The sequence below is a fragment of the Sturnus vulgaris genome, chromosome 2, assembly GCF_052056855.1.
Source record: "Sturnus vulgaris isolate bStuVul1 chromosome 2, bStuVul1.hap1, whole genome shotgun sequence".
NCBI lineage: Eukaryota > Metazoa > Chordata > Aves > Passeriformes > Sturnidae > Sturnus > Sturnus vulgaris.
Genome location: NC_142244.1, coordinates 19,349,867 through 19,421,955, shown reverse-complemented (window position 1 = coordinate 19,421,955; position 72,089 = coordinate 19,349,867). Strand labels below are relative to the sequence as shown.

Genomic DNA, 72,089 nt, shown 5'->3' with positions numbered 1-72,089 from the left:
GTGGGTTCTCCATGTCCTAGAACAGTCCAGCTGGATTTGTAGTGACTGTTCCAAAAAGATCCCACGGTATCTCCAGACATTCCAGTTTGGATCTGGAGAGCCCTGGGTGCTGCTTTCAGCTTTCCCTCAGATGTCCTGTGTGACCTCAGGGAAGTCATTTATTGCCTCCTGTCTTGTTTCTCCATATCTAAACGAGGGAAATAATGATTCTCTCCTTTTGAGGGCCTGGGTGAGGGTCTCACATGCTCTGATCAAGAGGAGGGTTAACTCAAAAAATTCACTTAGAGTTCTTCAAAGAAAATAAGCCAGGAAATGAAGAATATACTCACAAGATAATGTCAGCACCTGTCTCTGTCTGCTATTTTTTCATCACTTTTATGTCACCCCACAGAGAATTGTGAAGACTTACCTCTACTTTATCTCTCTCTGGGATGTTCTGGACCTCTGCTTGCATCTTACTGGTATGTGACCCTTTAATGTTGAAGTTTTGAACAAAATACCTTTTTTTTTAATTTTTTTTTTTTTACTGGTGAAATCTGCTTCTGTAGTTCAGCAACAAAAGCAAGATCTGCCAAATTATTCAAAAATAATTAGAACAGATGGCAAAATATGGCATCTCAAGCCTCCCAGAAACATTTAACATCCTGATTACATTTCACAGAATAAATGTTGACTGAGATAAGTGCAGCAAGGCACTTTTGTATAAGTGCATTGACAGTTTTTGTTTCCCACAGACAGAATTATGGTTTAGTTACATTAGTAGAGACACTGTGATGTAAATTTAAGGCAAATCTCACAAACTAAGATAATACAGATGGTAGCACCTGTATTCTTTATTTTACAATTGTTTGCATGACCACCAAGAGAGAAGTAATCTGTTACAAGTGCATTTGTTCTTCTATGTGTTTTTTTGTGGGTTTTAAAAAATTTGTTTTTATTTTTGTTTTTTTTCCTACTGAAATGAATTTTAGTTCTTTCAGTCTGAAAACCTGATGGAAATTTCTGGCTAAATGAGTTTACCTGTAATGAGCAGGTGAATCACACCCTGCAACCTGAAGGAGCTCTTTGGTCTCTTTTCAGACCTTTCCAACCTCCTGCTTTGAGGTGAAAGTTGATCAGCACCTCTGAAGAGATTGTCCATCACTGCATGGGCAGAAATGGCTTTTTTCATCCTGATTTAGAGGGTATTTCAGCTTGCCAAGAGTTTAAAGCTATAAAATAGTTAGGAAAAAGGAAAGAAAAGGGGTTTTCTTCTGTCATTTTAATGGCTTTAAAGTTCTTTTCTGTAACATTTTCAGGCCTATGGAGTGAGGTAGTGGTAGGAATTCCCAAGGTGAGTGGTAAGTGCAAACGAGAAAGAGGAAGATGAGGTTTTTACTTCATTGCTAACTTTTAGGAATTGCAGTTTTAGGGAAAGTAAATGGCACAAGATCCACCACAAAGGGTGTTGGTGCTGTCAGCAATAGACAGATTCCATTCGTTTCAGTACACTTTCAATCAGGTAGTGCAGAAGAGAGCCTGGGTTATTTGTGGGATAGATGTAGGTGAACAGATAAATTCTGCTTACTGCTGACTCCTGTTTGTAGAGTTGAAGAAATCAGGCCATCACCAGCATTTCAACCTCGGAGATGGGTTTTAGTTATGAAGTCCCAGAGGCAAAGAAGAGGAAAAAAAAGAGTCAGAAATCAGCAGTTCAAAAATTATTAGGAAATCTCTGGTGTTTTGAAGAGATGGGCTGTAGAAAGCTGACACTGTGGAGGGAGCAACAGCTACTTCCTTCTCATGATGGGAACACTTAAAGTGGAGATAATGGCAATTTTTTCTTTTTTTAAGGTTTCAGGAATCTTAAGGGTTGTTGATAAGTTGAGTTCTGTAAGCTTAGTGAATAGTTTAATTTCTCATTCTTGATGCAAATAGATAACATGAGCCAAAGGGCTCAGGTGAAAATTATCAACCTAAAGTTCAGACCTTTAGTCATGGAAGAAGTGGCAGTGATCAAATCTATGCAGGAGCCTTGGAGGGAGGGAGAAGAAAATTTTAACTAATTTCAGGTTATTCTCTTATTCTGGTGGCACTCTGGTTAATTTGGGCTGATTCCTGAGGTGGTGTGCTGCTCCCTTCCCTGGATAAAACCATTTGGAAATTAAGAGTTGTCCAAGGGAATGTTGTTGCAAGAGTCTGTCACTTTGGGTGATATTTTCAGCCAGAAAATTTAGTTCATTTTGGCCTGGAAACGAACATGGAGTGAAATGGGAACAAGAGGGGGAGTAAAATTTTCCATAGGGCATTTTCAAGGTGCTGCTCTGAACTCCATGCAGCTCACCTGGAGTTGCAGAATATGCAGGTGGTAAATAAGAGTTGCTTCCAGGATTGGAGCAGGAAAGCTGATTTTGGCAGGGCAGAAAGAACACATTTCCCAGGGATGTCAGAGGCCCCTGTGCTCCCAGTTTGCTCGGAATCCAGAACAGCTGGAAGCATAACCCAGATCCTCCAGCTCGCAGGCAGGTGCTTTATCACCAGAAAATCAAAAGCTGCTCTGTTGGTATGAGATGACCCCTCAGTCAAATGTCAAAACTTTGAAATATTTTCTTAAGATGGCATCTTTCTGTTCTGATATTCTGGAAGATGTAGAGGCCAAAATGAGTTGCTTCAGGCTGATTGTTTCATTGACTGACAGTGTGGGGAGGCACCTTTGGTGTCCACCTGTACAACCACACGCCTGGGAGGCAGCACAGGAGCTTTCAAAGCTCTCCTGGCAGCAAAAACGGAGGTGTAAAGGTGGAAGCCTGGTCTCAGACTGGAATGCACTGAGTAACTCAAGTCATGAACTGATTTCAGAAGAAAATACTTTAATGGGGAGGATATAATAGCACCTGAGCCTAATTTCTAAACTCTTGATTAGGAAGAGATTAGGAAATCTCTTGTGTTTTGAAGAACTGGGTTGTAGGAAATTGACACCGTGGATAGAACCACAGCTATTTCCTTCTCATGATGTGAAGGCTGAAAGGGGAAAAGGGGAGATTATGGCAATTTTTTTTAATGTTTCAGGCGCCTTAAATGCTGTTGGTAAATTGAATTCTGTAAGCTTAATTAATAGTCAATACAAAATCTAGGGCTGGTTCTCTGGGGAACTGTGAGACACGAAGGGAGAAACTGCACACCCTCAGAACTGCAGGAGGATGAACCTGACTGCATTTCATTTCTCTGTTATTTAACTTTAGGTGAGGAAATTGATGCTGAAATCATACAATATGTGTGGCAGGAAAGCTGACACCACTAACTGCACTTAAGGTTTTCAGTGTAACAGCTTGGTTATGCTGAGCTTGGTTCCAGTGGTGAGTTTCAGACTCTGGAGACTCCACGGTTTGCTGTATACACAAAGAATGCTGTCAGGTGGTGTTATTATTGTTTTATGGTGTTTAATTGTTGTGTTATCATGAAAACTGCTCAAATTGTTTCCTAGAGTGAGTCAAGACAGCTGCCAAAGTAACATCACTTTTACATTTCAGCAGGTCACCCTAATAAAACTGCCTCGCCCTTAATACCTTAAAAGAGTAGTGAAATGAAATTTAACTTTCAGAGAAGAGAAAGTGCAGGTTCCAAACAGGAGAGGATTTTGTGCTGCTAAGTGGATTATACCTCTCTCAGGGTACTCCAGATTTTACAGACTCAAATCTGAATTTCACATATGGCCTCAGCCCTAGGCCAGGGTCCTACTTGAATTATTCCAGACTTGTACATAGAAAGCTGTGCTCCAGACATGAATCCAATTACCAGCAGCAGTCAGGCAATTGAATGGCTGCAGAAAAAATAACCTGAGACACTGGGGGTGGGAGGGAAGGGAAGCAGGGGGAGGAGTGGGGAGAGAACTATGATTTGTGTGGTAATCAAGAGGAGAAGGTCAATTGTAATAGAACAGGCTGGTTTAGAAGACAAAGCTAATGCAGGATGCCTTCCACTCTGTTGAGGGATGCTATCAATAGATCTGCTGCTTTCATGACAAAAAATGTCACTAACTGACAAGATGAATATAGGCAGGGGAAGAAGGGCTTTTGATGGATCAGGTGATTAAAACCCAGACTGCAGACGAGCAATTAGCAAACCCAGGCTGATGACCTGTGCAGGAGCTCAAGTACAGCAAGGGAGGAGTGGAGAAGGTGCAGCAGTGAATGCACACGGGCAGCTGGCTCTGTCTGATGACTCTGAGTGGGTTTTTCTGCCTGTTTTCTGCTTCTGACAGCCTCTGAATAGGAACCCCAAAACGCCTGCTGTCCCCAGAAAGTACATGGGTTTGTTAACAGTTTGGCTGCAGTTTAAGCAGCCAGCACTCTGCTTTTCTAGAGGCAGCAGGACTAGAAATGAACACCTTTGGTGGCTGTGGCTGCTCAGAGCCTGGTTTGAGGTGTCTGCTGTGTCAGTGCACCCATTAAACATTTCCCTGCTCATTTACTGGCAGCAGCCCGGGCAGCTGACACCCACATTCCCTGAAAACTGCTTACTTTTTTATCCCTCCTGCATCTCACAAGATGAGGGCTTTTGAAAAATCTGAGGGTGTTTTTTCTGCTAGGTTTGCAAAATAGCAGTTAAGCCTTCAAGTGCATTCCCCCAGCCTGCAGGTCAGCTTATAAATCTGAATGAAAAAGGGTTTGGATACTTATGTTTGTTTTACTGCTATATGCATAATATTATATGTTATTCTTGAGATATGGCAAATGAGCTAATGCTTCCATCAGTTTAAAATACTGGCACTTATCAATTACAAGAATTGATTGTTACAAAGCTTGTAGAATATTGAATTTATGGTTGAGAGAAATGCTGTGGATTTCTTCAACTGTTTCTGAGGATTTAATTGTGTCTCTCAAAATATGAAGTGCTGAGATGCAGCTTTTAAGGAGAACACAGAAAAACCTGTAAGCTTTGTTGGATTTCATTAAATAAAAACAAAACCAACAAACCAACCCAGATTTTGAAAAATTGGGGCATCAGAAGTTATGACGAGATGTCAGGAGCTATTTATTCCATAAAAGCTTATGGTGTTAATGTTTCCATCAGTGCTGATAAATCCATCATGGCTTAATCTGTCGTGCTCAGTGTGGTAACAGGACAAGGAGCAGCCATCTGCTTACCGTGTTTGATTGCTGTTTCTTTGCACAAATACAGTCCTGCTTCCAGCACTTAAGAGTGATTAGCTGTAACTTATGGAGCTCGCTGTGACATTCCCACTGAGTAATTACTGGGGAAAGCGATCTGAACACGGGGGCAAATGGGTAGCAACTGCATTTGTGACAAGTTTAAGGTCTAACAAATCTCCCCCCACACGTGTGCCATAAGGGAAAGGAAAAAGGGCAGGACACAATCTGTAAAGGACGGGGATGTCTGCTACAGATATTTTTCCAAAGCCTACTCTGCAGAAGCTTGAAAAGCCTGATTTCCTATCCCTCCAAGCCCCCGAGGCAAAACAGGCCTTGATTAAAAAAAGAGGGGAAAAATTTAATTGCTCTTTCTCTCACATTCCTAGCTTGGTAATTTGTTTTTCCAGTAGTTGCACAGGATCAGGGATGGGGGCTTTGTGCTCAGACTCTCCTCATCAGGAGGTGGTGGGGGCTGAGGCACAGGCATGACAAAGGCTTCTGTCCCCCTGATTAATAATTTATTTCATTTAGTGTGTTAGAAGGGGCTAGCTCTCCAAAGACTGTCTTGAAATTATTGGTTTGGAGAGATCTGCTCCCAGAACTGAACCTTCCTGCATCCCTACCCTGTCCTTGAACTTCACTCACCCAAATGTTTGTTTATAGAGGGGCAGATTAAATGTGCAGTGAAAGAGAGTTGATTTAGCAGCACAGACTAAGATATTCAGAACAACTCCAAGCCACAGTTTTGTCCTATTTTAAGTTCTTAAAGGGGATTTGAGGTTTTCTTAAAACTACTTATGGTATTTTGAGCAATTTTCTTTTTGATGAGCTGCAGCTATTACCCTTCTCCTTTTGTGGGATTTTATTACCTTCTTTCCCTCTGATCAAAGACCCCAGCTCTTCCCTTTTCCCTACCTCCTCTCACTCTGAGGGGGAATTAAAATGAAACTTCATATTGCCTCTACTGGGCTTTCCACCAAAAAGAAAAGGCTTGACTGTGATTTTAGATTCGCAGTGGCCTGACACAAAAATTAATTTATCTGAAATTTTGTAGCTTTTTGAAGCAATTTGGGACATGTTAGAAATTCTACATGTCCTACAACTAATGTGAGTGTATTTTACCTGCCCTGATAATGGCCAGCTGTACCTCAGGGTTGTGTTCTCAGCAATCTCTTACAGAGACTTCTCTTCCTGGGGCAGGAGTAACATCAACCAAACTTCTCTTAGAGCTGTAGCTATTTTCAAGGGGCTTTTTGGTTTTTGGAGAAGAAAACCCATTCATTGTGCAGTTCTCCCTATGCAAAGTGAACTTGACCATGGTGGTGAAGATTTACCCTGGTGTTTTGGGCTGTGTGCCAGAGCAGCCCTTGCCAAATCTGGGTGACTGGCTGAGAAAGGAAAGACAGTTTTGTATAGCTATGGACTAAGATTTTTAATGTTTATTTGTAGGCAGGTGAAAATGCAAATCTTTCCTCTGAAAATTCCAAAGCACAGCCTGCATAAGGGCCTCCTTTACAGCAGAAAATACTGCCCAAAGCACCTCACCATACACTGAACCCTGAGCATCCCTAATCCAAGCTGCTCCTGAGGCTTTGCCCTGAGCAGGAGAGGGACTGAGGGCTTTGGGGACCAGGCAGCAGATCCCAGAAAGGGATGAGAAAGGTGGCACAGGGTGGGGAAAAAAGGAAATGTGAATGTTCCAGTAGGTTTTGCCACGAACAAATAGATGGAGCTTTTCAAAATAGAGGAAACACTTGTGAAAGAAATCTTCCCTTCCTTACTTTCCCTTCTGGAAGGGCTTGTCATCCCAGTTCTCACTCTGCCTTCTGGTCAGCTCTTTTCATTCTGAGTCCAGTTGTGATGGGACAATTTCCTTTCCATGCCATAACTTGTTGCAGCACTAATTACATCTTTGCTTTAAGAGCTGGAGTCACCAGTAGAGAGTGATTGCATAGTTCTTTACCTTGAATGGGAAGTGGTGACTTTTGTTTGCTGCTGCTGCTGCCTGGATTTGTGCCAGAGTCATACAGCAAATTAAATATTATATATCTCCCATATAACCCTGGCTAATTTAGATCCAAAGTAATTGCTTCTGGAGTAATTGATTTACATCTATAGCCAATATTTCTGCGTGTCTTTTGTTGTTTTAATTATCTAATGATCTGATTGTGCAAGCAATACAGGATAAAGACTTCATGTTTATTTCATTTTGCATTGCAGAAAGTCAACAATTGGAAAAGCAGAGGTTTGCAGTCCAAATTGCACAGGACCTTTAAACCTGGACATCCCTTTGACCTGCACAACTCAATGATAATGATATTTTTATGTACAAATATTGCATGTAAGAAACATGCTGTATTGTGTTGTAAGTAAATACTTAATTCCTCCATTTTATACGTGATCATAGGATTTGCTTTTTGTCAAGGAATACATTTGTAGCTTATTTTATTAACCAAGACTGAGAATAGACTCCCTGGGGTTTTCAGTTGGGCTATTTTATTTGAGATATTTTTTTCTTTCCCCAAGCAATACTATGATTTGATGTTGTTTGACTGTGCCTGCTTTGAAGGCTGATTACAGCATTTGAGCACATAGGATGCAATCAGTCCTTAGCTAATTACTTTAGCTAGTTCATTATTAATTTGCAATACAACCTCTTCCAATCCAGCAAGTCACTGCTTGTGCCAAGCCAATGACAGTGAAAAATAAAGCAGAAAGGGCTTAGGAGCTGTGGAAGGATGGGAGATGATGTTCCAATTCTATTCCATCATTGCTGGCTGAGGATCTGTCTGGGGAAAGTTTCCTGCTTGCCATGAGAGGAGGACTGGAGGGTGGGAATCCAACTACAGGTCACTTAGCAGAAATAGTGTCAGTCTAAGATGAGAGGAAGAATATTGATAATGCCTTTGTAGAAAGCAGTCAGAATGAAAACCAGAAATCCACGGCGTGGAGGAATAGAAGATGTGAAAGAGGAGAGCTGGGATGAGGGAAGGGTGGTGCTGATAACAAAAAACTTCTATGAAATGCATGAACAGAAAGCAAACTGCTGTGCTATCAAAAGGTTTGAAGAGGGTATGTACCCTCAGACACCTCATCAATAACCTTATCTGAAAGAATCTAAGTTCTCCCTGTGTCAGGATTCATTGGAATCCAACATTTCTGGAAGGGATTGGTGAAACATTTGCTCCTGCCAATATCCCAAATAATCCTTCTCACGTTGCTGCAAGGGGAGAATTAGAATAAAATGCTGAGAATTCTGCACCATTAGAGGATGTGTGCAGGAATAATTAAGCATGAGGTTGTCAGAGTCACTGAATTTCATCAGATTCCTTCAGATCATGTTCTTGTTAAATAAGAGATTTGATATTATTTCACCCCTTTGTGCCTTTCTCCCTTTCTCTTACATGCTGCAGGATTTTTGCTGCTTACACCAATATTGGACTTTTCAAAATGCCCTAGTGCAGGTTTTCCAGAGATGCTCCATAGCCTTGCTGCTATTTGATTCCTTTGGTCTTTTAAGTAGGTGCTTTTAAATTACTTTATTACCACCAGAACTTCCTTCTTTATCCAATACAGTGCCCCTGCCTGGTGATTACAACCATATTGTCACCTATTTTATTGATGTTGACATTACTCATTGTTTTTAGTGATTTTTATTATTATTATTTTGGTAAACACTAAGTTTTTGTGCTGTTTTCCATTGTTCTATATTGTTCACATTTTTTAATGACCTTTACAAACTCTGCTTCCAGGGCTGTAAAATCCATGAAATGTGGAGTTTGAAATAGAGTCATGTAGTGCTTGGAAAAAAAAAAAAAGTTATTCTCATTTTATAGCCATTTGTTAGGTAATCAATTTAAAGGTTTTCTATACTGCCCTTTAAATGTGTAGGTGTAATTCCTATAAGCATTAATAGGATTTACATTTCCTGTTCACTGGAGACCATATTCTTTAATTTGCTTCTCTTTCTTTCTATACAGAGGTGAAAAGAATCGTGGAGATAAAATACAACAGCGTATTTACAGGTAATTTCAATGTTTGATTTTAACAACTTTGTCCTCAAATTTGTTTTGGTCAGAGAGACATAAAAACATAACAGCATTGTTTTTATTGCACCTCTTTCCTGATAATATAGCAATGGTTATTTCATAGCTAATACATTTAGAAGGACATAAATCTGGCTCTCAGTATTGATCACCCACCCCAGCCAAAAAGACTCAGTGGATTAAAATTCTGAAGTGGGGACTCGGGGTCATCCCTGAGGGAGGGGCTGCCAGAGGAACCTCCCAGGTAAATTAGAAGGTGGCAAATTAAGAGGGAAGGTGGGGCAGGTGGCATCCAGAGAATGGTGGGCAAGCAAAGAATTCTAAACTAAGCTCAGACACCTGTGGGCATGCTGGAAATGAAACCCCACAAGTTTCAAGGAAAAAAAAAATGGGAGCACATTCCTAAAAATCCTGGATTAAAGAGAATTATTTCCCCTCTCCAGCAAGTGGGTGTGTTGGACATGTCTCTGCTGTCTTGCATTTGTGCTGAAATTGGCCCTGACATCTGGAGGCCACTGCAGTATCTAGACTTAGGAATTTAAAAATAAAAATAAATTTGGAATTTTAAAAAAAAGGGGCAAAGTCAAGTTTCAGTCATGTTTTTCTGTAGTGGGAAAAAAATCTTTTGTGTTTGAGCTGCATAGGCAGGGGTTTCCTAAGGCAGATTGAACTTTGGCAGATATTTGGGATAGTGTGTGTGGCAGTAAACAACACAGGGAGCTTAGGTGGTATTAAAATTGTATAGAGATAACGTTCAGACTTCAGCAACTTCATCACAAATGAAATGTAACAACTGCAGGGATTTCTATAGCCTCTATTTAGTAAAATACACTTGCAATGTTCATCAGAACCTAGAGCACAAATTATTGAAAGCCATAATATTATTGTAATGTAATAATTCCACAGTGAGTTTCAGGCACTTTCACTTGGTATCATAAATGATTATTTAAAAGTAACTTTTCTTTTGGTGCACAGCAAAAAAAAAAAAAAAAAAAAGAAGAATGCATTTTCTAGCTGGCTTTCCATCCTTGCCTCAGAGCTTGACTGATCATTTCTTTCATCAGAGGTCATCTGTGCTTCTAAAAATTGAAACCTGTGTGGCCACTGTTTGTTCAGTTGTTGCATATTAGCTCCTCAGTGGTTAAAAAGATCTGAACAAATAAGAGGGCTTACCCTACATTATATTACCCTTTATTAGTAGGAAATTGAAGTCTAGAGATTATTATTAAGCCTCAGCCACTGAAGGCTGCCTGTACTGGGATGAAGACCCCAGGAGCTGACCCTTGCTGGAGCTGCATTAGGAGGGTTTTCCCCTGGTTGCTAATTAAATAAACAGTGCTGATGGTATTGTTCCCCCTCAGAGGCATTCCATGACATCAGCTCTCCGTGGCACCCCGGGACAAAGGGAATCAGGTTCCCTGTGGGGCTCAGGGGTGAGTCCAGGGTGCTTTGGGCCATCCTGCCCAAAATCACCATCCAAAATCATGGATCACGAGTCAGAGAACTTCACATTGAAGGCTGGGCAGAGCAGGGGCAGGGTTTCTGTTCAAATTGAAACTTTTTGGGGTTTTGCTTTCCAAGTGGAAGAGAAGCAATTTAATTTCTGCCTTGGTGTGCCAGGAAATGCAGAAGGAAACAGCTTGATGAGTCTGAGAAGCACAGACATACGAAGAGAGGGCATTTGGGTAACTTTGGTGCTGTTCCAGTACTTAACTCAGATTTTTGAGTGTCTTTACTGACACATTTCTTCACTTCAAGGTAGGAGTAAGGTTAAGAACTCTTTAATTTTTCCAGTGTTTCATATGGAAATTTCAATTGAAGGGCAAAATCTCTCTGCCAGTATCACCTAAAAGTAAATAAATTCCAAGCTTGAATATTTATTATTTTCTGGGAAAACAGTCATCTCTTCTTTAAACAGATAGAGTTCACTGGAAACAAAATAGAGATGGATCTGGGGTTTATTTTGTTTTTCTGGTTTTGTCTGTGTGAAGGAAGTCCTGAGGTTTACACAGAGCTGTGGTGAGATCAAAAGGTCCAACCTGGATGACAGAAATTCTTGTCACTCAGGATGACATAAAGGATCACCTCATCACTGTACTATGGACTGCACTGCCTCCCAGTCCTGAGAGTGGAGAACACATGAGCAGGAGCCAGAAAAATCAAAATAAATATTCAGTCTTTCTTCCCAACATTATTGAATTTGGGGGTTTTATCTTTGGTACAGTGTGCTCGTGGGGAAAGCACAATGGCCAGGGCCTTGGTTCTCCAACTCCAGCTCCAAGAAGAAAGAAAGAAAGGCAAAGTAAAAAGAAAATACTAATATAGCTAATTAAGAAGGTGCCACTACTTGGTTTTCTTTGGTTGTTTCACAAATCAAGTATCTTGTTACTTAAGCTAATCTTGTTTGAATTAGAATATTTACAAATTTAAAAATTATAAAGTTCAAATGGGAAAATTTCTAACAATGAAAAAATCTGCTCCTGATTTTTGGCAATTTGTTCTGGCTGCCAATTATCATCATCATCAAATAATTTGTTGCAGCTTTTCTTCATGACTTTTTTTTTTTTTTTTAATAGGCTTCACTAATTATTTTTCTTATTTTAAAGTAATTAGTTAATGAACATCCTGATCAGCAGGGCACCATCCTGCACCAGGCTCACAGGGAAATGCCACCATGTCCCTTCAGGTTGTCACTCAAGGATTTTGACCCCACACTGTCCCAATTGTTTGTTTGCTCTGTCTTTTCCTCCTTCCCACTTCTGTGAGAGCCATCCCAACACTTTTTTTGGCAATAATCCACGTTAAGAGGGAGGGCAGAAGCTCCCTGCTTGCCCTCCCTCTCCCAAAATCTGTATTTTATTAGCCTTTAAATTTAAAGGATCACAAAATGTATTTTTCAAAGCAGCTGGCACCGCTTAGAAATCTCAATGAGACTTCTCAAAGAAATCTTCAAACTTCTTTGTGAAAGATAGATTTGTTGGAAAATTACTAGCAATCTGTAAATCTTTATAAAACCAAGAACAATTCTGAAGTAACACTGTTTATTACTCATCTGTGTTGGTGGCTCTTGATGACACAGAAACCTGAAGTACAAGACAAATATTGTTTGTCAAACCCTATAAATTCCAAGGAGTGCTTGAAAATTTTTTATTTGAAGTGCCTTCTACCGGGAAATGAAATTTTGTGAAAAGAAAAACATTTTGCAAAAAATTTAACTAAGATAGATCTATTTTTTTCCTGCAAGCTAAAACCAGTCAGCTTGAAGATTTTTAAAATATTTCTATAGGATTTTTTTCCTTCAGTTTCTTCTTACTGCTTTTATAGTATGTAGATTTATTAAGGCTTAAAAATTTCACAAGGAAGTTTTAACTTCATAACAGCTAAAGTTTTATTTATTCAAAGTGGGTTTTTAACTGTTTGTTTGGCAAATTTTTCCATTTTGCAACAGAAAGTTCTATAAACTGCATAAAATGCTGTTATTGGAAGACTTTATTCACTTGCACTGCTGACACCTACACTTCCTTGGAGACAAAATTAATTCCTCTCAATTTTCATTCGATCATTCACCTTTTTGTTTTCTTCTTGTTCTTCTAGGGTAATGACTTCCACAGAAAAATCAGCTTTCATTCATTGCTAATGATCAAAACACGGTATCAGAGACACAATTGTGATGATTTCTCTGAATGCAAGTTGCCCTTTGAACAGCAACTGTCATAATGGGTGATAAAAGTGACACCAGGCAGGAAAATACCTTCTCCAGAGGCATCACATCCAAACAAGGATCAGCAGTGTCTATTTTTCCAAGCTTAAGACCAAGCCCACAGATTATGTCAGACGAGGACATAAATTCTTGCTGCGTGCCGTGGTGTGGCACAGAATAATGTCACACACTTTATACTGACATCACATAAATGTCAGACTGTCACAGCAGAGAAAACAAGTGGCCTTGTCCCAGGGCAGCCTAAATTTTTAATTTTTTTCTCCTCTTTTTGTTAGAGAAGCAAACCCCCTGCTCTGGATGACCTTGCAGCACGAGTGGAATGTGCACATGGGACACATCCTGCTGAGAAATTTTGGTGCCCTCCATGCAAATCTCTGCTTGAAATACAGCTGCACCCTGAGCTGATATGAGTGATGAAATGCTGGGAAGCCAGAATGAATCATAACAAGGCAGTTATGAGGGATGGGAGAGTGTAAATAAATCAAAGCAGAGATATTAAAGGAATCTTTAAACAGTAGCATTTTGGAGAAAGTGGAGGAGGTGGGGAGCACTGCTGGAATGGGATTTCTGAGTTTTCTACATGTCAGCTGTTAAGCTGTGCTGCAAGAAATCCTCAGGTGTTAGCCTGTGCTCTTTGAAAGAGCTCAACACTGCCACGTTGACACGTTCAGTACAAAGCAACATGTGCTGTGCATCTCAGGAGTGGCAGAAATCTCCTTTCCCAAGGTTTTCTCATAGGAGTGGCACCTAAAGGAAAGAGGAATTAAATGGTTGTGTGTAAGTAGAGAGGTTTTATTTAGTGTGAATAGGTTGCTTGGGTTTGGATCTGGATCCTTCAATTTGAAGTCACCTCTGATTGAGGAGAAATCTCACTGCAACTCTTCAGAAGTCTTTGATTCACAGTTTTGTGGTTCTTTAGGTGAAGAACTTGTCCTGTTTAAGTGCTGTACTTGAGAAAGCACAAGATGTGGAAAAACGGGTAAGCACAAAACTCCACGTTTATAGCAGTTACCTGAAAACCTTTTTTACTTGATTGCATTTCTCGAAAGCAGCAACAATTCTCACAATATCCTGTATCCTCATGCTGTGTTAGATCAATAAATGTCTTACATTTCCTTTTCCTTTTTAGGTGGTTTGAGAACCTATATTCAAATGTGACAGACAGAGTTAAAATTATGGGACTTTGCTATAAAATCAGGCATCTGTTGGTTTATATATAAAATATATATCTGCATGTATTTCTCTGGGCTGCATGCAGTAGGTGGTTGGCAGGGGCATTTCAATATCTTCCTTTATGTTTTCTCCTTACCCTTCACATACTGGACTTCTGCTTTTATCAGTTTCATCCTGTAATGAGATTGGCTTTTGCCATCTGTTAATTTGAGTCTGTTCCCAGCTAAATCATTTGGGGAAACAATTTGGGTTTCCTCACCTTAGATTGTAGGAGAAATCCAAAGAGAGAAAACACATTAGTTGCAATGCTGCTTATTTCTCTGCAGGGCTGTCCTTATGATTTCTTCTTTATAGGAAATTTTCAGTGATTCCATTACACCTTTTTAGCTCTTTAGAACGATGATGAAAAAAATAAATTTATAAATACAAGTGAAAGAGAAGATGATTTAGGTTTCCTTTCCAAGATCAAATGTAGACTTTAGCCCAAGGGGCTTAAAAAGGCCTATGGATTTTATGTGACATTTTCAGGTGGGATGATTACCAAGATACTCAAATAACAGGAGAGAGGAAAGGCCTTGATGTGTATGCACTGCACAAAAACCAAGAGTGACTTTATGATCATGAGGAAACCCATCTGTTTTGAGTTACTTTAGTTGCCCGTAACAGTTTGTACATTATTGGCTTCATTTTTTTATTGTGTTGGCCTCGGTGCATTAATACTTCATAGGCTGCAGAGTAAGTGATGATTGACAGATGTTTTAAGGCCCTGATTCAAGAACGTTTTTTGGCTCATGTTGATGCCTATTCAGGTGAAAGTCAAGTGAGTTAAAGCCCTACCTTGGATGGAGTGAAGCATGTGTTTAAATGCCTCCATGAATCATGATCTGCATAATACTCCCTCAAGGTAAACCAAACACATTCCTTATTTTCTTCTTTTTTTTTTTTTTTTCTTCTTTTTTTTAAAGTGAAAAATGTAGATCCCCAGACCTTGTCAGTCTGTTTCTGAGTGACTTCTTTGACTTGTACAAAAAAAACCCCTTTCCTGCAAATTACCACCCCTGGAAAGAGGACTGAGCAGGAATTTGTGAACAAAGCAAGCAGGAGAATTAAAATGAATGACTTCCTAATGAAGTTGCTATGGGAATGTCAATAAGCAGGGATGCCAATTAAATGATCTCGCTGGCACTTTTTGTTTCTGTTGTTCTTTCCTCGCTATGGGAAGGAATACATTCAGGATTGTCTTAATGTTGCATCAGTGGCTGTCACTTGGCTCCCTTATAAATGGCAATTAGCTCAGTAGGTCTGCCATGGAAGGGGCAATTTTCTCCCATTCTTAAAATGAGAGATGGAGCCACAGTGGTTTCCATTCAGAAGATAAACCACAGAGGGAACCACACCACGGTGGCAGCCAGCCTTTATTTTGGCCTGCCAGCCATGCCCAGCCTGGGGTGTTTTAATTGCTGGCAGTGGCTGCCCCTTTGTTTTTGTGTGTTCCCTCTCTCAGCATGCCTCCCATTATGGGTTGTTGGCAGCTCTGGAGAAACTGGGGGTTTCCAGCAGGGATTGCTTTCACAAGAGTCATGAGAGAGTGCACCCTTAATATCATCTGCACTGGGGGCAGAAAGCAGGAGTTCTCCATGGCAGAGAGCACAAAGTGACATTTTTAATGGCCACTACTGGAATTAAAGGGAGGCTGGGACAGCTGATGAAAGGCTGGGGTGGGAGAAGCCCGGCTGGAGTTTGTTGTTGACAGGCAAACACACCTGGTGGGATGGGACAGAGCCGATTGCAGGTCACTGTGGGAATAAGGAGCTGCTGTGTGACAAGTGCAGCTCTGCCAGGGTGACACCAGCCAGTCCCTGCCTCTGCAGATGCTCAGGATGAGCAGCACATTCTGAAGTGCCACCAGCTGTGGCTGGGGATTCTTTGGCCAGGAAAGAAATTTCTGCTGCTTCATGTGGGGAAAACAGCCTCCTGCAGCTCCTTTCCAGATGTTAGCAAAATCAAAAGAAAAATGTAAAAATGCACAGAGAGCAGAGTCGAAATTCATATTAAATAAATGTAGCATCTTACCTTCACTGAAAAGGTAAAATTAAAAAAAAAATATATATATTAAAAAATCAGCCTTAAAATTCCAGTTAATTGCTTTTACACAACTCACAGCACTTGCTACTGAATGCTAAAAGGAAATTTCTGGAAAAATATTCGCATAAAAAGTTTAAAGGATCACAGGGACATTTTAACAAAGTTGAGTTCTAGTCCCTGTGAAGTGAGTGGGGTTTCAAATGTTGGCCTCTGTGTGACCATGAATTGGATCAAATTGAGTCTTCAGTAAAATAGCTCTGCATTCAGCAATAACTTAGCTTTAAACACAGCTTTTTTTCAGACATTCAATAAGATTTGATTTTGAGAAAGGTAATACAATTTCAATAATTTTTTTTTAAAGGTAATAACCCTTCTGCATCCATTTTTCAGAATTCCGAATTTTTATCTTTTTTTAATGCTTTCATTTATATACAATCAGAGGTCAGTGTTAAAATAGCAAGAAATACAGACAGGATTTTCAATACTAAGCTTCCAATGCACAGATCCAAGCTGGATCTGCAAAGGTATTTCCCAAATATTAGGAATGAAGATTAGGTGTGTTCTGGCATTTATGAATACTAAAGCAAATACCAATCACAGTCTTCTCCAGTTTCCTGAAACCTTTTAGGAAGCTGTGAGTTAAAACTTGACCTGCTTGTGAATATTTTGGTGAGTGAAATGTACAAGAAATGTATTGAGGATCTCCTGTTCACACTAAGAAAATAATTTTAGATGCACAGCTCTGCTGTTTCTTGGTGGAGTGGATTAAACCAGGAATTTGATTCAGCAGTGATATTGTTGTTGGCATAGGTTGGTACTTCCTTTGTGAAGCTGCAGGACCAGCAGATGTTGAGCTGTTGGGGTTCTGTGAGCTCCTAAAAACTTGCTTAGAGAAAACCCATTCCCATGACATCCTAAGAATCCTGCATGGTTTTATTCACCATTGGTTTACATTTTGAATTGTAATCAATGGCAACTTCAGGAAGCCATAAAAAAAAGAGAAAAACTTGTGAAATACAGTTATTGGTAATAGAGATGATGGTTTTGAGACAAGGTGTGAAAGAAATTGCAGGTGTGTTTGTATTTTCAAGCAGCTTCATTGTTGCTAGTGAATTATTTAAGATCACATTGATTGTTGTGATTGGAAAGAGTTCCAATTCAGAAACCAGAAGGCCAACAAAAATGGGAAACTGGGGCTTCAGGATAAGTGTGGATCTTTATCCTGTCTCTTCCCTTTGCTTGTCAAACTTGGGAGCATGGCTGGCACTTGGGGAGGGCACTGCTGAGAGGGATGATTTAGGTTTTTTTCACTTTCTGGCTGGCTCCTTTTACAAAGGCCAGATGCTGAGACTGGGAGTCCCTGTCTAGTGTTTATCTGGGGCACTGAGAGAAAATCCCTTCTTGATTTCCTTCTTCCCTGCAGAAGCTGGGAACTCAATTCAGCTTGGTCCCAGAGGAAAAAGGGGAACAATGCCAAATTCCAGCTTAATTTCTGAGCCAACTCCCTGCCAGTGGCAAAGAAATGGCAGAGGGTTCTATCCCCAGGTTTCTGAAAAGGAGAAAGGGATCCCTGCCTTTGAGAAGGGAAGGCTGTAAGAGAAGATTTAGGGATACTTTCCTGGGGGGAAGCAAAATGGGATGGAGGATCTCAGTTTCTGTTGGTGCTTGTGGCAAGATGAATCAGCAAAGGCAAAAATTCACCTCTGGGTTATCATCATATCTTTAGACTTGTGACTGTAAAAAAGCTTGAAAGGCATCCTTAACAAGGACAGGCTTCCTTTGCAGAGGCCTGGACTAAGATTCCAGCTCTAGGATATGTTTGAGGCTCAGGGTTCAAGTCACAATGCTGAGCAAAACTCCATGGTATAAAATGTTGACTCTGCCACACCTCAACTGTTGAATTGTTTTCAAATGCAGATTGATTTCTGGGACTACTTTCTAATTACTTGACATTTTAAAGAGTGAACTGAAATATTTAAGTCAAGCTTAAGGCAAACATGATTCTTCCTGATGCATGCCTTGGGAGCTCTGTAGGTGAGATATCACTAAGCCACAGTATTTCAGGAAATACAGAGCCTGAAAATCTGAATGCAGGTATTTTCACTGGTACAAAAATGGGCTTGCATTTACTGAAAAATGGCAATTTACACTGCAAATTGCCAAAGGTATGCACATGTACCTAGTCTCTCTGCAGTAGCAAAGCTATTCCAACTGAAATTTGTAATGGATTAGGTAAATTTCTTAAGGATATGGAAAATCGAAGGCAATGAAAATGCTGTGAAAAGTTGGCAGATTGAAAACTCTTAGGAGACAGATTGTTCAAATTGGGCTCTATGTAACTCAGAGCACCAGAAGGCATAAATTTGTTTTCAGACAAACCAGGTAGAAGTTGCCTTTCTTTGTAATGAAAGCAGAGATCCTTTCTTAGCATACATAGCAAATTGAAGGTTTGCATGCTTATTTACAGGCTGAAAAGGCTTCTGTTTCTGCTCTAAGGCTTGCCATTGAAGCTGCAGTTAGCAAATGTCTGTGAGTAGAAGGGGAGCAAGAGAATAATTACCTGGGAAAAGTAACTTGAACCACCTACTCAGAGCACTTGAATTGCATTTCCTGTATTTTCCAGATGTGTGTCTTTCCTTGTGTGTGTTCACTTCTTCCGAAATCAGAAGTAATTTCATTCAGTGAGAGTGCAGGGTTTTTTTGATGAACAAACTCATATTTAAAACAAGAAAAGAAAAACCACAAGCCACCCCCTCTGAAAGCAAAACTTTAAGTAATTCCAACTCATAAGTGAGTGGAAATATTATCTGGATTAAATCAGGGCAGCACAATAAGCTGAACTCATGGCTCCCTAGCAATATCCAGGAGCTGCAGAAACAGAGTCAATAGGAAATTTCAGTCTAGGCAAAGCACCTCATGATTCCAAAAGCTGGGAAGGACCCCAAATTAGCCAAACTTGTTGATATTTGCAGGACAAGGAAGGTGTGAGGACACTTTCTCTGTGCCCCATGCACCACGAGGCTCCACATTCCACCCATGTCCATCTGCAGAGCAGATCCAGGGTTCAGGAAAAGGCGGTGAGGAGGAGAGATGAGCAGGGATCTGGTGACTGAGGAAATGACACCACAGAGAGCTGAGAGCTCCCAAGGACATCTCTGAGCTCCTGTGGGTGCCTGATTCTCTGTGGAAACAGAGGCCAAGTCTAAGCAGGCCTGTGGCAAAGGGGGGACGTGCTGGTGTAAAATGATCAGCACAGAATTAGCTGTTACAGAACGAGTGTCAGTGAAAATCACCAAACAAATTCCTCCTCATTTGAGATTCCTCGGTGTCTCTGATTCATGTGGAGCTTTTCTGGAAGGAGACCCAAGGAGAATGTCACTCACAGCCTGATTAGCATGAACTCCTTAAACTAAGGCTGCATCTTTGACAACTCTGATATAAACTTGTTCTTCCAAGAGTAACCAGAGGACAGGTACCTATAGATGTCATCCATCACCTTCAGATCTACTGACTTCCTTGCAACCTGCCTTCATAGACTCACTTTGTATTCCTTGACCTTGCCTAGAATTGTTTTTTTAGAGTTTGAACTCTGCTGGACAAGTTCTGGCCTGAATAAGAATTTTGTTCTCTTTGCAGGAAGCTGTGGAGACCTTATAATTGAAATGAAAGCTTCAGCCAGATGTGTAGTTTGTGTACATTAAAAAAAAAAAGGCAATAAAAATAGAGTGCTGATAATTTTTTCCATGCTTTGACTAAGGTAGCAGCTTTCTATCAAAGCTGAACAGACCTAAATTGAGAATGCAAGAAGGAAAATGATTCTGAAAGCAAGGAGGTTTGTGAAATAGCAAAGCTGGGCAAGTTCACAATGTCACTCCCTTTCTCCTTGGGACGACTAATTTCATGAAAGTTTGAAGACAGTCTCCTTCATCCACAGTCTGAGTAAATATCTGATGGTAATCTTGCCTTGGGATAGGATTTTGCTGTCATTTTTGCAGATGGGAACCAAACAGACAGTGTTGTAAAAGCCTGATTTGTGGGGTTTGCCTGGTGTTCATCCACTTGGGTTTTGCTTTGGACTGTGTTTAGTTAAGTCTTTAGTTTTAAGAGCACCAAGAGTTTAAGAGTTTTAGGAGCTTCTGAAGTTCTGGCAATCCTCACATGATCTAATCCACTAAAATTCAGGGCACCCCAGTACAGTGAGGCTGTGGAAATTTGAGCTAGACTGATTAATCTAAACCTCCAGATTGGGTAGGAGCAGAAACAGAATTGCAGTTCTGGGATTTCACGTTTTCTCTGTTCAGGGCCTCGTTCTAACCAAAGTGATGAGTGGAAAAATTTGTGCCTCTTTTGTGGAGGGCTGAGACAACTTGCTGCAATGCTGAAAACACAACACAGCTCTCAGCACCCTGCTCTCCAAAATTGCCTGCTAGCATAAGTTCTCTGGCATTAAATCCAAGCTCATAACATGATTCATTCTTTCAGCATTTCCACAAGTTCTCGTGTGACACAGAGGTGTGACAGAGGGATGCTGCCAGGGTGGGGATTTTGGCTGCTTCCTGCCCCAAACCCATCCAGCAGCTGGTGTGACTGGTGCTCTGTCCAGCTGTACGTGCTCATCTGAATTTCATGAATATCCCATTGACAAAATAAATGTGCAGCCAAAATTAAAATTATTTATTAACAGGGGGAGCTGAAGTGCCCTGCATTAGGACATGGTGAAATCCAAGCTTTGTCAGCTTCTCAGGTGACTGAATTCCTACAGACTCTCCCCGGGTGTGTAAATAGGACTGGGCAGTTTTAGTTTCTTTTTGAACAGCAAATTGCTGCCTCTGCAAATGTTTATTTCACATACACGCCATGTAATTCTTCCCAAGACCCCACCCTTTCTAGTTTGCTTCACCTCTCAGGCCCTCTTCCACTTTAAACACTGCCAGGAGTAGTCTGGATAGGAAAGGAAAAATTAGTTGGAAAAGGAAAACAAGCATCTGTACACAATCATATACTCCATCAGTGTGAATACAAGGCACCCGAGCCTTATACAAAGCTGTGAACATTATGTGCCAAATTTGTTGCAGATGTAGGCAGAAGCAAGAAAATATTGAAAAACAGAGAAGTCAGTTAAAACAGGCATACCAAATTTTATGAAGAAAATTATTATTATAAATGTGTTCTTTAATATTAAATTCAACAGAGCTCTCTTTTTTTTTTTTTCTGTCTGCTTATGAAAGGTTTTGCAGCCAATATTTAGGAGAAAAGTAACACAACAAGAGGTAGCTCAGATGCATCCAGTGATATAGGCTTTAACCAGCTGTAATTTTGAAAAATGCATCTTTGCAGACATGAAAAGTCCAGTGGGCTCATGTTTAGAGAATTGATTTTCTCAGCATATTCCAACTTGCTGTGAGTAGTGAGAGTGGTCAGCTTGATTTTCTTTCTGTGGTGAACGTGAGCTTGTTGTGTTATTTTATCAAACAACCTATGCTAGATATAATTTCTGTACATTAAAAAATTCTTTGGAGGATCTGATGACTTTAATGAAGAGAAGATTTAATATAAGTGTCTGCAGACTTCCCAAATTACGCTTCTTTTTTTAACTTAATTTTATTTTGAAATTACTTTTACGTGGACCTTAACTCAATGAAAACAAAACAGAAGACCAAGAGGTTTCCCTCCACCTTTTTTTTTTTTTTTTTAATTAGACATTTCTTATTTTAATGAAGACATTATTATGGAGAGTTGAGTTGCAGCCAGTGGTGAGGAACTGGAGTTTAACTATAACGTCCTGCTCTTCTGGTTGACTTTTTGTAACAGATTTGGACATGGAATCTGAAGGATGCAAACTCTAAAAGATCTTAAAATGAAACACCATTCATATGTAAAAATGGCAAAAAGTAGTTTCAATCATTTTTATCTTTAACAGAGATATTGGCTAACACTTCGTTTTTTAAAACAAACAAAACAAAACAGTTTTGGGAGAGAAGAGAGATCTGCTTTTCCCATGAGAAAAGTTAAATATTTTGCCTAGCATGGTATGGCTTGTGTCCAAAAACATGTAAATTTTTTAGTGCATGATGGAATATGTATTTTGTACTTCATGAATTCATCTTCCTCTCTGAATCAGGCTTTTCATGTCTTTACTCAGCCCAGCAAGAAGGGAGGTGATCTTGGTGCAGCCTGGGGAATGCTGTCTGACTCAGAATTCCAATATTTAAGGTAAAGAAACCCTTCAGTCTCTGAATTCTCCAAATTTCCACGCCAGTGTTCACCAAACCAAGTTCGAGAAATGATCAGGTCAGTCAAAATGCCAGCACTGGAACACAGGATCCTAATTTTAGATATTTAGGTGGGGTTTTGGGGGGGTTATATGGCTATAAGATAGATGGTGATAAAAATGATGGAATGGCAAGAATGGACTGTCCTGGCAGGTAGAGTTTGCCTTTCAGTTTGGAGCTTGTAAAAATGACCAGAACAAGTTCCAGGAAGATCCATAAATATATTTAGGGGGGCAACCTGTGTCAGTCAAGCCAGGTACAATTTGAGGAACTTGCACTTTTTCTCTTGACAAAATTCCAGTGGTCTGAAACCTGAGTTAAATCAGTGAAAGGGACATCTACAGACTCATGGAATTCTCAGTCTGATCTAGAAGGTGAACATGAGAAAGGGTGGGATTGGCTGGTCTGTCCTCAATGCACTTATTGCAAATCCACCTAAAAATACAGAGAATGTTAGCAAAATATTCCATGTAGTTGTTGTGGCTTTGGAAGAGCAGATATTTCCTATTTCCTCCCTTATATCAAACTCACCAAAGTTGGAGTCGCTCCAAGTTTTGGAACCACCAAACAATAATTCAAATAATCATGGGAAAAAATTCATTAGTGCTGGGGTTTTGGAGCTTTATGCAGGATGCACATCCCATGTTGGAAAAGCAGCTTCCAGTGGAAGCTCTGTAATTCAGAGTATTTTCACATTAAGCTAGAGAAATTCAGCACATAAAGAGTACAGAAAAGAGAATCATCATTTGTGCAAGGTGAAGCAAGGATTTCAGTAGGTGCACTTGATTCTCCTCCAACACCCATTGTCACCCTCCCATTTCAATTCCCTTACAATTAATGGCATTGACTCCATTAGAAATGACAAAATTTACTAATTTACTATTTTCTTCATTTTCAGCAGGTTTGAGCTTGCATCTCCAATTATTTTTTTAAATTTTTTTTCATATATTTTAAAGTTTTTTAATATTTCTGTTCCCATGTGGGCAGCTAATGGAGTGGTTGGGACCCTCTGTGTGAGCTAGAGAGGGTGTGGTCTCTTTTTTGGGCATTTCACTTGAATTCTGTGACAGGAACACCACTCAGTGTTGAGACTCAGGATTCTGGACCTGCAGCTGGCAGCTCCATGTGAAAATAATTCAGTGTATTTCTCTGCATATGCAGAACATGTGTGTGTGTATACATGCAAACACATATTCATACTCATAAATGCTTTAATTCAAGAACAGACACTCTTTTCTAGTTCAATGTTTCCATGCTCAAGAGTATCATAGCTTGGCAAAAAAAAAGAAATGTGATTCTCAAAGCTGTGCTGCAGTAACAGTTTTGTAAGAACCAGGTTAATAAAAACATCAGGCCTCTCTGCTCCAAATAATTTTATTGCAGTTGACAACTCAGCCAGTTGTCAAGTGTGTTGTCACCAAGGCCCCCTCTCTCCCTGTGAATAATGACACCAGTGAGGGTTGGATTTCTGGAGCATCTCAGACATATAGGCACTGTCTTACAGCTGCACAGAAGTTTTTCTCTACCATTTTGGAAGGGATAGTAGCTAAAAAAAAAAGCCCAACCCTCTGTTATTTTGTGCAAAAGATATTTAGTGATGATAAGGTTTCACAGGCTTCAAATTAGTTTACCTACATCAATTTGTATGAAAAATATGCAAAAAGCCTTCCCTGGACGTTGTCTGGACGTGGCTTTATTTTTTCTAAACTAAATATGGAATTTTTCATAGCTGTGAGTTGCTTCCAGGAATCAGTTCTGGCCTTGACCTCTCCATTCCTTGTGTTTGCATGGGTGTCTTACCAGGAATAATCTCCTCAATGTAAATACTTCCTTAATGTATGGGGAATTTATAGGGACTTTTATTTGCCTCATGTATAATTCTTAAATTTATAAACTCTTTTCATGTGACGTTTGTAGTGTTTCAGTTATTTCTTTTTTTTCCTGTTAAAAGTTGATTGCAATTTATCCACTTGTAAATCTCTGCCTGAACTGTAATGTATTTTTATTGCCCTTTTATCAAGGATTTGCTGCAGAAATGTTCTCTGTGCATCAGCTGAATGTAGAAAAGGTATTCAGTAATGTGCCAAACTCTACTTTTGAACTCTACTTTTTTTTTTTTTTTTTAAATCCATAAAAAACATAAAACTGGGAAACGTGACTTAGGAGGAATACAGAGAATTTTGTAACAAACTGATCTCCAAATTTTATCCTCTTACTTATGATAAATAACACGTTGGTTCTGTGAAAATTTACATTTAGGAAACACAACTGGATGTAATTCATGGTGGCTTCTGGGAAGCAGGGATAGAAATGGTGAGTTTCTTGAAAATTTGTTTTCACTGATAATTTTTTTTTACTTTATTTTCTCTCTGTCTCCCAAGACGTGTTCAGTGCATGGTAAAGTCTATTTTTTTCAGAGAACAGATGTGATAATTAAGAACTGGAATAAATTTCAAAAATTCATGGAAAAATTGATGTCAAGTTGGCCCTGAAATGTCTATATGTACCCTTATTAACCCATGATATAATATTGCTTCTTTATAAATATATATAAAAATATCTCCAAGTTTCACCCATACAGTTCTAGTATTGCTTTCTACACTAACTGGTCAAATGGTATGAGCAGGAAAATTATTTTGATGGGGAAAAGAAGTGTAAATCAAGTATAATAAATTTTTGTGTGGTTGCTATAAGGTTTTTGTTGCCTGTACCATAGGTAGTGCTTTAGTTAAGGAAAATTAGGGCTTGAAACTCAATTTCTTAGGTGAGGAGTGATTTATGATTGCAAACATACATTCAAAATAATAAACATTTGGTAAATTTGCACATTCCTCCCTTTGCAATATATAATTATTTCCTGTGTGTAGCATTAGTGTCTTGCAAGTAAAAAGATTTCTTGTAACATGTCCTCCTGCAGCACTGTTAAACTATTGAATGCAATTGTTTGTGTGGTATTAGATTAAAAAAAAAGAAAAAGTTCTTTATCTAAAAGGCTCTATGGTCTTGCTACTTAGGGCAGGGGAGTTTACAAGTTGCCATTGTTTTTCAGTGCAGTAAAAATATGTTGAGAATTAGCAGTGTACATATAATGCATTGAACATAAACAGATCCACAAAAAGCAGCTCCCCAGTTTGCTCTTGGTGAATTAAAAATTACTTGAACATAGAGTTCTGCTGGAGTTTTAGGTCTTTTCAGATTTAGGAAGATGATTCCGAGCCTTTAGACACAGATTTCTTTACAAGAGTTTCTACTCAGCTCTTTGTGGTGATGATCAAGTTCTCTGTAGCTGATATAAAGTCGTTGTATAACTCACAGTGCAATACAGCATTAATGATGTGCTTTGCTTCTAAATCTAAAAGAATTGTTTTTTAAGAATAAATAATAATAATAGTAGAAATAATAATAAATATATAAGAAAAGTGACTCCGTTCCTGAAGAGCTCAGACTAAGCACTAGGAAAAGACACTAAAAAAAAAACCCAGATCCTTCTCTGATGCTTTGGAGCTTTAGGAGGATTTCTAAAATATTTATTTGTAATATTGGTTCTTTGATAAGGCCAAAAGATGTACAAGAAAACTTAACAGGTATTAGGAGTCTCAGTTTCTGGTGTTTTAACATTCAGAGATTGTCATGAAAACAGTCACCAAGCAAGAGAACAGAGATCCTAACAGCCTGTATGAATATACAAAGATTATAAGTAAATCATTGTTTTACAAGATGGCAAAATTTAATAGAGCTCCAGAGTGTTGTTTTCTAAGAAATTGTCCTTTATATTAATGTGAGGTTTGCAAAATAGGATAAAAACTGAAGGGTACAAATTCCAGTTACAAGAACAATTACTTTCATGTAGTGTGATTAAGTAAATTTCTCTCTTGGGAAGTGCAAAATAAAGCATTTGGGAGAAGAATCTCCTGAACTATCCATACCTATCACTGGGGGTCACTTTAGTATAGGAACTTTTCACTTCCCCAAATGCATTCAAAGGGAAAAAAGAACATGGGATGGTAGAATGGAGAGGATTTGGAAGCAAATACTGTGAAAAGATAAATGCAAACCTGAAGTTTCTGGTTCAGGCTGTGGATAAAGAGTGGATTATGTCTTTAAATGAGAGATCACCAAGTTGCAGTGTTGGTATTTCAGCTGTTCACCTCCTGATCCTCCAGGCCAGGAGTTGCCAGGGGGTTCCAGATTTTGCCTGTCCTCACAAATATCCCAAACCCCCAGTGTCTCTCCATTGTGGGACTGCTTTGGGCTCGTGGAGTGAAGCTGGTCTCCTGCTGCATCTCTCCTCAGACCATCTGCAACTCCTTTGGACTCTAACTCACCACCACCTCAGGTTCTTTTGCCAGCAAAAATACTGAGTTCAGCTGCAGCTGCCTCAATTATCTCCTCAAGCCTGCAAGGAGTGACACCAGTGACAGGTTTTTGGGTGAATGATTGACCTACTGGTGAGTCCATAAAAGTAATGATCAATCCTCCCTTTCATGTCACTGTGTTTAAACATTCTTTAACCACCATGGGCTTTGAAGGTGACAATCCCCTGCCCTTCCCTCATAAAAAAAACACAAATATTTTGCATCTGCCACAACTGAGCTTCACAGATGTGCAGCAGCACAGATGCTGGTATTTAAAAAAAAAGCATATCTATATATATTTATATATTTCTGCTGCTCAGAGCTAATTTTGATTTTGTAGCCCTTCAGGACAAGACAGACATTGAGGTGCTGGAATGAGCCTTATGAGGAGCAGCTGAGTGAGCTGGGGTTGTCTAACCCGGAGAAAAGGAGGTTCAAGGGAGACCTTATCACCCTCCCCTTTGAGAGGAGGTTGTAGTGAGGTGGGGATCAGACTTCTTTCAGGTAACAAATGTCAGGATGAGAGGAAACATCCTCTAGCTCTGCTAGTACAGGTTAGGATGGAATTTTAGGTTAAAATTTCCTCACCAAGAGAGCACTTGAACAGGCTGCCCTGTCAGGAAAACATCACTGGAGGTGTTTAAAAAGCAGTAGATGCAGTGCTTGCAGACATGGCATAGTGGTGAACTTGGAATTGTTAAGTTTAGGGTCAGACTTGGTGATTTTAAGGTCCATTCCAACCGAAAATATTCTCTGATCTTATGTAATGGGTATCTTGTGGCCAGTGAATTTAACCATGTTGTTGTTATCCTGTGCTTGTTGCAGATAATGAATCCCATCCTATATCAGGTATGTGAGCTCTCCTAGGGGGGACTCTTCATCCTCCAGGATATGGGCAGGACCTGCTTTTATTTGGAGTAGTTTGCTGATAATGCCTTATAAAATATCAAAATCTTCTCAGTTGACTTTTCTGGCCCTACACCAGTCTGTTATTCTGGAAGTGAAGGTGCATTTTTGATTTCAGGGTTGAAGACTCCTGCTAAATTGCAATTTACCCAGACCAGGTTTGTCTTCCCACTGAGATAAGAGAGTTTTAACCCTGAATGTGTCTTTAGAAGGATGAAACCCCTCCTCCTGTTTGCTGCTTGTTTTGGTTCTTGGTTTTTTTTTATAAAACAAAATACAGATCTACTAGGATATGCTTGGTAAAAGAATTATAAATTAATAATGTCTTTGGAACAAACTACTGAAGCTACTTGAACTCTTGCAGCAAAAATTAGGGTTTCATTCAGATGCTGCAATGAGCAGCTGAGGACAATTGTGCTGAGAGGGACTCAAGGACTGTAGGGGATTATTGGGATGGTGGGGAGCACACCCATCAGGGAGATTAGGGGAAATGGACCTCTGGAGCCCAGAGAAATGGGAGTCATTTCAAGGACTGAGCAGATGGATTAGAGCTGCAGCAGCAGCAAACACCAGAGGTTTATTACTGACCTCATGAGCCACTCACCAGGGCAGGGCTGACAAGTGGAAAGCAGTCCCCGTTTTCAGTGCTTTCCAGGGGTTTGATGTGGGGTTTTTTCAGGTTGACAACGAAATGAAGCAGAATTTTTCATTTTTTTCCTCCAGCTCTGGGAGACTGAAGAGTGCACATCAGGTACCTACTTTATCTTGCTGATTTCAGGCAATAATTTGTGATGGAAGAAGTGCACACCTTAAGACCTGCTCAGCTTGACTCAGAAAAGAGGTTTTTACTTCAGATCACTTTTGGGCAGAACAGGTACTTGACATTTTCATTAAAAGTAACCACATGCAGCACTACTTGCTGCAGGAGTTGCAAACTCCTTTGTTTTTTATTTTATTTTATTTTCAGGGGGAGGAACAGTGCCTAAATGCAGAGGAATGGTGCACGCCAGTGTGTGTGCATATGCACCCACCTGCCTCTCCATATATTTAGAAACCATAATGGGAAATATATCCAGAAATGGGAACAGAGGACTTATTTGTGACCCTGCAGTGATACAGCTCTGTCAGTGTCACGGAGATGGTGCTGATTCACACCACTGTGGGGTCACAGAGCAGAGCCTCTCAGCACCCAGAGCAGCAGGGATGGTGAAAAGTCAGCCTGAGGCTTTTCTCCTCGGCTGCTTTGCTGTTCCAGGTCTCTGCCATGGATTGCTTCTCCCTCTTCTTCCAGCAGGACATGGATGTGGCAGCTACTGAGGCTTTGCATAAGTGGGAAGGGTGAGCAGCTCTGTGCTGACAGAAAACACATCTAATGGAACACAAGTCAGGATGGATCCCTTCCCAAAATGTCCTTTGTCTCATGAAACTTGACAGAAAAGCACAACAGAGGCAGCTGGGCGTGCTGCTAATCTCTTGCCTTTCACCTGGGTTTGTGTTTCCTCGGTCCTAATGTCTCCTGTCAGCATTTGCTGTGTCCATCCTTCCTCGTTTTGCTGAGCCTCTGCCATCAGGCAGAAGAGGGGATCTAATTTAGGGGACAGCCATCAACAGACTATAAATTTGGCAGCATGTCACGAGCATACTTTAATACACTGTGTAATTTATAAGGCAATGCATCCATTTTTGAGGCCAGCCCTGAATTCCAGTATATCAAAAAGCAGAATAGACTGCTGCTGCCACTTATAATAATGTGTCCAGAAATACATTGTGTGAGGGGCCTTGTATCTATCAAAAAAAGTGTTTTAATGCTCCTTTTAGTGGCTATGTAGCATGTATTTAGTAGAAGTTATGGCTAGGGTGACTTCATTGATAAAGCTCTATATCATGCAGCACGAAGGGAGAACAAAAGATGTAATAATCTCTGGCATTTCATGTGGATTCCCATTGTGTGGCATTGACTTCAGGGGACTGAAATTTCTCTAATTAGGGGTTATTTTCTGTCCTGAGTTCCTGGCAAAATCAGAGTTCAAAACTCAAGATTATAGCCTGATGTGGGTTGAGGACATTTGATAAAACTGAAGGGACAGAGAAGTTCTGGAGACAGCTTTAAAATGCACCCATTGCTTTCACTGATATTTTTACAAGGGAGATTCTTCACTCTGGGCAGAGCAAACCCACCCTCTGGCCCTGCTTGTTCATCCCAACCCACCTGGATATGCTCACCTTTCCTCTGTGAGGCAGCTGGACAGGGATTTTCTCTTTGGCCATGGGGAGGAGGAGAAGGAAGGTGACCCTTGCATTTCCATTTTTTCCTGTTCCAGTCTGATGGCAAGTACTGAAGGGCAGGGCATGAGATGAATCCAATTGCTATAAAAAACCCTTGGCTTTGTTAATTATTTATTTATTGTTTATTTATTCATTGTTTATCTAGTTATTTGTCTGATGTTCTGAACTGAGGAACTACCAGGACTGAATTACCTGATGGGCCTGATCTTGAAGTCAGGTATAATTTGATCATAACTTGAGTGGAGAAAAAACAAGTTTAAAGTAAGACAAAGCATACATTGTGGAGACTCACAGAAAAACCCTAAGAATGTGAGATAGAGACCAGAATAACTGAAATCATAAGGAAAGACAGAAGATGACTCCTCCCTCTCTGTGCCTCATTGCCTGCAGAGGAATAGCAGAGGAATATCAGATTAGTGCAGGAGCCAACACAGACATGAAAATTGCCAAAATGCAGCAGAGATTAAACACCAAATCAGTGCTGAGGGGCATCTGAGCCACCTCATTCTCTGCAAAGCAGGGGGCAGAAAGCTGCCATTTCCAGAAGCCAGAGGAAGGGTTTTCAGGACAGGAACTAAGCATGTCCTGGTATCAGATATATATATATATATATATATACACATATATATATACAAACAATGGGACAGGACTGCTGGAGCAGCTGACTCAGAACTTTTTTCCATGACAATCAGTCTCATTTTACAGAGTCAAGCACAGGAGATGGAGCAGCTTCAGCTGCTAGCACAGCAGACCAAGTTCTCTTTGTTAAAAAGTCTTTTAACAACTTTCTAGCCAATAGCATAATATTAAAAGCATTTGCTCAGGCCAGTTAATAAAGCTGCATGTACATCTTGCTTTGGACAATGCTTGCTTGGAATAGCTTAAAAAAATGGATAAAGCTTCATTATTAAAGTTACCTATTTCTACTATCTTGCTTAACATATTTTCCTGAGCCCTATCTCTACACAGCTCACAGCCCTATTGTTTCTTGTCCTTGCATCTTCAACATTCTTGCATTTCTCCAACCTGAGATTTGCTTTCACACAGCTTTCTGAGAGTTTTATACCTTTTCTATTTCCCACAGGCTAGTACTGGAGTTTGGGCCTTGGCACCAGCAAAAGGCATGGAAATCAGAAAAATCTCCAGGTGTTTTGGAAGGTATTTTCTAGGAGCTTTACCCTGAGCTAGTCCTGCTTACTCTCACAGTGCCAGGGAAGTTTTTCCATAAGGAAAGGTTTAATGAGTCCAGGGTGCTGTCAGCTCCTCAGGACCAGCACACAGCTGTGAGGAAGGACAACTGTGGTGTGTTCACCCTCTTTTCCAGCAGCTCTTAGGAACCTGTGGGAATGCAGGGGTGTGTGTCCAGGGGGAGAGCAGGTCAGGTACTGAGTCTGTGGGTATTGACTGCCTCTCTCAGCAGGACTTGGCTGTGTTTTCCATATGACATTGCTGCAGGGGCAGACAGGCCAGGGCCAGGGAGGGATGGAGAAGTATCTGGTAGACAATGATTCCTTTGGGATTGTACTGTCTACAAGATGGAAGAGGGCCAGGAAAGATCAAAGGCACAGTGTCTGCTAAAAAATAGTGATTACAGCTGTGTGCATGTATGGTTGTGGGGGGTATTCTGTTTTCTCTTCTGATTTCACTATTAATCTGTTAGCAAATATAATTTCAGTTCAATTTCAAAGCAGATTTCTTTTTTTGTGAATTAAAAAAAGTTGCAGATTCTTTTTTTTTCGCAGAAATGAATGTGTGCATGTATGTAGTTGCAGCTTCACAGGCTGTCATCATGGCATTGTAAAGGTAAGCTCAGTTTCTTATGCAGTTACATTATAAAATTGTGTGTAAAAGTGAAATGGTTCACTGAAAAGGAAACCATAAAATTGTATAAAGATTCATGATCCCTAACTGGTCTTATTTTAACAAGAAACTATAAAAGGAAACATTTATTTTCCATGCTAAAAGTAAAGGTCACTCAGTAGCTTTCACTTTTCTTTCCTTCTTTCCCCCTTCTTGGCACTCATGTCGGTTTCTGAAAATATTTCATTCTTTTTTCTTTCATTTCTCCCCTTTCAAGCTCACCATCTTTCACTCTAACAGCTTCTTTCTTCTCTATAGTTATTTCCCAGCAAACCAATATCCTTAGGGGTTCTCCTGCCTTTTATTACAAAGAGTTCATCTCATCCAGCCCTGTGAACTGCAGGGCAGATAAGGAACTATTTTCAGCACTCTAATGTTCTAGAGGTAGTCTGCAAACCATTTCAAAAAGACTCATTCTTTAGTCATTCCTAAACTTTCTTTTCCACAGAGCCTCTGTAGCATCTCAGAACAATGGTAGAGAACCAGTGGTCATCTGTAAAAAGTGGCAAGGAAAAATTAAAAATGGTGTGCCAGACTCCAAACGCAGAAGTTACTGACATTTTACTCTCGTGTGGAGATACAGGGTCAGGCAATTCTTATTTTTAAGAAGTCAGATACTCAGATTATTGAATATTCAGAGACTTTTTTGGGCTAGAACTGTAATATCTCTTATCCCTGGGCTCTCTCCTGGGCCTGAACCCTCCAGGAGTGTAGCACGAAGTGTTCACATTCAAAGAGTGGCTTCTGTCTCCTTGGCCAAATTCTATCAGCCAGCTCCTGCATTTACCAAATAATTTTGCCTTTTAATGTACCAAGTTTCTGATGAATGTAGGTCATGGCACCTGCAGGGCCCTTCCATGGACTTTATTGCAGAAGTTTACCCAAAGCCCTGTATATTTTCCATATGTTCTGTGCCAGCCTGCAGCATAGAAATTCTCATGGGCTTTTCACCACTAAGATTTTTGCTTTTCCATGGGCTTAAGAAGTCGATGAACTACTGACTAATTAGGAATTACAAAAGTCTTGAAACTCTACCAGTAGTGCAAGATTTTTGTTTCTTTCCTCTCTTAAAGCATACTTGCTTTTAGCTGGCTTTCTATTTGTCTTTCTATTTATTGTTCCTAAATAACCTTTATAAATAAAAAAGTCTTTCTTATGTTTCCCAGTCTGATGACTTTTTTTTTTTTCTGTTTATTTTTTCAGCAAGAAATCTTTATTTTAAGGCAACATCATATTGACTTTTCTAATTATCCTTCCATGCTCTAGTAACTCTAGTTGAGTTTTAGTGGCAGCTATTTCAGAAACCAGTCTTGTGACAGCTTCATAGATTTTACTCAGTAATTTATGTTGTGCTTTGTAAAGCTGCAGACCACTGGAGCTACTGCAGGTGCATGTTCTTTTCTTCTTTCTCCATTTGGAATTGAAAAGCTCTTCCTTATTTTTAGTTTATTTTTGTTAATTTTATTCAAGCTCCCTCTAGTTAATATTCTCATCATCTCTTTCTGTTTGTAAGTACCCAAGAATAAAAAAAAATTCTATTTATTCCACTGTTTGCTTTTCTTTAATCACTTGCTTCTATAAGAGAAATGTTTGGCTGGTAATATAGCAAAATGGAAAGTCTTTTTCACACTGAAAGGACTATAACAAATTTCAAGGTTATTTTAAAATTAGGTATTTCAACTGTCTCTAGAAAACCTGGAAATAGTGTAATTTTTTCCCTTTAATTAGCTTAAATGTTATGTTTAAAAATGTGACATGAGATAGAAATGAAATTCTAGCAGAATTCTATCTAGGGCAAACGTAGCTGCTGCTACATCTGAATTTCCAGGCAGATTTTCTCCAGAGTTCTTGCAAAGCAGTTGCTGGATGTTCAGTGGGAGCTGTGTGTCACCAGTGTGAGACTGGAACATTTTAAAATGTGTTTTACCTGTGGAAGGTGACCTGCAGGGTTTGGCAGGGCATGGAGCACTCCCTGGCACTGCCCAGCCTGTTCCTCCTCTCCCAGACTCCCCGAGGATGCTCTGGAAGGAGTCACCTTGGCACTGGCAGCGTGCTGGGGGTTCCCCTTTTGGGTACAAAAGGGGAATGTCGTGGCTGGTACATGCTGCTGCTGGGGGATGTCAATATTTTGGGCCTGGATTCTTTTCTGGACAGAAAATTGCATCTGCTCCCAGTGCTCTGTAGGTGTTGGGGGTGACTGTGTGCATGTTGAAGGGACACTCCGTGGAATTCTTACTCTTGATTAATAGAATTATTACAGAAGAAAAGTGATCTCAGTGCAAGCATCCTGTTATTGGTTTCATGGGAGAGCCTGTTCTATGCACAAAACTCTAAGTAATGTAGGGGCTAGATCTGAATCTAAGGCTAAATTTACAGGCAAGGTTGAGCACCTGCATGGCCGTGGATGAGATTTCTCCATGTGGGAAATGTGGGGTGCTCCAAGAAGAGGGCCAGGCTCACATACTCTGGATGGGGCATTGATGTGATCTACTGCATGTAAGCCACTCCTCAAAGGCTTTAATCTTAGGTTCAAGACTAGTTAAACGTTTGCAAAAGTTATGAAAGACTGGACTTACTATAACATAGCTTAGTGCAGAGTACTAAATAGAGTGCTTTTTATAGATCATGCCTTTATAATTCTTCCAAAGAGGCCCAGTAGAAATGTAAGATATGAGCAATAGTAACATAAGGAATATGCTCCTCAGTACTCCTGTGGAGTGAACCCAGGAGAGCTGAAGCTCCAAACACTTGAGGAAATTGGGCAGGTGTGCTGGAGCAGAAAGCACTGACAATTTTGGCAACTCCTAAAATGCCACAGAGTGCAGCAGAAGAGAGCAGAGCAGCTTTCTTTCCAGCCAGCATGTCTTCTTTCTTTCTCACAGCTGCCTTTGTCTCCTGTCTATGCAAATACCTACACTACATGCCTCATGAGTTTTCTGGCCTTTTGTGTTTTTCCCAGATACCTCATTATTCCAGGGAGGTTGTGGAAGTGTTTGTGTCTGTTTGTGTGAGCCATGCCATGGACTATTCACTGGAGTGATAAATTGTGCTCACTCCCATGTCAGGTACCTCTCATTGACTTCAGTTTCTCTCCTATTGGATGTGTCTTAGATTAACCAGGCATTGGGCATTAATCAAGGAGGTATCTACAAATAAATTTTTCATCATAATGAGCTGTGCAGCTGAATTAATAGTATTTGCACTCTCATTATTTGTGATGATGTATGGGTGTGGTAGCAGTGCAGTGCACCCAGCTTGGCTGTTGGTGTTGCTGGGATCTCAACATGTAACTCAGCAACAAATTAAAATGCTCATATAATAACAGGTCAGGACATATTCTTCTGCCTGCAGAGTGTATTTCTAATGTTTTAGACACTGCATTAGAGTTTTCTCATAGCAAATTTTTTTTTAGTTAACTTTTGGTCTATCATTGATAAAAAAGTGGTAGGTCAAGGCACCAATGAAAAAAAATAGGGTTTTGAAGCTTGTTATGATATAGATCTTGCAAAACTTCTCTTTGCAATAAGAGCAGGTGTTGTATTACACACATGCAGATTGAAAGTTTCACTGAATTCTGAATCTGCAAATTCTAATTCTAACTAGGAATTTAAAAAACCAACTTTTTTGTTGAAATTTAGTTCTAAAACTTAGAGTGGCTTTCTAGAATAACTGGTTCAAGACATTTTCATTTGTATTTTTTCTTCTTAAGAACAGGAAAGAGAATTGATGTTCTTCCTAAGATGACAACTAATGTCTTTTGCAAGAGCATGTAATTGCCCTAATGATTGACTGAATTCTGGAAAAGAAGAATTTGTGTAAAAAACTGGTGAGTACAGCCCGTAAAATAATTTTGTTGTGGATAGAAGCATTGCATATATGTTTAAAATTAATTTTAATAATATGAACAGTACCATTAAAAACAAAATTACTGCAAAAATTACCTGGATATTTAGATCTGTTTGCTCTTGGTGCGTTGCCTTATTTTTCATACTATTTTCATTGAAGCCTTACAGGTAGTAAAAGGTAACCTCTGAAGAGGGATGTTCATTAAATCCTGGAATGGTTTGGATTGGAAGGGACCTTTAAAGGTAATCTAGTTCCAAACCCTCTGCAATGAGCAGGGACACTTTCCACTAGACTGGGTTGCTCATAAAAAATCCTGAGCTGGAATGTGTCTGGCAGAGTTTATTCTGCCAGCATGGAGAGTGGAGACATTTGGAAAAGTCAATCCTAATTTCAGACCTGTTCCAGTTATCCCTTAAATAATGAATAATGAATGAAAGCATATGACAAAACTGTCCTGTTTGTAAAAATAAAGGAAAGACAATAACAAAACCACCAAAGCAAAGCCCAAGCAACCGTGGAGAGCTCTCCTATGTGCAGGAAGGGGGAGGAAAAAGTGCAATTGCAGAACAGATTAACTGCAACCACTTTCCCCAGTCTTTGTGTTGCATTATTGGATGCAAGGCAAAAACTGTGGCTCTCTGCTCCTATGAAGCTGTGTGGCCTCATGACCCATTTCAGAGTTTAAACATCTGCATCAGCCTGACAACCCTGACTGTCTTCTTCCTCCTCAGAAATGGCATTTATCCCAGCACAGTCGGCGTGGTGGATGTCTTTGTGGACATAAAAAAGAGCAACGTGATTGAGGAGAGCTCATCCTGGGGCACATTTATGGCAGGATTTCAGTCCCATTGTGGCACTGAAAGATCACTCAGCTGCTGCAGATGAGGAAGGGTGAAGCACAGCCATTTGAGGTGTTCTTTGAAAAATATCCGGGCTCTGGATGCATTCAGCAGAAACTGATGCTGACCTGTGGCATAGTTTGCATTTCTAATTAGTTTCTGCATATCCTGAAGCAGCTGGGCTTCCCAGAGCAATGTATAGGCTTTGCAGGATATCACCAAGTAGAAGTTCTCTCTATGGATATGTAAAGATTAAATGCACAGAAAAGTGCTGTGTGATCAAGTTAGCTCAGCAAACACAGCTAGATACTTTGGGATGTAAATTAATCTCAACTTTCAGAGAGAATAATACGGCCCCTTAAAATTCACTGAATTAATTATCTGGCAAATCTTTAACTAAACACACAGAATGTACCATGCAGATCAGAGATCCCCCTTTCTCCTTGATTACAGCTCAGAGTGGGAATGCTCTGTATGCCATGTCTCTGCTTCTTCTGCAGTCATTCTCTGAGGCTCATAGCTGGTTTTTTTGTTGTTTTTTTTTTTGTAGCACCTGGCAGTTGATGGCACTGATGGTGCTGAAGCCTCATTGTGGTGTGTTTTCATTGTGTGTGTGCCTGGGCTCTTTTCCTGGTGTGCTGCAGCTCCCGTGCTCTCCTGCAGCAGAAGTCCTGAATTTGCCCTCCCAGATCTGCTTCATGTGGAATGTGGAGCTCTGGAACAGCAGGTATGTTCCTGGAATTCTGCTTACAGGAGTAAAAGCTGCAGTTCAGCAGGAGGAATAATAGTCACAATTGTCACTGAAGTGTTTTGACACTTGTTCGTAAAGCTCCTTCAGAACGTACACAGAGTGGATCCTTTATTTTAATGAAATTCTGTCTAACACAGGCTATTACTCACTCTCCCTCCTCTGATTTCTGTGAAGTGCCAGCTCAGAGGATGCTCTTAATGATGAGCCTGAAGAGGCTTCCTGGGATTTGCAGCTATGAGCTGCTCCCAACACGTTTGTGTTTTGAGAGATATTACTGAAGTGGCTGAAAATTCAGAGTGTGGAAGTTCACCAGCAGAGTGAAGCTCTCCCAAGGACATCCTTGTATTTTGTTTTTTTCTCAGGGAAAAACTGAAAAAAGGTTATCTAATATGTACATCAAGCATGGGTGGGAGAAAGAACGTGGAGAAGTCATTTTGCATCCTTGGAATCCCCTTGGCTTTGGGACAGAGCAGTGCCTGAATTTCTGTGTTGTAGTTCAGCTCTGAGCTGCAGTGTGTGAGCAAGTCTAAGTATGATAAATACTTTTATGGCTCAGTCACCACAGCAGCCTGCAGACTTTTATCCACACAAGAACTGCCCTAACAAAAGAACGTGCTGTGGTCATTCACACCAAGCAATCCCTCTGTCTGGTACCTTGGATAATAAATATTTGGCTATGCTGAAAAATCCTGAGTGCAAAAAGCGTGTCCTCTCTCTTTTGCTGGGGCATCTGGTCCCTGAAAAAAAAAGTCACCTTGCTGAACAGCCTTTAAATCAAAGTGAAGTTTAGATTCCAGCTCTGATTCAGATATTTATAAACCTGTCATCTGCATTTCTGTGGAAAGAATGGGTTGACTAATATCCAAATTGCTCCAGGAAATGCAGAGGAAGACCATTTGGAGGTCAGATGATACTTAATCAGGAAACTTTTCAGCACATCTTTGATGTTCCTATTAATTTTATCTTTTCCCTGATTCATAAATAATATCCATCTGGAGAAACTTAGATGCATTTAGTTATGTTTTATTAAGCAGGAAGTAATCCACTGGTCACACATTTTTAGGAAACCACACTTGGCTTTATCTTCTCTTTCCATGGAGAGTAGAATACACACGTGGTAAAATCCCCTCCCAGCAATGTCTCTGCTACAACCACAGATTTTTCTTGTCTTTCTCTCTTGTTGGATCACCCGAGAATAAACCCAAGCACCAACAGAATTTTCTGTTTACCCTGGATGTCTTGAAATACCACGGCTCTCAGGAATTACTTTGTTGTTTTATTTAAAGGGTACGTACTACAATTGATTCCAGCGCATCATGACATTTACAAAAGTGCTTTTTTTGCAAGCAGGCTACTAATCTAGGCGAGGAAAGAAAGCATCCGGAATTTAAGGTGATTCTTGCTGTTTCTGCAGGAAATTTGTGCGTGTCAAAGCAGGAAGATCTGGAAGGCACAGGGGAGAGGCAGAGCAGACAGCCCAGGCCTCCCCTTTGGGACAGATGGACACAGGTCCCAGAGGTGACCCCGTGTCACCCATCCAAGGGGGTGGCTTAGAACAAAGCTCTTTCCCACTTCTCTTATCCCTTCTCCATGAGGTCATGCCTGGAGGGCTCTGGACACCCTCCAGAGTGTTGCTCTGTTTGGGAAATGGCACGGGGACACTCTGAGCTATTCTGCCACATGCTGTGGGATGTCATTGTCACAGGGAACCAACATTTTTCTTCCCTCACCAAAGCTCCTGTGGGAAATGATGCTGTGATGTCTCATCATAGCTGAATTTATAACTTATTCCGGCCTCTGTAGTTGTTCTTTGCATACTTTGTTAAGATATTCAAACAAAAAAGGTAGGGAAGCTGTGATAATTCTCAAAATAAATCTGAATTGGGGTTTTGTGCTTTGGTCTGACATCTTATGCAAGTCATTCTCCTCGTTCTGGTTGGTAGCAGAGGGAAGAGAGAAGAGAGCTTTTTAGCTTTTATAAAAATGCCACTCAGATCCATAGCCTGAGGCTGAACTGAGCTACTTTCAAAACAAGAATGATCCACTGGATCAAATAATCTGAAGTTTTCTTTTTCTGTCTTTCCAGTTTAACTATTTTAAATGAGAGAGAAATTTCAGATAGGTTTCTAAAATCTTTTGCCATCCCCATACTTTTTACTTTGTACAATTACAAATTCTGTTACAATTTCAAACCAGTAGGCCTTTAAAAATTCCTATATTGTAAAAATTCTGTGCAAGTTATATTGGGATACTTACATGTGTAATTTTTAAAAATAACTTTCACAGTGTGTAGATCAGGACCTGTATAATCCTCCCCTGCTGAAGACGTGTAAAAATACCTGTTCTTTTTCAGATTTCTTTGTTAAAGCAGCAAGATTTATCTATGTTTAATTTGTGATTCTCTTCTTCCTTCTGCCCTCTTCTACCTAAAGTCTACAACACTTCTGGCCAGTTTTTGGTCTGATATTACAAGAGGTATATCCAGGATATTATGTTTATTTCTGGGAGAAATAGCTGAACAAAGAGAGAGAGATCCTATTAATGTCCCAGGAAGCAGCGTGAGCTCAACCTTTACAAAGTCCACAAAGGAGCTCACAGTGAGAGCTGTAGGTACTGTAAAAAACAGAAAAACATAATCATTTAGACCATTTTCAGTTAATGTTGGAATGGTGCATCTGTACAAATCTAAATATAAGTGATTTGTGGGGTTAGAGCCAGTGTATGCTGTGAGTGCACACAGTGCTTTAAATTTACTGATGAATAGCAAACAGTGTTCTTTGGGAAAACCGCTCTGTAAAATTGAAATTTAAATGATGGGGTTTTTTTCACTTAAGCACATTTTTCAATTTTTTAATTTTTTTTTTTTAGTGGTAGGTGGCTTGCCTGTGTTCCCTTGCAGCTTTTCCAGATGATAATTCCCTGCTTCCACCTGGCTCTAGGAGTCATTAGTGGGTGACAGCTCTCTGAGGCATCCATAGAGCTCCTCTGCCCTGCCTGTTTGAACTGCCATGTTTCAGATGTGTTATCAAGACATTGCTATTGTGCAGATACAGATTAGTTCTTGAGACTGATTTTTCTGCTTCACCAGCTCTTTTGTAGCTGCCAGAACTAATTGCTTACATTACATTACCAGTCTGGGCCTCTATCACTCCCTGGATGATGCCATCCCTTGGAATACAGCTGCATACTTAAATGCACTTTTTAAACTATATTTTACCATTTCTGCCCATGTTTGCAACTGACAGAATTGCCCCTGATTTTTTTTTCTCTGACCCCCACTACGTGCCAGAAATTTGTATAACAGCTGAACTGATTCACTTGCCTTTTCTACCTCTAGAATTCCCAGATTTTCTGATTTAATGGGAGTTTAACAAAGCTAGGTATAGCTTTGTTATATGTATATATTCTGTGAACAAAAAATCTTTCCTTTCTGAGACTGGGTAAAGTTGCTCAGAAGCAGCATTCTAGTGACTGCTGATACTTAGAAAACTTAAGGGTTCAGAAAGGCAGAATGAAAATCTAGAAATGCAGCAAAGCCTATCCTTCTTACATAATAAAAGTGTTGGGTTTTTTTTAATTGTCTAGCTGTATTGCATCTTCAGTCCAAGACATAAAAACTTCTATATCCACTAACTGCTGTGCTGTGACACCAACACTAGCTGTCAATATAAATTCCTGGAAGATACCTGCACGTTCAAATACTCATGTTAACTTTAATTAAAACTCAAGAGATATATTTTGTGCTATATTTACCATTCCTTTCTAATATGCATTTAGAAGGAAAATTGTAGTCTTGGTGAGCAGAAGTAAATAAATGTGTCTGTACATATGCATTTGAGAAAAAACAATCCAAAAATCTTTCTAGATTTACAGGGTGAAGACATTAAGTTTTATCTGTTTTTTTAATCACCGTTGTTGAAGATTAGCTATTATTAATATTGTTAAAAATAATAACAGTTATGATGCACTTTGGCACCATGTAAATAAAACAAAGGTTTATAAATGGCTATTTATAGCCATTTATAACTATATATATACTTATATGGCATTTATATAAAATTTATATATATATATATATATATATATATAAAACTATAAATATATAGTTTTATACCCTTCATATTCAAAACCAAAATAAAGAGGTGTAACTGATGGGAAGATTCTCTCAAGATTTGTAGCAACTCTTTGAATATTGCTCATCTTTTGAGGGATAACATTTCTGACGCCAAGCAGAACAATATTTTTGCATGAAAATTGATACAGAATAGCTTTTATATGTTAAATATGACATTTCTTAATAAGCCCAGTTTTCATCATTGTGGGTTATGGGGACATCAGCTGACCTTTTATTTTCATCACTGTTCTACATACTACTTAATACTTGTTAAACAACCTTAAAAGGCACTCAGGGTGATTTGTTCTAGCAGTGGCTTCCTCCAGGCACAGGATGCACACAATTAGTGACTGGGGACACAGAGCTGAAGGCATTTCACTGGTTTGTTTGCTCTGTGTCTGTATCTGTCACATGGACCTGAATTTATACTTTTGTAAAGATTGGGTCCAAAGTGACAATTTTGGGTAACCCACTTTTGTTCTTGATATATTCTGTTCCAAAGGCTTTCAACTTTCCTCATCACTCCTTCAGCTTCTTCTCACCTACCCCTTTCCTTATTTTGTTTTGTTAGCTGCTATTAAATGAAACCTGATGTTTTTCCTAACTAGAATTACACTTCTCCAAGCTGAAAAACTTTTACAGAGCTGTGAGCTGAGGCCCATCCTAAACTTCTCACAATGTTTTGCTGCCTGATTTTACGTCTCAGCTCACAGGAGGAGTGTTCCCAGACCTGCAGGCAGGGAAGCACAGCTTCCAGAGTGGGATGTTGGAAACAGGGTCCCACATAAAAGGGGAGATTGGAAGTTTTATCCTTGCCACAGAGAATATGGGACAAATGCTGAGGAGGAGAGGAAAGCTGCTGAAGTCAAGAACCAAAATAAGCATCACAAACAGTTGGACAGTGATTTCCTGCAGCCTGTATCTGCTCTCAGATCATTGCAGCTATTTCCTTGTGGGAGGGGGGCATCAGAATTTATTCCAGTGGTTTCAGAATTAGATTTCTCAAAGGGAGAAAGGAGTGGGGAGGAACACAAACCACTGTGGCAGTATCGGATGCTGATTTAATTTACATTTGTGGTGATTGGATTGCAGTAATTTCCCTGGAGAGCAGCTTCTGAGATAATAATTTCCAAAGACAAGCTTAACCATGGTGAGCTGAGGACTTCCTGAAACAGGATGGCCTACTGAGAAAAATGTCTTTTTAAACTCATGTGGGTTTAGCCAAATTTAATAGGAATTCAAAGGATAGGAAAGCATGGAGAGACTGTCTTGCAGGCGCAGCAAGTTCATTTATGAAAAAATTCTGTGTTGGTAAAATTGTTTTCTATAAAATGATCTTTCAGGGAATTGAATTCAGTATTCTTAAAAAAAAATCTGTGGGGAGTTTGGGAGAGATTAATAAAGAGCCTGGTATATTTGCAGTTATCCATGCCAAGTATTCAAAAATCTGCACACCCGTGAAATCCTTAAGAGCATAAGAGTGGACAGGGTTTAGCCATTATCACAAGGAGTGATAGGAGAAAAATCTCAAGTTCTGACTGGTTTTGGTTTCTGTCCCACTTTTGTGCCAATATTGTCACCTGTCTCCCTACAGAGAAGGAGTTTCAGTTCTCATCTTTACCTGAAGAGCTTCGGTCCAGTCCACCATGGTCCATCTCAAGAGGTATTAGTCATTTTTTTATGAGTAAAAAGAAGGAAAGAGTGAAAACAATGAGTTCTGATTATATGCTAGGACAAACAAAGAGTGAAGCCAAAAGTAAGCAAGAAAACCTTTCATTATCTGTCTCAGAGCACAGTAAGTTAGAGCATTTATGGGCCAGGTTTGGGGTATATTTGGGCTGCTTTTCTGGTCGCTTAACACAAGACAGCTGCAGAATCTGCCTGATCTGAAGGCCCAGCATTGTGGGGATTCTGGCTCTGTTGCAAAATCACCTTTGGTGTCTCTATTAATTAGGCAGCAGGGCTGTCATGCTGCCTTAGCTATGATCCATTTGTTAAACTCACTTTGATGCTAAAAATAACCCCCTCTTGTTAGCTCTGGCTTCCACAGGACAGCTCTTGCTTGATTTGTGATGCTGTGTGAACAGGCAGAGAGAAGTACTGGACAGTCTGGTGAAAAAACAAGCCAGAAGTACTTGTAGCAAGGAAGGTGGGGGAAATTTGTGTCACACAAGAGAAAACCCTCAGGGAGGCCTTGCTTCACCCTTCCCAAGCTGTTTGCTTCTCCTACATCCACTGCAGAATGATTGCTAGCAGCACACATCAACACTTGTCATACCCTCAGCCATCAAAAGGTACCTCTAATTCACTCTGTACAAAAAGCATTTTCGATGCTGTACACAAATAAACAGTTTATTTTCACTGATGTCCATTTAAAAATTGCCCTCTTGAAATGAAAAACATCAGAAGAAATCCCTTCTATTTGCATTCTTCCAGAGCTTGTTTAAAACAAAAATTAATTTTAAAAAATGAACCTATAAAATATGTCTGTGCTGTTGAATCTGTTCTTTTCAAACTCATACCCCAAAGCAAAACAAATGAAAGTCTTCGTATATAAAATTTCCCATAGTACTGCAGGTGAGAGCTCGTGAGTTCACAGGGTTGTGGTGCACAAAAAAATGAGCATCCAGGAAAGATTGTTAGATCATCCATCATCCAGAAACTGGGCTTTCTTCTGACCTTTGTTGTAAGCCCTTAAAACCCAAGCTGATTTTGCCTTAATGAAAATAAGAATTGGTGTGAAAATTCTAGAAAGGTTGGAAGGGGGCTATTTGTCTAGGGGAGATAATTTCAAGGCTTTAAAGGTTTCAAAAATGCATTTGAATCCTTTGGTAACTCAGACAAAACAAAGACAAATATTGTCCTTCATCCCAGCCTGGAGTAGGACAGAGTTTCTCAGTGTGGCAAACCCTCAGCTTTCCCTAAACACAGCCCATGGTACCAAACAAGGGCCAGGCCACCACTGTATTTTTGCTCTTGCAGTTTAGAGTTTGAGTCAGGCTGATTTTTAAGACATCTGATTTCCAGCACTGGTGAGAAGAGGACTGGTCTTCACAATTTTCAGATTGTTTGGCTTAAGAGACCACAGCTATGTGAAGTCCCCAAAAACCTGTAAGAAAAAATAATTTGGTTGCCAGTGAAGTCAGGTGCTTTGTTAAGTGCTGTGTTTTGCTGTCACAAAGGCAAAGCCAGGATTAACTGGTAGCTGTCCTGAAGGAGCCTCCTGACGGTGCCAAACAGAGGTGACAGAGGGATCTCCAAGCAGACCAAGGGCACTGACCCTGGGGGCAGAGTTGGAACAGATTTCTCCTCCAGAGCAGCTCTCTGGGTGATCAGGCCATCTAGAAAAGACCATGATGTGATTTAAGTGTTGCAGCAGATGTAACTGAAGCTCAGAGAACAGATTCATCCCTTTGGTTTTGCTTGTGGGATCCATTTTGGAGAGATCACAGCAGTGACATTCTCAGTGTTACTTTCCTGATGGCTGGGGAAAATACTCACACTGGGATGAGAGAAAAGACAGGCAAAAAAGGGGAAGAAAAGTGTTAGCATTAAAAAGTGATACAATCACTGTTTTACTTTAGTGTAAATTCCTCAGATTTTTTTCCAGCCCTAATTCTAACCTTTGGGAAGGATCCTCTCAATTTCACCTGGCTGCTCTAAGGAATTTTTACCACGAAAAACACAGTTGTGCTTTAACTAACCTCTGTTTTGTCAACACATTTATTATGAGGTGTTTGCTGGCCTCGGCATACATAGCATGGAAATGATGTATTTGATTGAAAGGATTTATTTCATCAAAGCTTCATTTGTCTTATTTATGTAGGTGCACCTTGACAGCCTGGTCTGTCTAGGCTGTCGGAGAGCAATGCTTAACAATTTTAAAAACCTGGTTATAAAGAAGAAAAAAACCACATGCAGTCAATCTCTCTTTGCCATCCTGCTGTCTTTTATGCTCTTGCTGTCACTTGAAAATCTTAAGATGGAGGTGTGACCCTTACTAATACATTCCCATACGTGTCTAACACTTCTTCTTAACAGCCCCAGACTTCCTCATGCACAGCCGTCCCTGCAAGTGTGGATTTATTCTTTTATGAAATCTTAGGAAAAGGTGCAAACTGAAGTGTAAATAACATTCATCTCACCAAATCGATTGGAATGAGACTGCTGCTTTTAAGGTGGATTAGAGCTTGGGGAAAAGTTAAAATTTTCTCACTAATGTTATGTAAGGGAATGCTAAAGTACATGGGCCCCACGTTAGCAGAGACTGATTTGTCTCAGCTTTTTCTGGTGTGTGGTGAATATTATCTGAAATACTTGGCTGTGTGCAAGAATATTTCATATTATAAATGCAAAGTGTGCTACTTTTATGACCCTGTTGCTTTTTGTTACTAATCAATTGTCATGCACACAAAAGGAAAGCCATTTGGTGAGAGATGGGCTAGAAACACAAACACTAAAATGAGAAACCCACTCTGACAGCTCAGAGATAATTTCCTGACATGGCAGAGAATGAAGCAATGGTATCTCTTTGCCACAGTGGCCTATCAGACTTGGAATTTATTTTCAGATGGTTTCAGAGCATCTCTCTAGCTGTCAACACATCAAGCCTGTTCCAGAGCCCATTGATGTCAATGTGAGCCTTTCCATTCACTCTTCTCAGCTTTGATCATACCCTGGAAAAGTTCAAACCTCCTAAGTGCATTTGGGAGCTTTTTGTGTGGGATCACTTCTATTTCCATGTTTATTAGTGTTGTGCCATGGTGATCTGTCTAGAAATATGTATCTTATTATAAGGGGGGGTTAAATATAAAAATATTTGGTATCCACTGAAGCTTAGGCTCAGGCCACCCAGAAATGTTGAAGTTTTTGCCAGAATTTATGACATAGTCCTAAATATCTCCCTGCAATTTGTCACTCCAGAATGATGTGCCGCTGACTAAAAATGAGCTGGGTGTAAAAATCTGTTGATTGGCAATTCCCAATAGGAAATCTGAAGGCCCTGTGACACTGAGTGATCTGCTGTGGAGAGATGCATCCCACGCTGCAGACATGTTCAGCTGAATGGGAAAGAGGCCAGTATTTATAGAAAGGAAACCTTCCTCCATGGCACTGCAAGTCTGCCTTTTCTTCCGCATCAAGACGCTTTGCCATTTCGTGCTTGAAAATGGAATTTCCAAGCTGTTGAATAGCAGAGACCCAGGCAATTACAAGTAAATCTGGGGGAAATTCAGAAGTCCAAAGCAATTTCAGATAAAAGTTAGAACACAATAATTGGACTTCAGGCGGTTCTAAAAATGTGTGGGGGGGAAAATCATCTGTATAGCAAATCAGGTTATCTTCACAAGCAAGATGAACTCTTTAATTTTATTACTGAGCTGTGGGACACATTTTTGCTGGACTTTCTGCCCTCCTGACCCTTTTTTTACAAATATAGACACCTGAACTGCGTGCAAATACTGTTTCAGCCTAGTAACACTCTTTGCTGACTACTCCAACCTGGAGTCATAACCTCACCCTGTTAATGAGGCTGATAATTGAAATCATTGTCAGCAACTTAGTTTTAAGCCAGTTAATTATTCCACTCTGAACAGAGCCCTTTTCATTAAAAAATCCAAATCCCTTCATTCAGTGTTTAATGAGGATAATTTGGAGATAGGTCCCTATATATAGACATACATAAATTATTGGCATTCTCTTGCTCTAGTAAATTAATATTTCAGATTAAAAACCTGGTTAAGGAGTTTGTTTAGAAAGACACAACATATTTCGTGGGTTTGGCCCTTCTGACGGGTATTTCTTCCAGCACTTAGAGCAGAAACATCTTTAACTGTGGACAACATAAATGTATTATTTAAAGTTGTAACAGTAGCAAAACCAGGTCATATTAAGATTAGAAAGCATAGTAAAAAAAAATCTTTGTGTGGATTTAAATCAAGGTTTAATTAGAATTTGTCAGCTGGAGGTGACAGGAAAGGAAAGAGACCAAAAGTGTGTCGTTGACTGATCTGATGATTTGGAGAATGACAGAGCTGCAGAATGGAGCTGCAAAATTCCAAGGACAAATCGTGTGGTCTTCATAATGTTCAGGATACATAAGTGCAATTGTGGAATATATAGGAAAATACAGAAAGAAATCAGAATACAAATAATTCTGGTCATGGTTTCTGAAGGACAAGAAATGAAACGAAAACAGATCCAGAACAAAACTTCTGGGATGATGAAATGAATGGATTATCTCTTATGAAAAGAGAACTTGGTTATGAAAATAGCCAGAGGAAAGCTGAGGGAACAGATGTTGGTAAATGCATCTAGGGCTGAGGGATAATTATCACTAGGGAGGAAGAGACAGTTAAAAAATAACTATTTATCATGGAGTAATGAATAAATTTAGACTCAAAATTAGAAGGTTGCTAATAATCAGAAGAAGGAAATTTCTGTTGAGAGGAATATGAGCCATTTTGAGTTCTTGAGACTGGGAGAAGAGATTCTGTTGTTGAAAGGATTTCAAACTTGTTGGGCTTGCTCTTTGTTTGTTTGGTAATGTCCCATGTTCCAAGGTTTCCATCAGTTTCCTCCCTCATTGCTTCTCCCTCCCTCAAATCCTTGGAACATTTCTCTCCCTGTTCCCCTCTGATCCCCTGGAAAAGGTTACACAAAGATGATAAAAAGATGGAGCTTCCCAGTACTCCCCAAACCCAAATTTCATGCATTGACTGTTATTTCCTACCCAGTTCACACCATATAACTGCCAAATTTGGGATTGGAGAAGAGTTCTTCCTTCAGATTGGTAATATTTGGATTTTGCTCATTTTTGGCTTCTTTCCATGGTATGGACACAGTAGCCTGCTTAGATTTACCTGGGGCTTTTATTGAATTTTTTCCTGCTATGTTATGAAAAGTGTCTTATTGGTTTCTTGGCAATAATTCTAGTTTTGGAGATTTTATTGTAGTTTTTAAATTTGTTAAGGAAGTTAGGAAAGTTTTATGGCTTCTATCAAGTGAAGTAGATGCTATAAAGTGTTCTACAACTAAACATCAATGGCTTAGTAGAAGCAAGACTAGATTTTTTTCTGCTTAAATAAATTTAATTGGACCTAACATCCCCCTCTTTCCCTCTTCTTTTTATCTGTAGAGCTCTGAGCTGGACTGCTTTCAGATTTCTTTGTATTATTCTGTCTGATACAAAGATTTTCTACATGGCTCCATTCCAATCTCCAGTACATGTCTGACAAACTGGTTTTGAAGATCTACATTTGATGATAAAAGTCACAAAACAAAAAATAGTGAGAGGTAAGAATTTTTCAGTTTTGTTTTGTTCTGACAAAGCTTGGTTTCCTATTCTCTGTGGCACTTGTGATACTTGTTAAAGACAGTGAAAAATTCTTGTTGCCAAAGGTTCTCTTTTACTAATAGTTGCAAGAAATCTAGAAACAGAAAGAAGGGAATAAGGTCAAAGTGTAAAGATTTTTGTGGTTAACAATTATCTCAATATTTCCTGGGGATAGGATGTGAGATTTTCCATCAGTCATTAAGATGGGAAGGCAGGTGCAAGACTCAAATTTGGGTGGAAGCAGTGGAGGTGTCAGGGCAGCAGATTCACACATTTGTGCTGCCTAGAAAGCTGCCTATAAAACTCGTGAACAGAATTGCTGGAATGATAACAATTTTCTTTAGGAAAATACTAAAATTTTTAACCTGTCACTTCTACAGTGGGATTTTTCTCTTCTTTGCTGAAGGACAAGGAAGCAGAATGTCTTGAATTGAAAAGATTACTTGTCATTCCAGCAAGAAGGACACAGATTGGGGCTAGCAGGAATAACAAAACAGCCTCTTCCTTTGATGGTGTTCTTATTAGATTTTAATGGGAAAATAGTTTGAGAGTTTGGTACTGATGTCAAGCAAAATAAATGAATTTGCAATCCAAAGCCAATGGAAGTGGTAGGCCCTGCAGTAGATCCTGCAGAGGACCCTTAAATTAATTTTTAGGAAAACAAGGTGTATGCTTTGGTGTGTGCTAGCCCAGAGCAGGGATGCAGTAAAAAGCAGAAAGCACTTCTCAAACACGTGTGTTACATCAAGGCACTTCAGCAAGGAGGTAGCAGGACCAGCAATCTCCAATCCAATCACCCTGGATGTTTGAGCTGTGTCACAAAGCACCACCACGGGGGTTTCTCTTGGAATCTTTGACCAGAAAGAGTCCAAGGGCTGAGCTGACCAACAGTGCTGTGAACTCGACAAATATTGCCTCTGTTCTGGCTGCATTCAGCTCCTCCCCACCCAAGGACTTGCTCTGTATTTGTGGTTATATTTGTTGGGTGTATGGATATTTTCTGACAGGACACCACACCTAGGTGGCTCAAGGAGATAAAATAGATATTTTCTTCTTCCAGATAAGTAGTAAAGTGTGGGAAGCTGCATCTTTTGAGGAAGAAAATAGATTTTTCTCGATTCTGTGAGACAGCAGCAAATTGTGCTCAGCAGTGTGTTGGAGAAATCCAGGAGAAGAGGAAAGCACAGCTGTTTTCTTCATTATTACAAATAATATTTGTTTTTCAAATTCATATCCTGATCTAAATCCAGATTTTGCCTGAACCAGAAGGTTACCAATTACATGTATTTGTCAATATTCTCTGCAGGTTTCCTTCAAGAAAGAGATTTTGGATATTGGGGCAGTGTTTGGCTGGGACTGCTGCATCCAGGCCTGGCTTTCAGATGCAGCCAGAGCAGCCTGCATTTAGAAGATGAAAGGAAGAATCCTTCTGCCAAGGCAGATCTGGCACTTACCATTTGTCATTTTTTACAAGCAAGAGAGACTTTCACAAGTCTAATAGTAGGATTCCATTAAAACAGCTGAAACTTCTTGCTGAGTGAATGTACCAAATTTTTGAATGCAGGGATTCATTTTGACCTTCTGAATGTATTAATTTTATTGATCCTTTTTTTTTTTTTTTTCTTCTCTTTAATTTTGACATTTCTGTTTTGGGAATATTTAGCTGCTGCTTTTAATAACAATACAATTTTAGTGACATTTATTTCAGCAGATGTATTTATTTCTGTTTGAATATATCTGGTTTTATTAAAAAATAAACTTATGGTGCATGCTGCATATTTTAAGGGGAAAAAAAAGTTATACATATAAAGTTGCTTGGAAAAGTATTGGTTTTTCAAAAAAATAATTGGTCTTTTAACTTTTTGGGGAAACTTTATGGTGTTGGTTTCCAGGTTTTGATTCTTTAAAAGCTTTAAAGGAATTGTCTTTCTAACCTTCAGCTAGATCCTGTTCACTTTAGAGGTTGCTAACAGGGAAACTAAAATAATATAATGTTACTTGAGAGGTTAAAAATGTTATTTCTGAAAAGATCAGCTAGTTAAAAGCATTGTGACAATAATATCACAGAAAGGTGTCTCCTTAAGACATTTGGCAGACAGTAAGAGAAAAATCAGCTTTGATTTAGGGCTTTTTTAGATTAAAAAGGCACAATATAAATGATCAAATCAACAACTTGTTGTCCTGGACAATTTGTACTTTGATTGATCCATGACAGTAGAACATAACTTGGTCTTACATTTTTCATCTGTACTGTGACATTTACATTTCTCAATAAAGACAATTATTTGAGCTAAAATCAGCCATTATCAGTTCAGCCCTCAATGCGTGTGGTCAAACTATAAAATCTCAACAGAGGGTTGCATTTTCTTGGCCAGGAGAGCACAAACTCATCTCAGCCAGACCTCTAAACTGCTGAGGACACAGATTCCCACCCCCATGGCCTGGGTAGAGTGTGAGCAGCCAAAACTGATGAGCAGCCTACAAAACATTTCTGTGTCCCTCCCTTGCTGCACTCAGCAACTGCCCCAAAACACAGTTTTTAAAGAAGAAAAGAGGTGCAAAGAAGACAAAATAGTTGTGTGTCCACAAAATGAACTCTGTCCACCTCAGGAACAATCAGGCCCTTTATTCAGGCTGATTTTCTTTTCCCTCTAGCTGGAGATATTAACTTATTGTATTAATCTGTGTAAACCAGTGTTAATCTCACAGAACACGGCTGGAACAAAGAGTGAGACAGAGACAACACCCAGTCAGGATAGGTTTCCTTTAGAGAAGCTCTAATTAATAGTCTCATTACTTTTCAATCTGGCCTTCTCTGCCTCTCAGAGGGGGAGCAGTGAAGAAGGGAAGGTCTCAGACAGTGCAATGACAAAAAAATGCTGAAAAGGAGAGGTTTGGCTGTCGTGTGTGTTAGTGATGCATCAGCGTGCCTCGAAATTGATGTTGATGTAGCTAGGAACAGAACCAAAGGCTGGTGCCAGAGGTGGCATATTTATAATGAGACTAAATGAAGGGGCTCATTAGTCTCACAAATGGTGAAGAGCTGCCTGTTCCCTCTCTGATTATCTCTCCTCCATCTCCATTAGGAGCGTGTGCATGCAAAGGGGCGGGGAAGGAAAGCAAACCTTCTCAGGTTCGGGCTGTGATCTGCATAGCCCTACTGGGAAATTAATGAGCATCCTGGTGACTCCTTCTCCAGCATCCCCCCCACCCCAGATAAACGGAGAATTCTGCTCCAAACCAAATGGAAGCAAAATATTATGAATGAAGTCTTTATATTTGCCTTTGATTGGGAAGTAAAAAAAGGGGAAAAAAAACCCCAAAATGTGCAAGAGGTCTGTGGGAAAAAAATAAAATAAATAAATAAAAGGCTCTATGGAATTTGTGCTGTTTAATTCAAATATTTGATGATCTGTGGATGTGGGGCAGGTCATAACATGCAACAAAGCCATCCTGGGTGTGATTTACCAAAGCAGAAATTAGTTTTGACCCAGAGTGACTGCAAGACTGTGCAGATGACCTCTGGATATGTTAGGATGGCACTCAATAAATAATTGCAAACATTTTTTTTCTTTTACAGTTTTTGTTTGGAGACAAGTCGGGCAAATACTCCATCCTAATCCCAACGCTGAGCAAATAGTAAAAGCAGCCTTTGCTGCTGGTGCTGGGAGAAAACATTCAATTAAGTTGCTGCAGTGGCTTAGTGACAGCAGCCTTTCACCTTTGGAAAACCCAGCCTCTGGTTATCTGTCTCGGGTCACTAAAGAAAATGAGTTGATGTTCTCAGGCTAAGCCCCAGGGCACATTTTGCTCAGAATCACCAAACCACAGGATAATTTGGAGCTTTTGTCCCTGTGTACTTAGGAAAGGTCTAGGCCTGGAAAAAAATTTAAAAAAAAAGCTGAAATTCAAGATTAGAATGTGTTGTAAAGCAAGCAGCTCCCCAGAAAGTTAAAATGCTGACATTGCCAGCAGTTTAATTGACATTAGATTAACTAACATGTCAAAGCCTAAAGAAACCTACAGGCAACACAATGATGTACGAATTTGAAACCCAAATGCTGGGAACAGAGGGAGGGCTCATAAATGGAGGGAAAATCAGGTGGACAGGGATTTTAGGCAGCTAGAGGAGAAAAGTTTGACTGCCCTCAGGACCAGAGTGGTGATGTTTGCAGCATCTGCACTGGTTCTGGAATCTCTACATCAGCCTGTATCAAACAGGGACACACCTGAATCATCCAGGTATTCCTGCCTGAGTGGAGAAAAGTGCCAAATGCAGGACTGGAAGGACAGAGGAGTTAAATCCATCAGGGATCACCATCAGGCATCATCCCCATGCCTCACCCCCATGCCTCACCCCTTCCAGCCTGAGGGTGGGCTGCAGGGCTGGCATCCCCAGGCTGCCCCTGCTCACAGGGAGTGCCAACACCCAGTGTGGTTTGAGAAGTGTTTATGATTCCCTGAAATCCTGGTGGAGTCTTTCCTTCCAAGTGAGCTCATCAAGAGCGATCAGAGACTTTGCAGCTTTATTTAGAGCAAACAAAAAGTACTGAACCTGAACAAGGAAACCTTGTTCAAAGGGCAGGAGCTCAGAGATGCTGGGGTGAGGCAGAGCCAGCTGGAGAGCAAATATTCCCAAATTCCTGGGGCATTTTCTTCCCTCCATGCTCATTTTTTGCCTCAGCAGCTTTCAGCATCTTCCTGAGCTGCACAAACACATGCACTAATCCTGGGGGTCCCTGCAAAAGCCACCTTGTTTTGTCACCTCTGACACTTGGCTCTCTGTCTGCTCCCTGCCCTGGGCCAGTCCTCACCAGCCTCTCCCAATTCTGTTGCACCTGGTCCCAGCACCCTACACCTGCCAGAAACTTCAGCAGGTGTTACATTTAAAGAGAAGTGAAGAGAAAAATCCTTTTTTTCTCCACAGGATTGCACCTAATCCAAACAGCAGCCAGACCTTTTCCAGCTTGGAGCCTTTGCTTCTCCTGCTATTCCTTCACACACCAGTAAGTGCTCAGTGGGCAGGGGGAGTTGCTGACCGTGGCTTTATCTGGATCCAAAGCTGACCAAGGTTCCTCTGACTCCACCTGGGTCCCATTCTGTGTTTAATTGCTTCTCCTGTCATTTCAGACCCAGTATGTTCTCATTTTCTTGACTGATAAGCCACAGAGAGGCAGCCAGGTAGAGCCAGAGGACTGTTAAAATGACAGGATTGTGTCCCTTGTCTCAGTGTACTTACAGAATGGAAATTTAGCAAGATTTTCTCACTGTAGAATGTCCTTCAAGAGTCTCTGTTTCATTTATTTGATTTTTCAATAGTAGAAGAAAAATCAGTTTATATGTTGGTATATTACAGTGTGCAGATATAAGCTGGAAAGCAATATAAAACAATCTTGGGATTGCTTTTTATGACATTAAGATTCCCAAATCTTTGTAATTCAGTTTTTTCCCCATGATGTCTGAAAATGTTCTGGTGTTTCCCTTTCCTTGGGGAGCCCAGCCCTCCCCCCCCATGCTATATACTGCATTTATTGAAATTAGAGGCCACAGCAGCTTATTACTCTTAGGGGTGAATTTGAGTGGAATTTTGAAATGAGATACCAGTGTTTTGCAGCCACTCTAATGGCTGAATTTACCCTTTCCTCTCCCAGTGAGGTGTGGGAGAAACAGGCTCTTAATGCAGTTCCTCATTAAGCAATTGTAATGGCAAGCTTTTAGAACTGGCCAGCTGCACTCACATCACACCCTGCTTCCCCAGGAGCCGGTTCTGATGTTCAGTAATTCGTGCAGAGGGAGCGCTTTGGGGGGACCTGGCACTGCAGGAAGGAGGGGACCTGACTCGAGCGTGATTATCTCTTCCCTTACGTTTTGACCACAGGTTGTCAGCAAACAGCCTTTGGAGTTTAATTGTGTGATGGAGTTTGCCGAGAAGAGTGAAAGACAAAGGAACAAATAAGTGATGGAAAGCAATTTTCTCCCCCCTCTGCTTTACTCTGGGGCTGCCATAATTAAACTTAAAGTGCTGCTGCTTTGCTGGAAACGAAGTTAGGGAGGTGAATGGTAATTGCAAACACTGTTTGCTCAGTCACTCTTGGCAACAGCACCGCGTTAACTCCGCCTTTGTGGCTCCTGTGAGCCCCCGGACTGACAAAAACATCTTTCATCTTTTCTTATCCAATTTGTTATCACTGGCTTCGGAAAGTCATTAAAGAATATCAGTGGAGCAGATTGGGATCTGGATTAAGAAATCAATTATTGCCAGGAAGTACCTTTGCAGACACTAATTATGCTTTGACTGACATTTACGGGATTCCTTTAATGGGATGTGTGGTCAGTTTTTAAAGGCACAGGGCAGACAGCAGAGCTGTGTGTGACACCCACGGCTTTCCTGCTGGGTGCCACCCCATGCTAGAACAGATGTGTGCTGCCATAACCACGAAATATGAAATACCTACACATTTTGCGTTTTCATATATGTAAAAATAGTCCTTGGCCTTTTGGTTTAGCCAGGAATTAAAGGTTATTCCGGCTCCAGGTAGGCAGGACAGGCCACATTTAGCAGGATGGCTCTGGTGGCTGTTGTGCAGATTGCCAGGGACAGACAGATTAGGTCTCCCCAGCAAGGGGCTGATAGAAATCCGACAGGTGTGTGTGGGTTTAGACACCTGTGAAAGGGAGAAAGGCCACAGGATAAACAATCCTGCTCAGAAAGATGGGAGCTGCTCCAGAGATTGGGACAGGAGCAGCCTAGACAGGGATAATTGAACAGGGGGACACAGCAATGGGGCAGGGTCAGGGAACTGTCTCAGGCACGGTGGGGACAGGGCTTGTTGGCATTTCTTGCTTTATCTCTGGCTGCAAAGCCTGTCAGTGTGACTGTCCATGGAGACAAACACTGCATCTTTCTGCTTTATGTGGCCTCAACTGGGAACATTATTAAAGCTTGAGTTAAACTGCATCCCATTCCCAACCTCCCCTCTGTCAAATTGTACTCAGGTAAATATTGACTATTTGTATATTATTTGCATTTGATGATGATGATGAATGCGTATTTGTGTTTTATGAGCCCTTCCCACTCTTAAAATTCACAATAATAACTGCCCTTGCTGTAGGCAAAACCTCTTTGAAGAGAATGCTCAGCAACTCCCCTGCCCCATGCAACCCCTCCAAAAAAAACTCACCAAAAACCCCAAAACAAGAAAAAACTACCCCAAACCAACAAAACATCCAAACACACAAAGCAAAGATTGTGAAATAATGGTAAAAAATGTAAAAATGTAAGAAACTGGAGAGGAAAGCTCAGTAAAGAAAGCAATAAAGGAATTGTGGATTATGTCAGGGTAGATGCAATCAGTATAATTTGTGTAAGAAATAAGGAATTCCAGCACTCTTTTATGTGGCCAGCATCAAAATGACCTACAATAATTGTTTGGGAGACTTGTACAGAAAAATTTTAATCAATAATTTCTAACTCCTTAGGACTCAAATCTCAAGGTTTTGCATTTGCATTACTGGTAGTTAACTGTAAAAGCATTTATGGCATAAATCACAACAGATTTATATTTCTTATGGTACATGTAAACCATCCTGAAAAGTCATGTCATAGGTTTTATTTATTTGACCCAATTTCTAACACTGTTCACTGAAATGCACTTTTAGTAGTCTATGACTAAAAATCAAGCTCTCAAGTAATCAAAAGAGAGACAGAAATGCTGCTTAGAGCAGTTTAGAATATTGAATTTAAAGTCTATCTCTATTAATAAGATATGGACCTGAAATTTAGCTGTCTGAAGATAGATCATCCATCACACAAGTGCCAAATAAAAGGAAAAAGGCCTCATTTTAGTTCTTTAAAAAACTGAAATGAATAAAATACCTGTGAGTATTTTCCTCTCTGTAGTGACTCCCCTAGCCAAGCATGGTGAGTGCTGCTCAATGAAAACTCCCCCCTTTCTCAGCCTGGCTTTGTAGGGATGTTCATGTCCATGCTTTCCAGCAGTGATTCAGGATTGAACTGTGGAGGGGCTCTTCAAAACTCTTTACCTCCAGTAAGTTATGATCACTTTTACATGTCCTTCAATATAGATAAATATTCCTCCTGGATTTGTAAGTGAATATTATACTCAAGTACTGAATTAAATCAAATTAACCCTTGAATGTTTCTAATCTATCAGGATAAATTTTATTTCCCCCCCCAAACCACAAGAAAAAAATCAGGGATGCAGGACCATTCCTCATCAATTCTCAACCTCAAGAAATCCAGCATCTTGCCTTTGGGATAAATTTTTAGTTCAGTGCCTAGCCTTGATTGTGTGATTCTGAAATCTGCAATCTATGGACAGAGCACATTACCTCAGAAATGTGCTGCAAAACTCACAGTGCCAATCCATGTAGATATAAATGTACCTTTATAAAGATATAAGTGAGAAAGAATTGTGAACTCAAAAGGAGAAAGTGAGTCCCAGCCTGTGTGTCCAACTCAGAGCAGCAGCAAAAGCTGAAACTGCCAGAATTAGAAGATGCAAGATTAATGCAGGTTTGTTTCTCAGGATCTAATGGTCTCATTGAAAAGGAGTCACATGGATTAATAGCAAGTTAAAAATCCTGGGAATTTGGATATTTGGGTAGTTTTTTTCTCTCCAGGGTGTTTTTGGACTATCTTGCAGAAAGCTTGATGGTACAAAGGCACAGCTTTGCCAGGCACCAGCACCTCAGATATTGCAAGGAGCAAGCAGAAAACAAACGTTTGAGACTTTCAGCAGCAAAGCCCCCGTGACTGCCACGTCTCAACACGTGAGGAATTTCTGTGGAAGGGGAGATGAGGGGAGAGGACAAATATTCCTGTGCCTGGGAGGGGAATGTCACAGCTGCACTCACTGTTGCAGTGGCAGCTGTGATGAAGTGGCTGTGGCAGGGCAGAGCAGCAGAGTGATCCAGGATGCCTGTGGGCTCTGCAGGGATGTCAAGGAAAGGCTGCTGAGATGGATCCAGGTTCCTGCCTGTGCCAGCAGAGACGAGGTGAATGAGGGGAATACCTGCAGCTCCCTGAACTCCAATAGGTTCCATCGAGAGAGAGATGTTTTTCATGGATAAAAAGATGTTTGGGGCTCTGCTACAATTTGAGCATGGAAATTTTTTTTAAGAGAAATCAACAAATAGGAGCAGTTCTAAAGAGCTCTAGTATTTCCATTGCCTCCACAAGTACTTGAGAATAGCAGGTATAGCAATTTCCAGTGTCAGGAAAATCCACAAATGCCAGAGGTTTATGTCCAAAAAGGAGATAGAGGAGTCCTGCAGCTTGACTGGAATAAAGGGAGAGAGTCCACCACTGGCTGGGCTCTGCAACAAACCTCTGCTTGAGGTCAGTAGAGACATTCACACCCATCCCCTCACCCATCAAATTGTAAATGCACGAGCTTTCCTCTCAATCCCTCCTCTTCTTATTTCTCACTTTACAAACCCTGGTTATTAACTTAACCCTTTTTAACAGCCTGGAACATCTGAAACACTCCCTCCTGACTCTCCACTTCTATACCAGGTGTGGCAAGTAAATCCAGGGAATAAAGCAGACACAGGCAGTTTGGATTAACCCATTAATCATGGGAGGTCCTTGCCCATGGCTACTCATAGCTGAGGTCTTCCAGCCCAGAATTCCAAATCCCTGGAACTTTAGAGACCTTGACCCGAGTGTGATGAGGCCACTCGTGTCCAGCTGTCCTGGCTGCTGTCCCTGCAGGCCTGGCTGGATGTTGTGGACAGCAAAGTCCAAAAGCAGATCTGTGCTAACTGGGCTTCCCATTCCAGTAATTCCAGATGAAATCAAGTATCTCTAGCAGGGCCTCCAATGACCTCAAGTAACCCCTGGATCAATTAACAAAGACTCAAATGACCTCAAGTAACCCCTGTGACCTGAAGTAACCCCAATCATGACCTCAAATGACCCCAATGACCTGAAGTAACCCCGATCATGACCTCAAATGACCCCGATGAGGGTCTCAAATGACCTGAAGTAACCCCTGGAGAACTCCAAAAATTCTCAAATGACCTCAAGTAACCCCTGTGACCTCAAATGACCCCAATGACCTGAAGTAACCCCGATCATGAACTCAAATGACCCCAATGACCTGAAGTAACCCCGATCATGACCTCAAATGACCCCGATGAGGGTCTCAAATGACCTGAAGTAACCCCTGGAGAACTCCAAAAATTCTCAAATGACCTCAAGTAACCCCTGTGACCTGAAATAACCCCAATGACCTGAAGTAACCCCGATCATGAACTCAAATGACCCCGATGAGGGTCTCAAATGACCTGAAGTAACCCCTGGAGAACTAAAAAAATTCTCAAATGACCTCAAGTAACCCCTGTGACCTCAAATAACCCCAATGACCTGAAGTAACCCCGATCAGGACCTCAAATGACCTCAAAGGACCCCTGTGACCTCAAGTAACCCCAACTGGGGCCTCAAATGACCTCAAATAACCCGTCACGGGGAATTAAATGACCTTAAATAACCTGTACTACTTTGAAAATAATCCAACATATTTAGTACAGCTCCCCAGTTCTGAAATCATCTCATGGAAGGGAATGAATCACAGAGACAAGTTGAGAGAAGTTTTATTTAGGTTTTTATTTTGTTTTCATTAAGGGGCAAAAATAAACAAACCACTTTGGCCTTTTTGAAATGTTCTACAGCAAATGTATATTACAGTGAAGAATTGCTGATGGTGCCCTGTTGCTGTGGTGGCTGGTACCTGCTGTCCTTCAGCTCTCAGCAGTCCCACAGCAGAGGGGCCATCTGAGAGAGCAGCCAGAGCATTCAGTTGTCTGATGTCTTCTGTCTTTGCAGCAGCCATCCCAAAAGCCCAACGCTGTCCTTTTGGGTCTCTGCAATACCCATTTCTGAGCTCCTCCATGCTGAGGAGGCAGGGGCCTCTGGGCCAGTCACACTGGGCTGTTGGTGCCACTCGTTCCCAGTTAAACTCACTGCAGCTGCTGGGATCCTCCTGTCAGCAACAGAAATGGATTCTGCTCCCACAGACCTTGGTGGCATCGGGGTACACTGAGCACCAGTGTCCCCCACAGCTGGAATATCTCTGTGGGTCAGATGTGCCAGGCCATGGGATCCACACAGTCCAACAGGTCCGACTGTCCCTTTCCTCACCTGGCTAGAGCCAGGGCCCCTCTATTCCTGGTCTTGGTACACGTTGGTCTCCTCCTGGAAATATAAATATGTAAATATAAATAAAATAAATATGTTCCTGAGGTCCCTTTAAGAGAATCAGTCATATTTTCATTCCTATACAGTCCAGAGCTCTGTCCATGAGAGACCAGAGCAGAGGTGACACTAAATGAACATCTCCTGGTAGATGTTCCTCTTTTCAGTCCACGTACCTGGGCTGCCAAGGAGGAGGTGGGTTTTCCATCCCATGTTCCTGAAGGAAAAAGCAGAGGTTACCTTGTGGAGTGTGTCCTCTCTCCTTGGCTGGGGACATCTGCTCCTAAGGCAGAGTCTCTGGTTGGTTCTGGTGAGATGTGGTGAATTCCTTCCTTAAGCTCCTTTCCCCGTTTCTGACGCCCTCCTCAATTTCCTCTTCCGAGCTCTGCAGGGCTCAGCCAGCTCTGTTTCCAAGGATGACACACGGGTGCATAAAGGGGCAGTGACTGTCCCGGGAAATTCCCAGTTTGCTGGCCAGTGCTCCCACCTTGTGCTGGCCTTCCCCCATCTCCAGGTGATGGGAGGAAATCTCTGCTCCAAGCTGTGCAAATCTCAGCCACACCTGCAACGTGCACTGCACACCACCAGGGTTCTTAGGGAAAAACGATCTCCAGCACAGGCAATTCCCTCAGGCATCAAATACCTTGTTCCACTGTGCTCCATTTCCCTTGGTGCACCTGGAGATCTTCCTCACAAAGGTATCCATCCCTTACACTCACCAGCAGTCACTGCCACAGGCTGAGCCTTTCCTGGCTTCTCTGGATCCCCTGGTCAGCGAGCACATCCCAGGACAGGGATCCCAGCTGCCTGGCCCCTCTTCCATCCAGAATGGTGTCATTGGCTGTGGTGTCCCAGACGTGCAGCAGCCAGCTCAGGATGGACTTGTTTATCTGGCGAGTGAAGTCCCTCCACAGCTCACCCAGGGACAGGGAGTGATGATCTCTGGTTCTGTCCCTTCTGCTGGGTGGGAGGGTCCAGCCCCCTCCTCCTTGGTCACTATGAGGACAGATTTGCTCTTTGATTTCTTCTTCTGAACGGGGGCAGCTGCTGCTGGCTTGGGCTGTCCTGGCTCAGTGATGGTTTGTGTGGAAGCATTGGCTGCTCTTTTGGTTCCTTTTCTCTCTGTCAGTCTCTGTAGCCACGGTTCCTGTTTGGTTTTGGTTCCTTTTCTCTCTGTCAGTCTCTGTAGCCACGGTTCCTGTTTGGTTTTGGTTCCTTTTCTCTCTGTCAGTCTCTGTAGCCACGGTTCCTGTTGGTTTTGGTTCCTTTTCTCTCTGTCAGTCTCTGTAGCCACGGTTCCTGCTGATTTGCTGCTTCTCTGCTCCTGGAGAAGCTGCTGTGCCACACTCAGCCCTGTTCTGTTCATGGTGCACACGGTGCAGGCTGTGCAGAGAAGACAAAGAAGAACAGACAACAAGATTATGCCATCCTTGACACCCAGAGGGAACTCAATATTTTCAAACACTGCTGTGCCAGGTCTGAAAGGCTGGAAGGAACCACTCTCTGCTCTTCCTGCCAGGGGCTGGGTGTGATTGTTGAGGAGAACCCAGACGTGGCAGCCCAGCCTAGGACAAGCAAACAAAACTGAGTGTATGTTCCAAATGATGTTCACTGCCTCAGAGCTTATCAGGCAACAGACACAATAAACCAATAAAGCAATTTTCACACCATTGCCTGGTCTCAACGGGAGCATTATAACAGACAGGTAAATCCCCTGTGCAGAAAAATAAAGAGAGCAAGGTACAAGACCCAGGTAAGCATGTTGAGCATCATGGTGAATAGGAGGTTTCTGCAATACCAAATTGTAATTCTGACTTTGTTCAGGACTGGCCTCACATTGGGTGCCAAAATATGTACTAGTCTCAAAATAAACCAGTGTGAGATGCCAAGTCAGAACTACAATTTGATAAGCAAATTAAAATAAATGCAATAGCACAGAATCACTGACAGAGTCAGGACACAACCTGGCACCCTGTTGGCCAGGGGGGTGGTAGCAGCTCCATTCAGTGGTGGCTGCAGTCCTCCAGAGGTGACAGATGTGCTTCTGTTGAGGCAGTGGTCCTGCAGAAGGGTCTGCTCTTCCTCTGGAGGTCCAGTAGTGGCTGTGTACCCCTGGGAATCCAGTAGAAAAGGCCCCGTGGTGTTCCAAGTCTCAGTTTATAGCCAGGCATGGCTGCTTGGCTCCTCCCCCTGGGCGGGGCATCTCACGGTGGGATGACGTCATTTGTGAGCCATGCAGGGAGATCTGGTGGCCATTGACATAGACAGAGCCCTTGGAGAGAGTTATGAGAGATGAGTCATGGAAGAGACAAAGAACACTGGTTTAACAGCCTAAGGAGATGTGATAGAATTCATATTTTCAGTTTCATTTCTTATTGTAACCTGAGACATAACCCTGCCCTGGGTTCCCCCAGGTAACCCCCACCAGGAAATGCAATAACCTCAAAGTACCCCAAATGACTTCAAGAAACCTCTACCAGGGCCTCCAACGACCTCGAGAAACCCCAAATGACCTCAAGCAGCCCCTGGGGTTCTGCACCCTCAGCTCCCAGGGGGATGCAGCCTGCAGCACCCCAGATCAGCACATCAGAACCATCTCTGAGCCTGCAGCACCCCAGAACAGCACATCAGAACCATCTCTGAGCCTGCACTATCCCAGATCAGCACATCAGAACCATCTCTGAGCCTGCACCATCCTAGAGCAGCACATCAGAACCATCTCTGACCCTGCACCATCCCAGAACAGCACATCAGAACCATCTCATACTGCACCATCCCAGAACAGCACATCAGAACCATCTCTGACCCTGCACCATCCCAGAACAGCACATCAGAACCATCTCTGAGCCTGCACCATCCCAGAACAGCAGATCAGAACCATCTCTGAGCCTGCACCATCCCAGAACAGCAGATCAGAACCATCTCTGACCCTGCACTATCCCAGATCAGCACATCAGAACCATCTCATACTGCACCAGATCAGCACATCAGAACCAGGCTGGCAGGGACAGAGATTCAAAGCAGACTCTCCCACAGCTTCCCTCCCAGCCTGGTCCCTCCATCCATCTTCTCCTCGAGGACCTGGCTCCTCAGCAGCAGGATCTGAGCAAGCCCAGAACTCACCTGGCTCATGGCAGCCATTCAGTTTTGCTGCCCACAGTCAGTACAGAGTCTTAAACTGGACTAAAAAACCCCAAAGTGATGAATATTGTTCCACAGAGAAAAATACAAAACAAGTCAGTGGACTCAAGCCAGCTGACTGCTCATGCCTCATTCTTCCTGGCCTCTCCCAGCCCTGTGCAATGTTTGAAGGGAATGGCAGAGGCAGCTATAGGTATAGCACACACAGTGCTAATTCCCATGCACACACCTACATTCAACAAGAGTGCCTGAATCAAATGCACCTACTCATCTTTAGCAAAAGAACATCTCAACAATTGCTCCCCCTTTGGCAAAAAATTCAAATCAGACAGAGAAGTTCCCGTGTCTACCAGGAAACACAACACTTACAACACAGGTACAACAGCAGATCCTGACACCCTTAACAATTCATTTCTAATGTCCTTTTTTACAAATGGCACATTCATTCCTTCCCAGTCACTGTCCTGGGGCTCCCTGCACTTCCCCATCGGGTGTTGTAAAAGCTGTGCCATTATCCTTGCCTGTACCCTTATCTTCTCCTCATCCCTTCTTTCACATCTTTCACATACCTGAGACCCCTTTGTGACCAATTCCTGGAAGGTCCCACTCTGCCACCTTGCTCCCACCACATGTGGGATATCACCCACCCACAGCCACCAAATTCTTTGCAAACTCACTCACCTCCCCAGTGACTCAAACAAAATCCCTTCAGCAACCAGGCCAGGCTTTGGTGACACATTGTCTCTTATATGACACACCAAACCCTTTCTTTGTGCCTTACAGGGCACACCAGACCTGTCCCTGTCCATCACACCAGACCTGTCCCTGTACCTTACAGGGCACACCAAACCCTGTCCCTGTACCTTACATGACACACCAGACCCTGTCCCTGTGCCTTACAGGGCACACCAAACCCTGTCCCTGTGCCTTACAGGGCACACCAAACCTGTCCCTGTGCCTTACAGGGCACACCAAACCCTGTCCCTGTGCCTTACAGGACACACCAGACCTGTCCCTGTCCATCACACCAAGCCCTGTCCCCGTTCCCCTGCAGTGCCCAGACACCCCAGCACACCGTTCCAGCCCCCGGTGCCTCCTCCCGGTGCCAACGCTGGCCGGGCTGGGGCTGTAGGAGCCAACCCCGCGTGTTTTCCCTCTCCTGGCAGCCGGGAACACCAAGCACTTGCAGCTGGCCCTCTGCTGACCCTATTGGCAGCAGCTCCCGCTTCTCCCTGTTCGTTCCTTGCCGCTCTGCTGGGAGCCTCCACCACATTTCTGCCCGCTGCCCTCCGGCCGATCCTTTCCCCAGCCAACCCCTCGCTGCCCCTCTGGCCGTGGGTTACCGAGGAATTCCCCCGGTGCCTCTCCCTGGCCCCTCTCGGTACCCATCGGCTGAAAAACCGGGACGGCACGGCCTTCCCGATCCTCCTACCTTCAATAATCCCCCCTCGAACCTGCTGGTTTACCCCAAAGTTCAGGTGTGTGCAGACCCACTCACCTGTTTCGGGAGCCGAGCTGTCTGGGCTCTGCAGCAAACCCGCTGCTTGAAGCTCTTAGAGACATCAAGACCCATTTCACACCCATACCTTCACCCATGGAATTGTTTGTAAATTTATTTCAGCTTTCCTCCCACCAGCAAGCAGCTCCTGGAGTTTATTATGGAGCTCCTTATTTATTTTGTGAGCTTATTACAATGTGCGTGGGCTGGAAAGTTAAATGGCAATTAGTCTTCCCACCAAATACAACATTTCTCTGCATGGCATGAGTCTCCTTATTTTTTTAATTTTTGTGTGTGTGTGTTTAATGCTTCTCCAGCCCCCAAACGTAGAGCCGGGGCAGGGGCAGGGCAGGAACGCTCCCGGCTGTGCTGCGTGTCCCCACAGAACCCACTGGAGCTGCCCCTTCTGCACAAAGGGGAACTCCTGGAGAGCAGCCCCGTTCCTTGCCCTGCTGCTCGGGGCCGTTCAGCCCCGGCAGGGCAGGAGCACAGGGAGGCACTGACAGATGGGCGAGCACAAAAGCTGTGAAAAGTCACCGATGCTCAGAGGCTTTGCAAGTGTGACAGTGACCTGGAGATGATCTGATTTTTGTAAAGAGAGGCTTGCTCTGCAATTGCCACCACCACAGTCTGACATCAGAAAAGACTTGCTTTTTATTTATGCATCTCCTCTGCCTTTCTTGTGTTCTGCCAGTCACTTTGCCCACACTTCTAAACAACACAGAGTACAAACACTAATTCTAATTCCCAGTGTGTCCAGCAATCAGAGTAGGATGAGTTGGGAGCAGACTTTTCTGCTGTGAAATCTAATTTCTACTTCTGTAAAACAGGCAAGGTTCATCATTGCAGATTATTTTAAAATGAATGGTGATGTACAGGTTGGCAGTAGGAATAATATTTGTTTATCTGAAAGTTGAAGTTTGTTTCTACTTTTAAGTTTTGTTTTTTAATGTGAATGCCATTATTTTGTATGCTTAGAAAGCTCTCAAAAAAACCCTATCCTTTTTTCATGCAAATTTATTTAATACATCTCAGTCAGTACCAAATACCTTTAAGAAAGCTTTAACTCTTCCAGTTTGATTTTTTTTTTGTCTGAAAATAATTTTAAAACTACTATTACCTTGCATTTTGTGTTCATTTGATTGGAAAACAAACAAGCTTTAAACAAATATGTAAACCAATTCAAGTAATTTAATAAGTCACCAGCAACCCTTTTAAAATCTGCTGCCAATTTTGGTTATTTTGCAGTTGAGATGAACATGGAGGAAATACTTCATGCAAGAAGCTACCTGTGGTTTGACTTAGGTACTGCCTCTACTGTATTTCAGACTGAGCTCCTTTTCTTTATCCCAGACACATTAGACCAGGGTCCTAAAAATTTTCTTGCTGGGGTCCACATTAATTTTGTGCTGTTTTATTTCCCAGCTTAATACCTGTAATTTCACTCAAAGACTAAAAAATTCATCTGAAGCTGAAGAAATATCTTAGAAACTATTTTAGGCTTTCATTTTCTTCTATCATGCTGATTTATGGATACTGAATAGAGTTCAGAATATGAAATAGTCATATCAATAGAGTAGTAGTGAGAAAAATAAGTAAAAAGGGAGGGAAAAAAGCACACCTGTGTTCTGAAGCAAAGATTTGAAGCTTTTGAGATATATCAATAAATTACCTTCACTGAATAATTTAAACCTTATCTCCCAACATATTACAGTTAGTGTGGATGTTTAATTTTATGTAAAGTGAGCACAGCACCCTTGTCTTCTCTCTAGGAGGGATTTTTCATGGCACTAGAGCACTCAGCATTAGAGCAGTGGAGATCACAGAACCCCACGGTGGGTCATGTTGGAAGGGACCCACACAGCACAGGATTATGTCCAGAAAGTTCTGGGATGTCTCCAGTGAAGGGAAATCTTCACCTCTCTGGGCAACCTGTCCCAGTGCTCGGTCACTGCACTGCAAAGTCCTTCCTCATCCTCAGGTGGAACCTCCTGTGCATCAGTTTCTGCCTTTTCCTCTTGTCCTTGCTTGGCTCCTGACACCCTCCCTTCTGATCCTGATGGACATTGAAGAGGTTCCCTGTCAGTCACCCTGATGTCCTGAGCTCTGAGAGAACTTGCAGTCCTAACTGCTTGCATCACCCACCAGGATGTGTGTTAGGGAACGATCCAACACACTGCGTGTAAAAGCACACGGTCTTGGCCACTTTCACTGTCCTTAGGGTTGTGCTGTCATCTCATACAGAAGGTTGGAAATGGTATTTAGCAGCCAGAGCTTCCAAAAATCATTAAAATTTAATTTGCTTTTGGGGAGGGAGGCGTAAAGCACAGGAGATTATGTTCAGTTTATGAGCCCTGACCTTTCCTGCTTAGCCATTTCTCCAGTTTAATTTTGGTTCATGAAGTGCATATTTCATATGGCTCTGGTTATTATTACCTACTTCTTATTTTATTATTACTTGAATGTATATGGGAGGCTATCATTTCCTTTATTGCTGTGGGAGACAGCATCCTGTATCAGGCAGGAAGTGCATGGGGGAAACAGTTAAATGTTCTCCGTGCTGAGACTGCAGCCAGCTTCAGGAGAGGGAGCTGAACAGATGCTCTGCACCTTCAGACGTGTTCCTGCCATCAGTGCTGAGAGGACATCAAGGTTTTTAATAGCAAAATGTCTGGGCTCCCTCAAGCCCTGCTGATTTCCCAACCATCTGAGCGGATGTTCAGTTTGCCACAGGACCAGTCACTTAAAGACTCTATTGCAGCTGAGTGATGTTTCCCTTTTTCCCAGTGCTTTTGTAGCTGCTCAGTAATGATCATCATGGGTCACTGTTTATTATCCCAGCTTCACAGCAATGTTGTTTTTCACAGCCCCCCACATGACTGTTTTCATTCCATTCTCTCTTTCCTTTTTGGCTTTGAATCCTTCTTAATCCAGGACAGAGGAAAAAGCGCAAAACAATCAAAAAAATGCAACCGTCCTCAGCTAAAATAACGTGCCTGGCTAGTAGTCAGATCCCTAAAACTGAGTGGAAAGATGTGGCCCTATCTCTTAATATATCCAATTTCTTCCAAACTTTCTCCCCCTAACCAGAACTGAGCAAACAAACAAAGAAAAAGCACCTGAATAAAGGTGCTTTAAGCTGTCAAGTCCTCGTACCTGCACCCATGGTGAAACCTCCTAAGATAAAAAGAGCCAGAGAGGGGTCAAGACTAATGAGCAGCTCTAAAACATGCAGCTGGAAGAACATTGAGTAGTGTTGAATAATATCTAGATAGTGCCACGACTGCTCTGTTCATTGTGCACAGGGTGTGTATGTGTGGCAGGGTCTCCTTTAAGCAGAAAAGTAGAGGGGAAGAGTATCAGAACCAGCAGTGCTTGCAACAACAACTGTTCTTTAGACAACAGGCTCCCATCTCTCCATTTAGCATTTCCTAGCAAATTAATGAAGGGGGAAAAGGTGAAAGGAACTCAGTAAATAAGTCTGAAATCAACTCTTGCAGTGCCTCATGGAGCTGCAGGCAGGTGATTAAAGGCCTCTTTTCATCAATATTTGATTTACACCAGGGATTCTTCATTTTAAGCAATTTCTCTCCCTGTGTCTTGACAGGTGGGTTGGCTGCACAGCAGCCATCAGCACAAAACCCTTCAGTGCTGGAATTGTGATTGGCAAACTGCATGCCTGCACACGGATTTCTGCTGGGTTTGACCACCTTCACTCACAACAGAACACACAAAGCTCTTCAAAGCTGCAGCACCTATAGAGGTGCAGATATTTGGAGTTACATCAGGACAAACTGCACCAAAATCCCTTGGAAAACATGCTTCTTTGGGAACTGCTGTTATGATGTTCTAAGATCAGCCAAAACTCATCTTTAGTAAATTTCTGTGTGCCTGAGCTAGCCAAGGATGGTGAAAGTACAGATCTTAGATAGCTTGATTGAAAGGATTTTAATCAGGAATAAGCACAACAAATAGTTGGTGCCCTGTGAGCTCTGCAGCCCCTAGGATCTTAATTTCTTTTTCTTAAAATCTCGCTGTTTCAAATGTGTCAGGAGTTCATTCTCACTCAGAAAAAAAATAAATTAAGCTTTGTGTAAAATAGGAGTGGTTTATAGTCCTTAAGCAAATGTCTGAACTGGGAGCTGACAGTGGAAAATTTGTAAGGAGCTAGGCTTTGCTTTTCTAATCTAGTTTAGTGAATTCCACAGCACATTATAACGATGTTTCTGGACATTTTATTGACACCTAGCTGCTGTGCAAGGCTTGTGATGATGAAGCATGAAGCAGCAGTGCCTTATTAATGGGAGTTCTTTTGGAGAAACTCAGAAACTGAGGAGGCCACACAGGACTTTAAATTAGCCACTGATCACCATTTATCTGTGAGAATGTTACAGGTGAACCCTAAGGATGATTCTTTCCCACTGGTTCTGGCTGAGGCTGTCCCGGAGTAGGAGGAGAGCATGAACTTGTTTAATTCACTCAGTGTTGTTTGGTTTGAGCTGAGAGACTCGGTGGGGGCACAGGACAGAGAACAAAGCATTCCTCTTCCCGTGACACTGAGAATGTGCTGCTTCCCTCTGCAGCCAAGTACAACTTCAGCACAGATGTCCTCTGTAAATATAACCAAGTGTCCTTCTGCCTCTTACTCCCTGAGCATCTATGTCAACTGTGCTCATCGTTTCTGATGTAGAAATCTCTTTGTTTAAGCAAGCAGTGGAAATAAATGTCTAGGAAGTTAGCAGAGCCCCTGTCAGTGAAATTCTGCAGATAAATTCAAACAAACTTCTGTAAGGAATGACACAGCTCAGTCTGATTTTGAAGATTTCTCTGATTTCACAGAAAGGATTCTTTCAACCAGTGCAACTGAGCAAGCAGGCAGTGTCAAAACTTGTGATTGCTACAACCATCAGGGTGTAAACAACCCAGATATTTAGGATTTAAAATTGCCCTCAACTCTATTAACTGCAGTAGCATTGCCACAGCAGTGCAATACTTCTAAAAGCAAGCAAACCTGGAAATTGACTTCATTTAAACTAACTTTTTAACATTGCTTTTCAAAGTTGTTCTCATCCTCCACTGCCAGTGTGCAGCCTCAGAGACTGGGTCAATGAAGGGGCACATTGTGTATCTTCAAAAGAAATCAATTGCAATCCCCTGAAGACTGGGCTGCATTTCCATTACAGAAGATTACTAATCAGCAGCAACTTGCTATCCTGCATTGGACATGTGTAACTTATCTCCCTGCATTAGCCCCTCTTTCAAAAATCCCACCAATCTCCAGCTACCTATGTGGAGGATTGAATCAGATTATGATTTTACCCTGCTGAACCTGGGGTAAAATGTGACTCAGACACTGGGGGATGCTGGACTCTGAAAAAAGGAGGAATTTTTCTCTTTTTTTCTCATTTTGCAAAGGAAATAGAAGTGGTGAAAACTAAACTAGCTTTTATTAGATGCAGAAATTTGAGTGATAAAATTTATCCACATTCAAAGTGTTCTTCATATTACCATTAAACAACATTTTCAGGCAGCTGGCTACTGTAAGTACCGTGTAGTTATTTGACTTTTAGTTTAGTTATTAGATGCCCACTTGTGGTGACATTTTGCTACCTGCTTGCTAAATATATTTACATTCAGCCATTTCTTTTGTAAATAAGAAGAGAGAAAAATGGGAGGAGTACAAAACACGCTGACTTTTCAAGACGGCTGGGTTTAAAATACAACTTTGTTAATCAGATGATTTGTTGCAGTCACCACAGGGACAACTGCACTTCCAGCTCACCCTGGCATGCTCAGGAATAAATAACCCCCAGAATCCATCACCCCTCAGCTGACTCACACTCTGTTCCCACCACACACAGGCTGGGCTTCCCTGTGATTTATAACAGTTGCCTTAGCAGCCCTAGGCTCATAGTCTCTAGCCCTAGAAACAATATTCATGATAACTAACTCCTAAATTACCTCCACAAAGTAAAACATGGATGTAGAAGAGAACCACAATGAAGCAGATACAATTCCAACTAAGGAATGGGCTGTATCCGTGCCAGCTTTGTTTCCCCTCTGATTTGTCATTTCTTTTTAATTACTTCTTGTCTCTTGTCCCTGTGGTTTGCCTTCTTGGTCAGGCTGCCTCTGCAAAAAACTGCTGCCTGTGTCCACCTGGAGAGCCCCCAAGGTTTAACCCACCCCCTTTCCACGGCCTCATCTCCTCACCACCTCTGAGACAGCTTTTAATTAATCTCGGGAGCCTTTCCATCCCTGAACCACCACTCTGAAAAAAACAGGGAAACCCTGGAAGCACGTTCCCCTAACAGCAGCATGGAAACAAGATCCCCTACACTACCAGACCACATATTCATAAAATAGTTCCACAGCAACGCTGCACTGAGCCCTAGATCAATAATGTTTCTCTTAGCAGACTCCTTGATCAAAAGAATAAATGGTTTCAGGTACAGCACTGATTCAAATTTCTATTTTCATCTACTTGGATACGTGTGTTGTATTCTACAGTGGATAAATGCAGTGTTGAACTGCTGTGACCAGCAGAAATATTGTTTGTCTGTCATGGTGATGATACCAGCAGATATCAAGTGGTTAGCAGTATGCAAAGTCCATCAGTACTAATCTGTCATCTTGCAGCAAATGTGGCCTCAATACCGTATGTAAAGATTGTATTATAATAATTTCCTCTGTTTTCCCAGGTGTATGAGTGATTTTAATACCACTTGTTCTAAAAGTTAGGGAATTTGCTAATAAAAAGTAATCTTTATGCATTTATTCATAAGTCAGATACGACACAGAAATTTAAATTCTATAGGAAAAAGTGTTTCTAGAAAAAGATAATAATGACTAAAAGAGATCCACAGTTATATCATTTTCTCAGTGAGGAAGGTGTGCTTGAAAGTCAAAAGCTTGCTTCTGCAAGTTGGAAATTGATGCCAATTCTCTTCCTACCTCCATTGCCCTTAGGCTGTGGAAAGTCTTTTCCTGCTTAAAATAGATGATTTTGAGAAAAGGTTTGGCCAGCCTCCTTAAGACCCAGTTGATCTTCTGGGCTGAAGTTTATGAGTTAAGGAATGGATGCAGTGATCTCTTTTAGACAAAGACAAGGTGTTCTGCCTTGGGTAGAGTATTGTTTTTTTAAATTTTATTTTAAGTATAGAATCCTTTTTCAAACTCAGGCTGTAAGGTAACTTTGATAAAGTAAAGGTTCTGGGGTTTTTTCATCCTGCCCTTGTAGCCACTGTTCATTGCACAGAGAACTTTCTGCAGTGCACAGCTGGGAACTGTGTCCTGTTTCTTGATTCTGTCTCACTTTACTCTGTCTGGTTGAAATGAGGGGTTTGTATTTTGTTACCACGTATGGAAGATACGAATTCTAATTGCTTTGCAATTAGAATGGGAATAGGGAAGCTATAAATATATTAATGTCCACCAGTTAGTTTTTACAAACATGTTCCAACATCCCACATAGCACAGGCACCCAGCTGCACTGCTGTGTTCAGGGCTGCTG

General features: G+C 41.3%; 3 long non-coding RNA genes across 3 annotated transcripts; 2 read left to right on the top strand and 1 right to left on the bottom strand.

The window, feature by feature from the left end:
- Positions 1-27,684: 27,684 nt before the first annotated feature.
- On the top strand, positions 27,685-34,902 carry LOC148224649 (uncharacterized). The gene is made up of 4 exons (XR_015801932.1): positions 27,685-28,564; positions 31,061-31,134; positions 31,719-31,779; positions 34,796-34,902. It is a non-coding gene; the product is annotated as an uncharacterized LOC148224649 (long non-coding RNA).
- Positions 34,903-36,253: 1,351 nt separating this feature from the next.
- On the top strand, positions 36,254-50,501 carry LOC148224648 (uncharacterized). Its single transcript, XR_015801931.1, has 4 exons — positions 36,254-37,248; positions 42,981-43,049; positions 48,522-48,679; positions 50,026-50,501. It is a non-coding gene; the product is annotated as an uncharacterized LOC148224648 (long non-coding RNA).
- An 8,829-nt stretch (positions 50,502-59,330) lies between these two features.
- On the bottom strand, positions 59,331-65,322 carry LOC148224647 (uncharacterized). The gene is made up of 2 exons (XR_015800905.1): positions 61,902-65,322; positions 59,331-61,320 (listed from the first exon to the last, which is right to left on the bottom strand). It is a non-coding gene; the product is annotated as an uncharacterized LOC148224647 (long non-coding RNA).
- Positions 65,323-72,089: the final 6,767 nt, after the last annotated feature.